The sequence below is a fragment of the Anomaloglossus baeobatrachus genome, chromosome 3 (genome assembly GCF_048569485.1).
Source record: "Anomaloglossus baeobatrachus isolate aAnoBae1 chromosome 3, aAnoBae1.hap1, whole genome shotgun sequence".
Classification (NCBI taxonomy): Eukaryota; Metazoa; Chordata; class Amphibia; order Anura; family Aromobatidae; genus Anomaloglossus; species Anomaloglossus baeobatrachus.
Genome location: NC_134355.1, coordinates 185,592,123 through 185,664,211, shown reverse-complemented (window position 1 = coordinate 185,664,211; position 72,089 = coordinate 185,592,123). Strand labels below are relative to the sequence as shown.

The following is a 72,089-nucleotide window of genomic DNA, read 5'->3' as shown; positions in this document are numbered from 1 at the left end:
TGAGTGACAGACTGCAACCAATCACAGCCACCGGTGTGCGGGTCTATATCGTGCAGTAACAAATAATGGAAAAAAACCGACATGCCGTCTCAATTGATACCCAGCCAAGTCAAAGCCACACAGCTGACGGCTACTATTCACAGACTGGGGAGTCCTATCGTTTTTAGGCTGCCCCCCAGCCTGAAAATACCAGCCAGCAACTGCCCGGAATTGCCGCGTCCATTAGATGCGACAGTCCCAGACCTTACCTGGCTCATCCCGATTACCCTGATGCGGTGGCAATCGGGATAATAAGGAGTTAATGGCAGCCCATAGCTGCCTGTTATGATCCGGAACCATGGAAGACCACCATAAATCATTGGTAAAAAGGTGACAAGAGCAATGGCAAGTAATCTGGCCGCCAACCCCTTACTAACCATCAACACTAGAAGTAGCCGAGGGGTGAACTAACATCCTGTGCACCGCAAACCCAGCCGGAGAGAGAACTAGCTATCCTAAAGGAAGGAAAGATGAATAACTCTCTGCCTCAGAAAATAGATAAAGAATAGCAAGCTCCCCACATTCAAAGACTGCGGTGATATAGGAAAACACAATACACAGATGGATGATAGGATTAGCAGGATTAGCAAAAAGTGAGGCCCTACTGACTAAATAGGACAGGATAGGAAAGGGACTGATGGTGGCCAGAGAAAAACCCTGCAAAAATCCAAAAACCTGATAGTACAAAAAGCCCTCAGATCGCTAGATCTGAACTCCGTCCTATACCAGGCGCTCTTGTCATACCCATGAACAGAAAGCAAGAACCATTACAAATTCAAGAAGCAACAAACACATAGACTCATAGGAGCAATACTCCAAAACATAGCTGCAGGGAGCTTCCCAGCTAAGCAACTGAGAGGGAAGATCCCTGCATGCAAATAAACTGAAAACAACCACAGAAAATGACAAACTCAGATAAGAGCAAAAAGAACCAAACAACAAATAAAGAGCCAAGCACTTATCTGGGGTAGATGTGGTCTGGAGCAGGATGAAGCAGGCTGGTGAACAAAGAACAACTGACATCCGGCAGAGCCTGCCAGAAGACCAGGGTTTAAATAGGCAGAGAGTTAGCAATGGAAACGCCCATTGCGCAACACATCTGGTCTCTGTCCAAACCACTCCTGGCCACAAGAGGGAGCCTCACAGCAGCAAGAGCATAACTAACATTTACAACAACTGCCACTAAGTCCTAGGTTAATCATGGAAGGCGTCTATGAAACACCCCTGTTGTGAATGTTAGTTATGTTTTGGCTGCTTGGAGGCTCCCTCTGGTGGCCAGGAATGGTCAGCTAATCCTGTCATCTATCTGTGTATTGTGTTTTTCGGGAGATAGGTCGAGATTTTTGAGCTTCAAAAATAATTGTAAATTATTTTTTGACCTGCGCCCTAAGTCCTCAGGGAATCCCGTACAGCAGGTTAAGATTGTCATCTCCTTACTGCGTGGTGACTCTCAGGACTGGGCCTTCTCTTTAGCGTCTGATGATCCGATTCTCAGTGATGTGGATTCCTTTTTTCAGGCCTTGGGTTTATTATATAACGAACCCAATACTGTGGACCAAGCAGAAAAATTCTTGTTGTCCTTCACTCAGGGTTTGGATTCTGCAGAAAGTGGGCGGTCCTTACCAAATGGAATGATGATGCGCTTGCAGCTACTTTTCGGAAGGGTGTTGCTGATTCTGTGAAGGATGTAATGGTAGGATTTCCCGTCCCTTCTGGTCTTGATGCCTCTATGACCTTGGCCATTCAGATTGATAGGCGTTTACGTGAGCGCAGGAAGATACCTGCTGGTTTTGTGCCTGTGGAACAGCCTTTGGAGCCTATGGAGTGTGATAGGGTCCTTTCTAATGCTAGTCGGCAGGGGTTCAGATGGAAGAATAGACTGTGCTTCTATTGTGGAGACGCTTCTCATAACATCTCTGTCTGCCCTAAACGTGAAAGGAGATTGGCTACTTCTGTTACTGTGGGTTCTTTGCAATCTGATTCTCTGCCCCCACACTGGGACTGTGACTGTGCCATTGAGTTGATGCCCGGTTGTAAATTTCCCAAGGGGCGGATTTTCAACTTGTCTGTGCCCGAACATGATGCCATGCGGTCATACATCAGGGAATCATTGGAGAAGGGGCACATTCGGCCCTCATCTTCTCCTTTGGGTGCCGGCTTCTTCTTTGTTGCTAACAAAGATAGTTCACTGAGGCCTTGTATTGATTACCATCTTCTTAATAAAATTACGGTCAAATATCAGTACCCTTTGCCTCTGATGTCTGATCTGTTCTCTAGAGTGAAGAGTGCCAAATGGTTTACGAAACTGGATCTCAAGGGTGCGTATAATCTCATCCGTATTAAGGAGGGTGATGAATGGAAGATGGCTTTTAATACTCCTGAGGGGCATTTTGAGTACCTAGTGATGCCTTTTGGGCTCACTAATGCACCCTCCGTCTTCCAGGCCTTCATGAATGATATTTTTCGGGACCTTATTGGTAAATTTTTGATTGTGTATTTGGATGACATCTTGATTTTTTCTGATGATTGGGACTCTCATGTTGGGCAAGTACGGGCTGTTTTTCAGATACTTAAGGATAATGCACTGTACGTTAAGGGGTCAAAGTGCCTCTTTGGGTTGCAAAGGATTTCCTTTTTGGGCTTCATCTTGTCTCCCTCCGCTATCGAAATGGACCCGGTTAAGGTTCAGGCTATTTACGACTGGGTGCAACCGACTGCTCTAAAATCCCGGCAGCGGTTTTTGGGGTTTGCTAAGTTTACCGTAAATTTATAGCCAATTTTTCTGCCATTGTCAAACCTCTGACGGATTTGACAAAGAAGGGAGCTGATGCTCAGCATTGGACCCCAGAGGCAATTGTGGGCTTCCAGGAGCTTAAAAGGCGATTCACTTCTGCCCCAGTCCTGCAGCAACCTGATGTGTCTCGTCCATTTCAAGTTGAGATCGATGCCTCAGAGATCGGAGCAGGGGCTGCTCTGTCTCAACGAGACGCTACTTCGGGTAAACTTAAGCCCTGTGCCTTTTTCTCTCGGAAGTTTGCTCCTTCTGAATGGAATTATGATGTGGGGAACCGGGAATTATTGGCTTTAAAGTGGGCATTTGAAGAGTGGAGGCATTGGTTGGAGGGGGCTAGGCATCAAGTTGTGGTGCTTATGGACCACAAGAATCTCATCTATCTGGAATCAGCCAAGAGGTTGAATCCTCGGCAGGCCAGGCGGGCTTTGTTTTTTACCCGGTTTAATTTTGTGGTCTCTTTTTTGCCGGGCACCAAGTTGTTAAGGCCGATGCCCTTTCCAGGAGTTTCTGCGCTGACTCTTTGGAGGTTGTTGAACTGTCTACTATCCTGAATGATGGTGTAGTTTTCTCGGCTATTTCGCCTGATCTGCAGTTGGCACTTGCGGAATTTCAGGGGGATAAACCTGAGAGATGTCCTACAGGGAAACTGTTTGTCCCAGACCAATGGAGAGACCGAGTTGTCTCTGAGGTTCATTGCTCTGTTTTGGCAGGTCATCCTGGCATTTTTGGTACTCGGGATCTTGTGAGACACTCTTTTTGGTGGCCTTCCTTGTCCCGGGATGTCCGTCATTTTGTGCAGTCGTGTGGAGTTTATTCTAGGCTTGCCCTGTTGTTCACGTTCTAGTGGGCTATTATTGCCTTTGCCGGTACCTAAGAAACCTTGGACGCACATCTCTATGGATTTTATTTCAGAGCTTTCCGTCTCTCAGAAAATGACTGTGATTTGGGTGATCTGTGACAGATTCTCCAAGATGGTCCACTTGGTTCCCCTATCTAAGTTTCCGTCTTCATCAGAGTTGGTGCCTTTGTTTTTCCAACATGTTGTTCATTTGCATGGTATTCCCGAAAACATTGTTTCTGACAGAGGGGTGCAGTTTGTATCCAGGTTTTGGAGGATTTTTTGCTCCAAGTTGGGTGTTCAGCTGTCTTTCTCCTCGGCGTTTCATCCTCAGACCAACGGTCAGACTGAAAGGGCTAACCAGACCCTGGAGACCTATTTACGGTGTTTTGTTTCTGCGGATCAGGATGACTGGGTTTCGTTTTTGCCTTTGGCTGAATTTGCCCTTAACAATAGAGCTAGCTCTACCACATTGGTGTCCCCCTTTTTCTGCAATTTTGGGTATCACCCTAGGTTCCTCTCAGGGCAGCTTGAGGCGTCTGACTGTCCGGGGGTGGATTCGGTGGTCAACAGAATGCAACAGATTTGGGGGCAGGTAGTGGATAAATTGTTTAAGTCCCAAGAAACTGCCCAAAAGTTTGCCAACCGGCGTCGGACTGTTGGTCCCCGGTTTAAAGTAGTGGACATGGTGTGGTTGTCCTCTAAAAATATTCCTATGAGAGTTCCATCTCCTAAATTTAAGCCCAGATTTATTGGACCTTATAAGATTTCAGAGATTATCAACCCTGTATCTTTCCGTTTGACTCTGCCTGCGTCATTTAAGATTCACAATGTCTTTCATAAGTCCTTGTTGAAGAAACATGTGGAGCCAACAGTTCCTGCAGCAGCGCCTCCTGATCCTGTTTTGGCACAAGGGGATCTGGAGTATGAGGTTGAAAAAATTCTGGATTCCCGTCGCAGTAGGTGTCAGCTTCAGTACCTTGTGAAATGGAAGGGTTATGGGCAGGAGGATAACTCTTGGGTTGTGGCTTCTGACATTCATGCGGACAGGTTGGTTCGCGCTTTCCATCATGCTCATCCCGAGCGACCCGGTGGCCTTGGTGAGGGTTCGGTGACCCCTCCTCAAGGGGGGGTACTGTTGTGAATGTTAGTTATGTTTTGGCTGCTGTGAGGCTCCCTCTGGTGGCCAGGAATGGTTTGGACTTGGACCAGGTGTGTTGTGCAATGGGCGTTTCCTTTGCTAACTCTCTGCTTATTTAAATCCTGGTCTGATAGCAGGCTATGCCGGATGTCAGTTGTTCTTTGTATCACCAGCCTGCTTCATTCTGCTCCACACCACATCTACCCCAGATAAGTGCTTGCTCTTTATTTATTGTTTGGTGCTTTTGCTCTTATCTGGGTTTGTCATTTGCTGTGGTTGTTTTCAGTTTATTTGCATGCAGGGATTTTCCTCCTCAGTTGCTTGGGGAACTCCCTGCAGTTCTGTTTGGAGTATAGCTCCTTTAGGTCCATGTGTTTGTGGCTTGTTGAATTTGTCGTGATTCTTGTTTTCTGTTCATTGGTATGACAAAAGCACCTGGTTTAGGACGGACTACTAGGAATTTGGAATTTTGCAGGGTTTTTCTCTGGCCACCATCAGTCCCTTTCCTGTCCTTTCCTATTTTAGTCAGTGGGGGCCTCACGTTTTGCTAATCCTGTCATCTATCTGTGTATTGTGTTTTTCCTATATCACCGCAGTCTTTGAATGTGGGGGGCTTGCTATTCTTGTCTATTTTCTGAGACAGAGAGTTATTCATCTTTCCTTCCTTTAGGATAGTTAGTTCTCCGGCCGGGTTCGCGGTGCACAAGACGTTAGTTCACCCCTCGGCTACTTCTAGTTGTGATGGTAGTAAGGGGATGGCGGTCAGATTAGTTGCCAATGCTCTTGTCACCTTTTACCAATGATTTGTGGTGGTCTTCCATGGTTCCGGATCATAACAAACCCCCCATGATTAACCTGTAAGTGAAAGTAAATAAACACATACACCCATAAAATTCTTTATTTGGAGTAAAAGACAAAAAAAATACACCCTCTTTCACCACTTTATTAACCCCCCCAAACACCCCTCCAGGTCCAACGCAGTCCACACAAGGTCCCACGACGCTTTCAGCTCTGCTATGTCGGAAGCTGACAGCGAGCGGCCATAAAGCACAACCGCTCTCTGTGAGCTCCACGCAGCAACTGAATTGAGCCGCACGATCAGCGGTGCCCTCACTCAGGTCCTTCACCTGTGACCACAAATCAGGCACTGACACAGAGACAGAGCCACATGACAGTGAATTCGGGTGAAGCTCTGACATCACAGCTGTGGGCCCCGCACTACTGCCTGTGTCCTGAAACTGACCTCCGAAGTTCATCCGAGTTCATGACAGCACAGAGACAGAGCAGTGCGAGTTCATTCTCATTGCGTGTCTCTGTCTCTGTGTGCGGGCAGTCATACTCTACGGTGCTGTTCTTACAGAACAGGGATGTAGCAGAACTGAATCACCTGAGACCGCACTGTCAAAAATGCATGGAAAACGCACGCATTTCGGATGCATTTTTTTTTTGTCAAACAGTGTTTACAGATGTCAAAATCGGTCAGATGGTGCATTTTTTTTGTCAAATCAAGCACGCAGCGTGCGGACATACCCTTAGGATTGTTTTTGGTTGCTGCAACATTGTAGTAAAATGCAATAACAGGTGATCAAAACATATTTACCCAAAAATGGTATAATTAAAAATCTCAGCTTAGAACACAAAAAATAAGCCGTCAGTGAGCCCCAGATCCCGAATAATGAGAATACTACGGGTCTCAGAAAATGGCCACAAAAACACAGTTTTGTTTTTACAATCTTCGGAATTTTTTCCACCATTTAGATCAGGGGTCTCAAACTCGGCTGGGTGTATGGGCCACACAGAGGAAAAAAAATAATTTGGGGGGCCGCATTCTTTGAAGGACAAAGTGACATTTTTATTGGTACCATATATTTTTTTTTTTACACACCTTTGGATCACTGATTTTGAACATTTTTCACTTTTTTATTATAACAAATGTGCACATTGTTTAAATATTAAAAAAAAAATCTACATTTTTTTAATTTGTTTATTAAACAGTAGAAAAAAATTCTCAAATACAAAGCAAAAGACATAAAATATGCACATATAAATTTGCTGTGAGCCGCTCAAGTAGGCCCATTAAGTAGACATAACGCTATATTGTTAAATAGATGTTCATTTCAAAACTGCTATAGTGTCTTAGGCTATGTGCGCACAGTGCGTTTTTCGCGGCGTTTTTGCGCGTTTTTCGGGTGCGTTTTTGGCCTCAAAACTGCATGACTTTGCCTCCCCAGCAAAGTCTATGAGTTTTAATTTTTGCTGTCCGCACACATCTGTTTTTTTTCAGCTGCGTTTTTGTGGTGCCACAAAAACGCAGCATGTCAATTATTCCCACGTTTTTCACTGCGCTTTTCATCCATTGAGTTCAATGGGATGTTGAAAGACGCAATGAGAAACGCAAATAGCTGCGTTTTGAAGACCAAAAACGCAGCTATAAACGCAGGAGGTGGGTAGTAAAGTGACGTGTACAGGAAGAGGATTCCTTCTGTTAGTAAATACAGAAGCGTGAATCCTCCCGGTACCGTCACCGCCGCTTCCACCTCCCGTCCTGTGCATGTATGCTGCCGTGCGGCGCCATGTACAGGCAGGAGGTGGAAGCGGCTGCGAAAACAAAAGTTAACAGTAGAAAAAAAAAAAAAGTTATACTCACCTGTCTGCAGCCTACCGGTGCCATGCCCGCTCCCATCTCCTCTCACGGTATCGCCACCCCCGCTCCGGCTGTGTGCAGACGGCCGGGAAACCTCCGATGGATGCAGGAACTGGCGATGGATCACCTGATGCAGTCACCTGACTCATCAGGTGATCGTAAGTATCGCGGTGACGCGGGCGCCCGGCCGGTATCAGCGGATGCGTCAGGAGACTTCATCCCTGATTACCGGCAGCTGCTGCAGCGATCGGACAGGATCAGACTCCCGCCCCATCGCTGCAGGAGCTGCCGGTAATCAGCACATAAGTGAGTTTTTGTTTTTTTTTTTCTACTGATGCATCTGCTGATTGTATAATCGGCTTTTATACAATCAGCTGATGTGTGATGGGATTCAGGCACTTGATCCTGACACATCATCTGATCGCTTTGCCTTCCAGCAAACCGATCAGATGATATTGGATCTGGATTGGACGGCGCGGGACCCTTGACCCAGGATTACTGCGGAGGGGGGGTTCTTTATTTCAATAAAGATGGAGTCACTAATTGTGTTGTTTTATTTCTAATAAAAATATTTTTCTGTTGTGTTTTTTTTTTATCTTTACTAGAAATTCATGGTGGCCATGTCTAATATTGGCGTGACACCATAAATTTCGGGCTTAGGGCCAGCTATACAGCTAGCCCTAACCCCATTATTACCCAGCGGGCCACCCGGCATCAGGGCAGCTGGAAGAGTTGGATACAGCGCCAGAAGATGGCGCTTCTATGAAAGCGCCATTTTCTGTGGTGGCTGCGGGACTGCAATTCACAGCGGGGGTGCCCAGAGAGCATGGGCACCCTGCACTGTGGATTCCAATCCCCAGCTGCCTAGTTGTACCCGGCTGGACTCCAAAATTGGGCGAAGCTCACGTCATTTTTTTTTTTAAATTATTTCATGAAATTCATGAAATAATTTAAAAAAAAAAGGGCTTCCCTATATTTTTGGTTCCCAGCCGGGTACAAATAGGCAGCTGGGGGTTGGGGGCAGCCCGTACCTGCCTGCTGTACCCGGCTAGCATACAAAAATATGGCGAAGCCCACGTCATTTTTTTTGTTTGGGGGGGCAAAGAAATCCTGCATACAGTCCTGGAAGGAGGATGCTGAGCCTTGTAGTTCGACAGCTGCTGTCTGCTCTCCTGCATACACTATTGGATGGAGGATGCTGAGCCTTGTAGGTCTGCTCCCCCTGACTCTCCCTCAAGCATATAGTCCTGGATGGAGCATGCTGAGCCTTGTAGTTCTGCAGCTGCTGTCTGCTCTCCTGCATACACTATTGGATGGAGTATGCTGAGCCTTGTAGTTCTGCAGGTGTCTGCTCTTCTGCATACACTAGTGGAGAATGAAGAACACATTGAAGAAGGAAATGACATCAGACCTTTTTTTTTTTGTTCACTGATAAAAAACGCATAAAGACGCAGTGAGCAAAAACGCAGCAAAACGCAGCAAAAAAACGCACCAAATCGCGGCAAAACGCGTGCGTTTTTTCGACGCAGGTGCGTTTTTAGCGGCCAAAAACGCACAAAAACGCAGCGTCAAAAAGACGCAGTGTGCGCACATAGCCTTACAGTCAAAGAAGAAGCTGATTACATTGCACTTGAGTGTATAATGAGTTCTACAAACAAAGAACCAGTAAACAACTATTAACAAGCTCTGCCGATAACGCCATCCCAAACGTTTTGAATCTGTACCCCTCTATAAATCAGTGTTGTTGTATTCAGTGCTGGTAGAGATATATGGAGATATTTTACTCAATCTGTCAAAGTCAAAGGGGAAGAGTTCCATATTTCCTATATCCGATTGAATTTCTCCGGACACCCTCTGTTCTGATATACAGTCCTCTTATACGGGAGCATTTTGTTCACCAGGTCTATCCACGCTCGCACCGTAGGAGGAGAACTGCCCATCCACCGCATGGCTATGAGTTTCCGGGCCATAAAAAGGGATTCCCGTAGAAATATTTTATGATAGTGTGACCATGTCCCTTCGTCCATAACCCCAAACAGGCAAAGAAGTGGTAAAAAAAAAATAATTTTGATGGTAAAATAAAAAGTCATGCGTAATTTTTTATTTTTTTTCACATTTTATCCCTTTCTTGTACTATATAGGAATTTTGGCCAACATCTTTTAGTAATGTTCCCCATGTTGTTGTAATGTGCCCATCCTTGTCCCTTTGTAGTATTGTGCTCCATCCTACAGTAACGTACTGATCCTTGTCCCCATCCTATAGTAATGCTCCCCATCCTTTTCCCCATCTTGCAGTAATGGGTCTCATCCTTGTCCCCATCCTATAGTAATGTGCCCCATCCTTGTCAACCTCCTATAGTAATGTGCCCCATCCTGTAGTAATATGTTCATCCTTGTCCCCATCCTATAGTAATGTCCCCAAACTATAGTAATGTGTCCATCCTTGCCCCTTCTTATAGTAATGTTTTCCCATCCTTTTTCCCCTTGTAGCAATCTCCCTATCCTGTAGTACTGCCCCCATCATATAGTTGTCCCATTCTGTAGTAATATGCCCATCCTATAGTAATGTGCCAACCTTGTCCCCATCCTATAGTAATGTCCCCAGCTTTATCCCTATCCTATAGTAATATTTCCCATCCTTGTCGTCCCCTTGTAGCTATGTCCCTATCCTGTAGTACTGTCCCCATCCTATAGTAATGTCCCCAGCCTTGTCCCCATTCTATAGTAATGTCCCCATCCAATAGTATTGTGCCCATCCTTGTAATGTCCCCATCCTTTAGTAATGTCCCCAGCCTTATCCCTATCCTATAGTAATGTTTCCCATCCTTGTCCCCTTGTAGTAATGTCACTATGCTGTTGTACTGTCCCCATCCTTAGCCTTGTCCCTATTGTATAGTAATGTCCCCATCCTGTAGTAATGGGTGGGGGGGTACAGTGGCGGCGGTGGCTGAAAGGGGGCAGTTGCGGCGGATTGGATGCAGTGACGGCGCCTGAAAGCGGGCAATGGCGGCAGTGACGGATCGGATGCAGTGACGACGGCGGCTGAAAGGGGGCAGTGGCGCTATAACTTACCGATCGCTCTCCTCAGCTTCCACAGACGCCGGAGTGAAGCTGGGGGGAGCAGTCTCCGGCCCCAGATCCACAGTGATTGGAGAGATCGGTCACAAGGCCGGTCTCTCCAATCAGAGCTGGGGGCGGGTGAAACTGAGTTCACCCAGCTCCAGTCAATCAGTGCTACAGCTGCACTGATCATGGCTGGATTTCAATGTTTCAACCATTGTCAATGGCTGAAACATTACAGTGGCTGTGATTGGCTGAGCAGCGTTCGTCAGCCAATCACAGCCTCCGTAGGTCTGGGGAGGAGACACCACCCCTCCTGAGGTCAGGCAGAGGTCCCCTCCTCCCCGAATGTAAGGTAGTTGCAGCAATCGTAGACCACTGAGCCACCGGGGCTGCGATTTTGACATGACGTACTGGGTACGTCATGGGTCCTTAAGTACCATGGACCCATGACATACCCAGTACATCATAGGTCGCTAAGGGGTTAATGTGCTGTCCTTCACATACACACAAAAAAAAACCCCAAAACACAGCATTCTTCTCACCTGTCCCACATTCCCTCATCTCTGCTTCTTGCTGTCTGCAGGCCCGTGCCCCGGTGACTATCGCGGCTGCTGCCGCAGCCCATCAAACATTCATCTGACAAAGCGCAGACAGTGGCTGCAGCCCTTGCACCGGCCACGATAGTGAACAATGGCACAGGCCTGAGGGCCACACGAAGCAGCCTGAGGGGCCGCATGCGTCCCGCTTGTTTGAGACCTCTGATTTAGATAAAACGATCCATGTTTGGTATCTACGACCGCGAAGTGACCTGGGGAATAACACTGCCACGTCAGTGTTACCATATGGTGAACATGGGAAATAAAACAATAGTGGAATTGCATTTTTTTTGCAATTTCACCACACAGAATTTTTCTTTTCCCCCACTTTCCAGTACTATATGGGGTAGAATGAAGTTGTTCAAAAGTACAAATCGTCCTGCAAAGAACAAGCCTACATATGGCTATACTGACGGAAAAATAAAAAAAGGTACAACTCTTGCAAAGGGAAGGAAAAATTAAAGATTCCCGGGTGGTGAGGGGGTTAAAGTACGGTATGTTCTCAGAAATGCCTTCGTGTCTCAGCTCCTGGGCCGGTGCACACAGCCGGTGTGTGACCCTGCTGACCATGGCTCGGGCACTCTTTATACCCCGCTCTTCCGCGTCCCGCACTCAGCGTTGAGGAGATTTCCCGCCCCCGGAGCTCATCACCTGCCTCAGACTGCGCGCGGAAGAGACCACGTGGTCTGCGCGTCCTCAGACCGGGAGCTGCTCCGCTCACAGTGATGGCCGCTTCCGTTACTGTTATGGAGCTCGGCTTCGTGCAAGAATGTGAACCCTGGCGGCTGCTCAGCCCTCAGTTCCCTAGTAAAGTAGGGGGCCGGCCAGCGTGGCTCGGTGAGGTGGGGCTGCCGGGACTGGAAAGGCTGCAGTGTGGGGTTTGTATGAAACCTCTGGCTTTCCTTCTCCAAGTGTACGCACCGTGTACGGGGAGCTTCCACCGGACTCTGTTCCTGTTCATCTGCCGGGATCCCACGTGTCACCGGGCAGGAGAGAAACGCTGTTATAAAGGTATGGTGCCGGCAGTGGTGGTATAATGGCTGCCAGCAGGTCAGACGCCAATGGGCACCGTGCACTGTCCTGGGGCATCCTGCACCCTCACACGCACTGTACTGTACTGGTGAGCAATGGTCGGAGGTGGTACTGTCCTCACACGGGACTGTACTGGCGAGCAATGGTCGGGGGGTGGTACTGTCCTCACACGGGACTGTACTGGCGAGCAATGGTCGGGGGGTGGTACTGTCCTCACACGGGACTGTACTGGCGAGCAATGGTCGGGGGGTGGTACTGTCCTCACACGGGACTGTACTGGCGAGCAATGGTCGGGGGGTGGTACTGTCCTCACACGGGACTGTACTGGCGAGCAATGGTCGGGGGGTGGTACTGACCTCACACGGGACTGTACTGGCGAGCAATGGTCGGGGGGCGGTACTGTCCTCGCACGGGACTGTACTGGCGAGCAATGGTCGGGGAGCGGTACTGTCCTCGCACGGGACTGTACTGGCGAGCAATGGTCGGGGGGCGGGACTGTCCTCGCACGGGACTGTACTGGCGAGCAATGGTCGGGGGGCGGGACTGTCCTCGCACGGGACTGTACTGGCGAGCAATGGTCGGGGGGCGGGACTGTCCTCGCACGGGACTGTACTGGCGAGCAATGGTCGGGGGGCGGGACTGTCCTCGCACGGGACTGTACTGGCGAGCAATGGTCGGGGGGCGGGACTGTCCTCGCACGGGACTGTACTGGCGAGCAATGGTCGGGGGGCGGGACTGTCCTCGCACGGGACTGTACTGGCGAGCAATGGTCGGGGGGCGGGACTGTCCTCGCACGGGACTGTACTGGCGAGCAATGGTCGGGGGGCGGGACTGTCCTCGCACGGGACTGTACTGGCGAGCAATGGTCGGGGGGCGGGACTGTCCTCGCACGGGACTGTACTGGCGAGCAATGGTCGGGGGGCGGGACTGTCCTCGCACGGGACTGTACTGGCGAGCAATGGTCGGGGGGCGGGACTGTCCTCGCACGGGACTGTCCTCGCACGGGACTGTCCTCGCACGGGACTGTCCTCGCACGGGACTGTCCTGGCGAGCAATGGTCAGGGGGCGGTACTGTTATCACACGGGACTGTCCTGGCGAGCAATGGTCGGGGGGCGGGGCTGTCCTCACACGGGGCTGTCCTCACACGGGGCTGTCCTCACACGGGGCTGTCCTCACACGGGGCTGTCCTCACACGGGGCTGTCCTCGCGAGCAATGGTCGGGGGGCGGGATCCCCCTCACACGGGACTGTCCTGGCGAGCAATGGTCGGGGGGCGGGATCCCCCTCACACGGGACTGTCCTGGCGAGCAATGGTCGGGGGGCGGGATCCCCCTCACACGGGACTGTCCTGGCGAGCAATGGTCGGGGGGCGGGATCCCCCTCACACGGGACTGTCCTGGCGAGCAATGGTCGGGGGGCGGGATCCCCCTCACACGGGACTGTCCTGGCGAGCAATGGTCGGGGGGCGGGATCCCCCTCACACGGGACTGTACTGGCGAGCAATGGTCGGGGGGCGGGATCCCCCTCACACGGGACTGTTCTGGCGAGCAATGGTCGGGGGGCGGGACTGTCCTCACATGGGGCGAGCAATGTTCGGGAGGTGGTACAGTCCTCACGCGGGGCTTTGCTGGCGAGCAGTGGTCGAGGCTGTGCTGTCCTCACGCGGGGCTTTGCTGGCGAGCAGTGGTCGAGGCTGTGCTGTCCTCACGCGGGGCTTTGCTGGCGAGCAGAGGTCGAGGCTGTGCTGTCCTCACGCGGGGCTTTGCTGGAGAGCAGAGGTCGAGGCTGTGCTGTCCTCACGCGGGGCTTTGCTGGAGAGCAGAGGTCGAGGCTGTGCTGTCCTCACGCGGGGCTTTGCTGGCGAGCAGAGGTCGAGGCTGTGCTGTCCTCACGCGGGGCTTTGCTGGCGAGCAGAGGTCGAGGCTGTGCTGTCCTCACGTGGGGCTTTGCTGGCGAGCAGAGGTCGAGGCTGTGCTGTCCTCACGCGGGGCTTTGCTGGCGAGCAGAGGTCGAGGCTGTGCTGTCCTCACGCGGGGCTTTGCTGGCGAGCAGAGGTCGAGGCTGTGCTGTCCTCACGCGGGGCTTTGCTGGCGAGCAGAGGTCGAGGCTGTGCTGTCCTCACGCGGGGCTTTGCTGGCGAGCAGAGGTCGAGGCTGTGCTGTCCTCACGCGGGGCTTTGCTGGCGAGCAGAGGTCGAGGCTGTGCTGTCCTCACGCGGGGCTTTGCTGGCGAGCAGAGGTCGAGGCTGTGCTGTCCTCACGCGGGGCTTTGCTGGCGAGCAGAGGTCGAGGCTGTGCTGTCCTCACGCGGGGCTTTGCTGGCGAGCAGAGGTCGAGGCTGTGCTGTCCTCACGCGGGGCTTTGCTGGCGAGCAGAGGTCGAGGCTGTGCTGTCCTCACGCGGGGCTTTGCTGGCGAGCAGAGGTCGAGGCTGTGCTGTCCTCACGCGGGGCTTTGCTGGCGAGCAGAGGTCGAGGCTGTGCTGTCCTCACGCGGGGCTTTGCTGGCGAGCAGAGGTCGAGGCTGTGCTGTCCTCACGCGGGGCTTTGCTGGCGAGCAGAGGTCGAGGCTGTGCTGTCCTCACGCGGGGCTTTGCTGGCGAGCAGAGGTCGAGGCTGTGCTGTCCTCACGCGGGGCTTTGCTGGCGAGCAGAGGTCGAGGCTGTGCTGTCCTCACGCGGGGCTTTGCTGGCGAGCAGAGGTCGAGGCTGTGCTGTCCTCACGCGGGGCTTTGCTGGCGAGCAGAGGTCGAGGCTGTGCTGTCCTCACGCGGGGCTTTGCTGGCGAGCAGAGGTCGAGGCTGTGCTGTCCTCACGCGGGGCTTTGCTGGCGAGCAGAGGTCGAGGCTGTGCTCTCCTCACGCGGGGCTTTGCTGGCGAGCAGAGGTCGAGGCTGTCCTGTCCTCACGCGGGGCTTTGCTGGCGAGCAGAGGTCGAGGCTGTGCTGTCCTCACGCGGGGCTTTGCTGGCGAGCAGTGGTCGAGGGTGGCGCAGTCCTTACGCGGGGCTGTGTTGGCGAGCAGTGGTTGGAGGAGGGGGGGGCGGCGCTCTCGTTACATGGAGCTAAGTCAGGGCATCCTTGCATGGAGCAGCTGGTGTGTAATGGTTATAGGTGGCTGTCTGTTAGGCACGGCAGCCCATGTTTGTAGGGGAAGCTGTCACCCCAAAGTGCAATTTAAACTCCATTATATAGAGGACTTTGCCCCAATATAACTCATACCAATATGTGTATTAATGTTGAATGAATTTGCAGAAAATTCTTTCATTTACAAATGAGGGCGCTTCGGTGCACCATTGGGGGCCTATGGCTTTGTTCACCATTACACCCTCCAATAATAATATAATAATTATTATTATAATATCTTTTTGAGAGTGCTCAGTTAGTTAAAATCGATCTCCCTTCCTTTGCTTGTGCACTGAGGCTGGAGGAGCCCAGCCGCACGTTTAGGCTGGGGTCACAGCGTATGAACCGGATGAGTGCAATGTGAGAAAATTTCGTATTGCGTTCTGACCAATGTTATTCAATGAGGCAGATCTGTATTTATGGAGAAAAATTGCGTACTGATGCGCTCCAGTCTGGAGTGAGCAGGCGCACAGCTAACCGTTCGTTCTCACGAATCTCTGGTGGACCATACATTCCATGTTTAGACGTGCACTGCTGTCCAGGTGTATTGTGATCTATTGGAAATTTGGGTAGTCCAATTGCGCCAGCCACTATTCGCCCCCCATAATAGGGAGAAGAAGGTCCTATAGCAGGCTAGAATAAGCAAAGAACTTTGCAGACTCCATAGGTATTGTGCTACACCATAGTATCGCTATATGTAGCAAAAAACATGGTCACTATTGCTAACCATGGACTGGCTTTCATAGGAGTGCCATCCTGACAGGCACAGGGGTCTTCAGCAGACCTCTGGCTGTCACAGCAATGCAGATCAGTGGTTAGAACAGTGCACCCCGGGAACTGCAATGTAAGTGCATTGTCACAGATTAATTTAACGAGTTAGAAGGAGGAGCTTCACTTCTCTCTTGGTTAGAGGCAAATGATGGCTGAATAACTTGGGAATATGATTTACCAATATGTCATCTGTCCGTAAGGGGTTAGCAGATATTTGACCTGAGTAGGAACTTGTTTCTTGTGGGTTGTCGTGAAGAGTTTATTGATAATATTTTGGGGTGCATAACTTTTGGATTCACTTTTAAGATTCGGTTCACATTTATTCTGTGGTCTACTTTGACCCCCTACATCAAGTTTTCAATCTAAATCGCCAAAATATGATTCAGATGAAGCCATTAACCTTTTCCTATCCTTAGTCTCCCCAGGGGGGACATTCCAAAAATTCCGTTATGCTCCTTTGTTGGGCCACTGCCTTGTTTATCATTCACATGTGAATAAATTGATTTCCTGTTTTATTTTACAAAATTCATTCATATTGCAAAATTCTGTTTTGACGGTTTTTCCCAATTATAATAGGATTTGAATGGGCAGAACAGGAAATTTTATTGGATAGGAAAAGGTTAATCCACTCGCTATAATGAGGTAGAGTTAAGCTGGTGTCACACATAACGACGACGACAACGACGTCGCTGCTACGTCACCATTTTCTGTGACGTTGCAGCGACGTCCCGTCGCTGTCGCTGTGTGTGACATCCAGCAACGACCTGGCCCCTGCTGTGAGGTCGCCGGTCGTTGCTGAATGTCCAGCTTCATTTTTTGGTCGTCACTCTCCCGCTGTGACACACACATCGCTGTGTGTGACAGCGAGAGAGCGACGAAATGAAGCGAGCAGGAGCCGGCACTGGCAGCTGCGGTAAGCTGTAACCAGCGTAAACATCGGGTAACCAAGGGAAGACCTTTCCCTGGTTACCCGATGTTTACGCTGGTTACCAGCCTCCGCTCTTGCTGCCAGCGCTGGCTCCTGCACTGTGACATGTGGCTGCAGTACACATCGGGTAATTAACCCGATGTATACTGTAGCAAGGAGAGCAAGGAGCCAGCGCTAAGCAGTGCGCGCGGCTCCCTGCTCTCTGCACTGTGACATGTAGCTGCAGCATACATCGGGTTAATTAACCCGATGTGTGCTGCAGGAGAGCAAGGAGCCAGCGCTAAGCGCGGCTCCCTCACTCTCTGCACATGTAGAACAGCGACGTTATGATCGCTGCTTCTGCTGTGTTTGACAGCTAAGCAGCGATCATAACAGCGACTTACAAGGTCGCTGTTACGTCACCGAAAATGGTGACGTAACAGCGACGTCGTTGTCGCTGTCGTTTAGTGTAACACCAGCTTTAGAGTTGGCTCTGTCTGGTCTCTGTTCTGTGTCGTCTTTTCAGTGGTTCACAAAACTGGTTATCCATATTTGCATGTCTGAAAAGACAGACATGACATCATGGCAGAGAAAGTCCAAAATGATTACCTGTAACATGGTAGGAATTCTTCCATAGGGGATTATGTATGATTTCCACATTTCAGAGATTTACGTGTAGTTATTGGTTTCATATACATATTTCTCTAGTCACTATCCACGACAGCACCACAGGAGTTAACTCCAGGCCCTAATTGGGACAGGAAATACAGAGGTTAAATAACCCCTCCAAACCCCCCTCTCCAGTGTTGTTTCCTGTCCCTACTGGGGCAGAAGAGGACTTGTGGTGCTCTGTGGCCGGTGACTAGAGTACTGCGGGAAAGGAAAACTATTCATCTTACCACCATGCAGCTGAGGTCTGAGCTTTCTGCTTCCCTCTTCCATCGATGCTCCCGTCTCCCATGGATTTGGGACCTGCCAACTCTCCTTGTGCCTCATATGAGGTAAAGTGGAGCATGGCCGACACGCCGGGGGCTCCCCGAGCTCCCCGGTACCACCTCCTCGCTAGCTTGCAATGGCGCGCAGGAAGCGACATCACCAGGGGCTCAGGACGCAGGAGATCAATCTAAGTTCCTCAAACTACAGAGAACAAAAAGCGGTGGACGAATCACTCAGGGCAGCATCTACACTGGTCCAGGGACAACAGGTAAAGTTATACTCTGACAACATGACGACGGTGGCCCACTTTTTGTCATCAAGGAAGCACTCGTCATACAAGTCTCTCTCTCCCCGCATTTCATCTCAAGGGCTCCGAACATCCAGGCGGACTTTCTCAGTCAAACAGATGTTGACCCGGGCGAGTGGGCTCTAAATTCAGAAGTATTTCACAACTTAGTGGAGAGATAGAGCAATCCTGAAGTAGACCACCTTGCAAGCCAGCAGAACGCAAAAGTAAATCCAACAGACCAGTTTCTAGCGGTGGATGTCCTCTCCCATTCGAGGGACTTCAAGTTAGCCTATGACTTCCCACGAATTCCAATGCTGGCAAAGACATTACAAAAAAAACCAAATAAAACGGATGGACGGGTCACCACAATCCTGGTAGCCCCATTGTGGCCAAGGAGAAGCGGATTTGGGACCATTCCCAGTCTAGCCTGCTATGGACCTATACTGCTACCTCAGACATACGACTTTCTTTATCAGGGTTCACTATTCCACCAAGAGTTTCACAAGCTCAGCCTAACATCATGGCTACTGAAACCAAAATCCTTAAAGCCAGAGGTCTGACTGACTAGGTGATTGAGACGCTATAGTAAAGTCAGAATCCGGTTACTAACACCATATATGGAAAAACCTGGAAGACCTTCTCCTTCTGGTGTGGTCCTGAACTACCAGATCCATTTCATCCTAATGTGGCTCAGATCCTGAACTTTCTTCAGAATGGGCTAGACAAAGACCTAAGACCTGGAACCCTAAGGGTCCAAATCTTGACCCAGAGCTCATACTTTGATCAAGATCTAGCAAGCCACTGGTGGGTTAGGAGGTTCATGACTTCAGTAGTTGCAACCCAGACAAATTAATCTAGTCCCTTCCTGGGACTTGAATATAGTCCTTAAGGGCCTAACACAACAACCCTTTGAGCCTCAACAGATCTAAAAACCCTGTCCTAGAAAACTGCGTTCTTAGTAGCAATTACATCAGCCAGAGGAGTTTGTGAATTACAGACTCTAATTACTAGAGAGCTGTACCTAAAAATCCTGGATGACAGAATTCTCTTCTGTCAGGACCAATCATTTATTCTGAAAGTAGTATCTGATTTCCATAGATCCCATGATATCATACTACCATCCTTTTGTCAGAATCCATCTAATGATAAAGGGAATTTCATTCCTTGGATGTACGCAAGGCGGTTGTACACTGCCTCAAGAGAACCAATGATGTAAGTAAGGACCGTAATCTTTGTCCAGGTCATGGGGCGGAATAAAGGTAAAAACCTGCCAAGAACACAATTGCCAGCTGGATTAAAAGAACAATCAGCGAAGCTTACAAAAATCCAAGCTCTACCTCCTCTGGAAGACTTCACAGCTCATTCTACCAGATCGGTGTCTGTCCCTTGGGCCGAGAAGGCTGGCACATCCATCGAGCAGATATGCAGAGCCGCTATCTGTCATCAGTCCATACCTACACAAAATACTATAGACTGAATTTACTGTTCAATAAGGACCTAGCCCTCGGCCTTCAGGTCAATCAGGCCCCCTCCCCCACCCCCAAGATTTATTTGTTGGTACTTCTCCTGTGGTGTTGTCATGGTGGGTGACTAGAGAAAATAGAATTGGTTCTTACTGGTAATAAGGTTTCTAGGAACCCTCCACGACAGCACCGATATTCCCTCCCTACCTGTTGCAAGATTTAATGGTTTATTACTGTTTTTAAAGTTTGAACCATTCATATCGGTGTAGTTACTTGGAAATAACACTAGAGAGGGGAGGTGGGTAGGGGTTATTTAGCCGCAGTGTTAACTGTCCCAATTAGGGCGTGGAGTTAACTCCTGTGGTGCTGTCGTGCAGGGTTCCTAGAAACCAAATTACCTGTAAGAACTAATTCTAATTTTTTTTTTGTTATATATAAAGGGGCAATATCGATTGCAGTCAAAGAGGGCACAACTAGGCCCGGGGGTACAAGGACCTGCAGACCGCAACATCTGCTTCAGCTGAATGTGCACTTGAGGACCCACATCAAGCTGAAATGAGGGCCCGTCGGGTCTCTGAGCTGCAATGCAAATCGTCGCTGGCAGCGGACTGGAGGAGCATGACTTTGTTGTCGTGCCATGGCACGCACGCTGATATCAGCTGTCGGCCACTGCGCACTGGCTACAGAGCACAACGTGGGAGCCGGAGGGAGTTGAATAGTGTGTGTGTGTGGGGTATTGTTTGCATGTTTTTTTTTGTTGGGTTTTTTTTTTTTTTACCCCTTCCCAACCAAGGACAAATATAGATATATAAGTGCTTGGCTGTGTCCATCACCTTTTAATGCATGCTCATGCTATTTCCTGCACATGTGTGCTGATCTTATCAAACTTTGACAGGGCGATCTAATACGCTCCGGTGGGTATTGCGCTCTTTCCCGCTGTCACATTAGACGATCATGGGGCGCCAAATGGATTTTCATGACAGCTGGAGGTTAGATGCTGATCCCTGTTGCTGTCACGATGTGCTTCCTGTGAATGTCGGCAGAGCACTTGGACTCGCAGGAACCCAGCATTTCTGAGTATATGAAATGGAAAATCGCCGGGTGGAGGGAAGAGGTTAATCCGTTAACAGAATGGGGGATGTATTTACCAGGAAGTGGCAAAGGATGGGCGACATTATTACATAAGGGGGTGGAGGGCTACTCGTTTGTCCTTTTATAGGATTTAGAATGTGAGAATGGCCCATACAAGAAAGCCTTTTAGACCATTCTTCTGGCTTGGTCCATCAGTCCAATGTAGCTGAGAGACCCTGAAGTTATTTGACTGTCTGCTATGACTATCATTAGCACCCATGATCTCCTCACGGAAATGCCAATGGTGTGGCAGATGGAGCCACCTTCCTCTACTGTTGACTGCAGCATTTAGAGGGTTAAACAGTGGAAGGGGTGCGGGTAGCCACCCTAGCTGTTACTATTAGTTAAGCCGAGGTCCTGGTGGTGATTGTGTGGGCACAGCTCCTGTAGCAATATCAGTTTGCGGGAACACCTTACCAATCATGACGTACAGTTGTCATATGTCGTAAAGGGACATAGTGTCTGTAGTGATGCCACCATTGTGGAGAATAAACTAACTATAGCTGAGCAATGTATGCTGGATCTTATTTTGGGCCAGATACTACCTACCAAGATATAGACTCTGGCTGTTTTATAAGACCTGTGTCCCCAAGTGTCAGATGAATAGAAATGGTTACCAGCAAATACAATGGGTATCTGTCTTTTCAAAAATTTCGAGTCCTTGGGTCTCTTTGAGACCTTTCCAATTCTGACATCTGCAGCAGAAAAACTATTTCCACTTCAGTCCTGTAGATTGTAAGTTTCTTTGTCGCTCCATTGGGAGACCCAGACAATTGGGTGTATAGGCTATGCCTCCGGAGGCCGCACAAAGTATTACACTTAAAAGTGTTAAGCCCCTCCCCTTCTGCCTATACACCCCCCGTGCTCCCACGGGCTCCTCAGTTTTTTGCTTTGTGCGAAGGAGGTCAGACACGCACGCACAGCTCCACAGATTGGTCAGCAGCAGCTGCTGACCATGTCGGATGGAAGAAAAGTGGGCCCATATAGAGCCCCCAGCATGCTCCCTTCTCACCCCACTCTTGTCGGTGGTGTTGTAAGGTTGAGGTATCCATTGCGGGTACGGAGGCTGGAGCCCACATGCTGTTTTCCTTCCCCATCCCCCTCAGGGCTCTGGGTGAAGTGGGATCCTATCGGTCTCCAGGCACTGAGACCGTGCTTCATCCACAACTCCTGTGGAGCCTGCTGGATAGGAGCCGGGTATCGTTCAGGGACATGGCCCTGCTACTTGGAGGTACTCTGTATCCCTGTGGGGACAGCGCACAGCAACACTCCAGCTTTGCTGGGTGTGCTAGTGCACCGGGGACCACGGCGCTGACCGGGTTAATATGTGCCATTACACACTCAGCGTTGCTGAGTGTGTTTATGTATAGGGACTGCCGCACTGACCGCCGCGGCCATGGAAACACTGCGGCGCGGCTGGGACTTGTAGTGCGCCGGGGACTTTCACGCCGGCCGCGCTTTTACAGCGGCCGCGTTTATTACTAGAGTCCCCGGCTTTTTGCGGCCTAGTTTCCTTTCCTCCCGCCCACAGCCCTGACAGGCAGGGGAAGGGCGGGACGCTGCACAGAACGAGCAGCACTGAGGGCTGGAGCATGCTTTGCATACTCCACCCCTCTCACTGTGCACAGTGCGGGCACCAGTTCCCGCTCTTTCTGGGTCACGCCCACGGCTCCCTCCTCTCCTCAGGACGCCGGCAGCCATTCCTGTCAGCTCCTCGGACGCTGCAGAGGGGGACAAAGTCTGGGAGACCCAGGCAGGGACTCTGGTGGCCTCACAACCGCTTTAGGCGGGTGGTAAGCAGCACCTGTGGTGCTAGCCCCATTGTGCAGTAGTGTAACATTATATGTTTATGGTATATATGTTTTACACTGTATGGTGCACAGTTGATTTCTGGCTATATACCCTATTGTGTTACTCAGGGAAGATAATAGCATGGCGCCCATGAAAGGCAGGGGTGCCAAAACACAGGCTTATTATGTTGCCTGCGCCGCATGTACGACCCCGCTACCGGCAGGTTCCACTGACCCTCATTGGTGCACTGTTCGGCCCCTGTGGCACTTACTCAGTCGGAGCCTCTGCTAAGAGGGGCCCAGGGGGAGCCACCTGCTAACACTGTTCAGGTGACGGGGACGGAGTTTGCAAAACTCTCTGAGACTATGGCTAAGATACTAGAAGCCTTGCAGTCCAGGCCGGTATCTCAGCACAGGGACTCTGTTGAATCTTTGTTCCCTGGCCCACCTCAGCTGGACCAACAATGTCCTCCCGGGGTATCTCATGGATCCCAGGCTGAGGGTTCTGACACAGACCCCAGCCCCAGACCGACTAAGCGAGCTCGCTTAGATTTTCCCTCGACATCATCATATTGTGCAGGGTCTCAGAGGGGGGAATCTCTGGTTGATGATGCGGAGACAGCTGATCAGGATTCTGATCCTGAGGCCGCTCTCAATCTTGATACTCCGGACGGGGACGCCATAGTGAACGACCTTATTGCGTCCATCAATCGTATGTTGGATATTTCTCCTTCAGCTCCTCCGGTGGAGGAGTCAGCTTCTCAGCAGGAGAAATTCCGTTTCAGGTTTCCCAAGCGTACACCGAGTATGTTTCTGGACCACTCTGATTTCAGAGAGGCAGTCCAGAATCACCATGCTTGTCCAGATAAGCGTTTTTCTAAGCACCTTAAGGATACACGTTATCCTTTTCCCCCTGACGTGGTCAAAAGTTGGGCTCAGTGTCCCAAAGTGGATCCTCCAATCTCCAGACTGGCAGCTAGATCCATACTTGCAGTGGAAGACGGGGCTTCACTCAAAGATGCCACTGACAGGCAGCTGGAACTCTGGTTGAAATCCATCTATGAAGCTATCGGCGCTTCTTTTGCCCCAGCGTTCGCAGCCGTATGGGCGCTACAAGCTATCTCAGCAGGTCAAGCGCAAATTGACGCAGCCACATGCACGTCCGCGCCACAGGTGGCGTCCATAACCACTCAGACGTCGGCATTTGCGTCTTACGCTATTAATGCTGTCCTGGACTCTGCGAGCCGTACGGCGGTTGCAGCCGCCAATTCGGTGGTACTCCGCAGGGCCTTGTGGCTACGGGAATGGAAGGCAGATTCTGTTTCCAAAAAGCGCTTAACCAGTTTGCCAATTTCTGGCGACCGATTGTTTGGCGAGCGTTTGGATGAAATCATCAAACAATCCAAGGGAAAGGATACATCCTTACCCCAGCCCAAACCGAACATACCCCAACAGAGGAAGGGGCAGTCGAGGTTTCGGTCCTTTCGGGGCGCGGGCAGGTCCCAGTTCTCCTCGTCCAAAAGGCCTCAGAAAGATCAAAGGAACTCTGACGCATGGCGGTCTAAGTCACGTCCTAAAAAGGCCACCGGAGGTGCCGCTACCAAAGCGGCTTCCTCATGACTTTCGGCCTCCTCACTCCGCATCTTCGGTCGGTGGCAGGCTCTCCCGCTTTTGCGACGCCTGGCTGCCACGGGTAAAAGACCGTTGGGTGAGAGACATTCTGTCTCACGGTTACAAGATAGAGTTCACCTCTCTTCCCCCGACTCGATTCTTCAGGTCATCCCCGCCTCCCGAGCGAGCCGAGGCTCTTCTGCAGGCGCTGGGCACTCTGAAGGCAGAAGGAGTGGTGGTCCCTGTTCCTCTTCAGCAACAGGGCCACGGTTTTTACTCCAACTTGTTTGTGGTCCCAAAGAAGGACGGGTCTTTCCGTCCTGTCCTGGACCTGAAGCTTCTCAACAAACACGTAACGACCAGGCGGTTCCGGATGGAATCCCTCCGCTCCGTCATCGCCTCAATGTCCCAAGGAGATTTCCTTGCATCGATCGATATCAAAGATGCTTATCTCCACGTACCGATTGCTCCAGAGCACCAGCGCTTCTTGCGCTTCGCCATAGAAAACGAACACCTGCAGTTCGTGGCACTGCCGTTCGGCCTGGCAACAGCCCCACGGGTTTTCACCAAGGTTATGGCTACTGTAGTAGCGGTCCTCCACTCTCAGGGTCACTCGGTGATCCCTTACTTGGACGATCTCCTGATCAAGGCACCCTCTCAAGAGGCATGCCAACACAGCCTCGACGCTACCCTGGAGACTCTCCAGAGTTTCGGGTGGATCATCAATTTTCCAAAGTCAAATCTGACACCGGCCCAATCGCTCACATACCTTGGCATGGAGTTTCATACCCTCTCAGCGATAGTGAAGCTTCCGCTGATCAAGCAGCGGTCACTACAGACAGGGGTACAATCTCTCCTTCAAGGCCAGTCACACCCCTTGAGGTGCCTCATGCACTTCCTGGGGAAGATGGTGGCAGCAATGGAGGCAGTTCCTTTCGCGCAGTTTCACCTGCGTCCTCTTCAATGGGACATCCTACGCAAATGGGACAGGAAGCCGACGTCCCTCGACAGGAACGTCTCCCTCTCTCAGGCGACCAAAGCTTCCCTTCGGTGGTGGCTTCTTCCCACTTCATTATCGAAGGGGAAATCCTTCCTACCCCCATCCTGGGAGGTGGTCACGACGGACGCGAGTCTGTCAGGGTGGGGAGCGGTTTTTCTCCACCACAGGGCTCAGGGTACGTGGACCCAGCAAGAGTCCTCGCTTCAGATCAATGTTCTGGAAATACGGGCAGTGTATCTTGCCCTGAAAGCGTTCCAGCAGTGGCTGGAAGGCAAGCAGATCAGAATTCAGTCGGACAATTCCACAGCGGTGGCATACATCAACCACCAAGGCGGCACACGCAGTCGGCAAGCCTTCCAGGAAGTCCGGCGGATTTTGATGTGGGTGGAAGCCACGGCCTCCACCATCTCTGCAGTTCACATTCCAGGCGTGGAAAACTGGGAAGCAGATTATCTCAGTCGCCAGGGCATGGACGCAGGGGAATGGTCCCTTCACCCGGACGTGTTTCAGGAGATCTGTTGCCGCTGGGGGGTGCCGGACGTCGACCTCATGGCATCCCGGCACAACAACAAGGTACCGACGTTCATGGCACGGTCTCAAGATCCCAGAGCTCTGGCGGCAGACGCCTTAGTTCAGGATTGGTCGCAGTTTCAGCTCCCTTATGTGTTTCCTCCGCTGGCACTGTTGCCCAGAGTGTTACGCAAGATCAGGGCCGACTGCCGCCGCGTCATCCTCGTCGCTCCAGACTGGCCGAGGCGGTCGTGGTACCCGGATCTGTGGCATCTCACGGTCGGCCAACCGTGGGCACTACCAGACCGACCAGACTTGCTATCTCAAGGGCCGTTTTTCCATCTGAATTCTGCGGCCCTCAACCTGACTGTGTGGCCATTGAGTCCTGGATCCTAGCGTCTTCAGGGTTATCTCAAGACGTCATTGCCACTATGAGACAGGCTAGGAAACCAACGTCCGCCAAGATCTACCACAGGACGTGGAAAATTTTCCTGTCGTGGTGCTCTGCTCAGGGTTTTTCTCCCTGGCCTTTTGCCTTGCCCACTTTTCTGTCCTTCCTTCAATCTGGACTGGAAAGGGGTTTGTCGCTCGGCTCCCTTAAGGGACAAGTCTCAGCGCTCTCTGTGTTTTTCCAGAAGCGCCTAGCCAGACTTCCACAGGTACGCACGTTCCTGCAGGGGGTTTGTCACATCGTTCCTCCTTACAAGCGGCCGTTAGAACCCTGGGATCTGAACAGGGTGCTGCTGGTTCTTCAGAAACCACCATTCGAGCCAATGAGAGATATTTCTCTCTCACGCCTTTCGCAGAAAGTGGTTTTTCTAGTAGCAGTCACTTCACTTCGGAGAGTGTCTGAGCTAGCAGCGCTGTCATGCAAAGCCCCTTTCCTGGTTTTTCACCAGGACAAGGTGGTTCTGCGTCCGGTTCCGGAATTTCTCCCTAAGGTGGTATCCCCCTTTCATCTCAATCAGGATATCTCCTTACCTTCTTTTTGTCCTCATCCAGTTCACCAATGTGAAAAGGATTTGCACTTGTTAGATCTGGTGAGAGCACTCAGACTCTACATTTCTCGTACGGCGCCCCTGCGCCGCTCGGATGCACTCTTTGTCCTTGTCGCTGGCCAGCGTAAAGGGTCACAGGCTTCCAAATCAACCTTGGCTCGGTGGATCAAGGAGCCAATTCTCGAAGCCTACCGTTCGGCTGGGCTTCCGGTTCCCTCAGGGCTGAAGGCCCATTCTACCAGAGCCGTGGGCGCGTCCTGGGCTTTGAGGCACCAGGCTACGGCTCAGCAGGTGTGTCAGGCGGCTACCTGGTCGAGCCTGCACACTTTCACGAAACACTATCAGGTGCATACCTATGCTTCGGCGGATGCCAGCCTAGGTAGACGAGTCCTTCAGGCGGCGGTTGCCCACCTGTAGGAAGAGGCCGTTTTACGGCTCTCTTACGAGGTATTATTTTACCCACCCAGGGACTGCTTTTGGACGTCCCAATTGTCTGGGTCTCCCAATGGAGCGACAAAGAAGAAGGGAATTTTGTTTACTTACCGTAAATTCCTTTTCTTCTAGCTCTAATTGGGAGACCCAGCACCCGCCCCTGTTTTTTTGTGTACACATGTTGTTCATGTTGAATGGTTTCAGTTCTCCGATATTCCTTCGGATTGAAGTTACTTTAAACCAGTTTATAATTCTTTTTCCTCCTTCTTGCTCTTGCACCAAAACTGAGGAGCCCGTGGGAGCACGGGGGGTGTATAGGCAGAAGGGGAGGGGCTTAACACTTTTAAGTGTAATACTTTGTGCGGCCTCCGGAGGCATAGCCTATACACCCAATTGTCTGGGTCTCCCAATTGGAGCTAGAAGAAAAGGAATTTACGGTAAGTAAACAAAATTCCCTTCTTTTGAAGGTAGGGGCTCTTCCCCCTCTGTAAAAGACTGTCACTGTTCATTGTAATTTATATATGTATTATGTGTAAACCCTCTTCACGTGTACAGCACCATGAAATTTATTAACTTAATGGTGCTTTAAAAGTAAATACAAAGGCCCTTATCAGCAGTGATTGAAATGCTGCTGTTCAGACTATATACCTTTTTTTAGATTTTAGTTCATGTAATTGAGATGCCAGATTTCCCCTTAAAGCACCACTGCAGTGTTTTACTTATTTATTTTTATTACACAGCTGGAGTGGTGCTTCAAATGTAAGTCCCTTGTATTATACTTGTCCGCCGCCGTCCTAGCCTAAGTTTACACGCTGTGTTTTTTTTTACGCTGCGTTTTTGTCGCAAAAAACGCACAACCGCATCCGCGGCAAAAAAAAGTGGCAAAAACGCAATGCCTTTTTCGCTGCGTTTTGCTGCGTTTTTGCTCACTGCGTTTTTATGCGTTTTTTTTTATCCGTGAACATTTGCCATTAAAGATTGTTGAAAAAAAAGAAAAAAGGTCTGATGTCATTTCCTTCTTCAATATGTTCTTCATTCTCCACTAGTGTATGCAGGAGAGCAGACAGCTGCAGAACTACAAGGCTCAGCATGCTGCATCTAGGACTGTATGCTGGAGGGAGAGTCAGGGGGAGCAGACCTACAAGGCCCAGCATACTCCATCCACTAGTGGATGCAGGAGAGCAGACAGCAGCTGCAGAACTACAAGGCTCAGCATCCTCCATCCAATAGTGTATGCAGGATCCCCCCTCCCCCCCCAATAAAAATGACGTGGGCTTCGCCATATGTTTGTATGCTAGCCGGGTACAGCAGGCAGGTACGGGCTGGCCCCAACCCCCAGCTGCCTATTTGTACCCAGCTGGGAACCAAAAATATAGGTAAGCCCTTTTTTTTTTAATTATTTCATGAATTTCATGAAATAATTAAAAAAAAAAATGAAAATGACGTTTTTGTGTCCAGCTAGGTACAACTAGGCAGCTGGGGATTAGAATTCGCAATGCCGGGTGCCCAAGCCTTCTGGGCACCCCCGCTGCGAATTGCAGTCCGCAGCCACCCCAGAAAATGGTGCTTTCATAGAAGCGCCATCTTCTGGCGCTGTATCCAACTCTTCCAGCTGCCCTGATGCCGGGTGGCTCACTGGGCAATAATGGGGTTAGGGCTAGCTGTGTATTATCAGCTATCCCTAAGCTCGAAATTCATGGTGTCACGCCAATATTAGACATGGCCACCATGAATTTCTAGTAAAGATAAAAAAAAAAACAGAACACACAGAAAAATATTTTTATTAGAAATAAAACACAACACAATTAGTGACTCCATCTTTATTGAAATAACTCCCCTCCGCAGTAATCCTGTGTCAAGGGTCCCACGCCGTCCAATCCGGATCCAATATTATCTGATCGGTTTGCTGGAAGGCAAAGCGATCAGATGTGTCAGGTTCAAGGGCCTGAATCACATGACACAGCAGCTGACTGTATAAACTGCTTTTATACAATCAGCTGATGCATCAGTGCAAAAAAAACCCCCAAAAACTACACACTTCTGTGCAGCGTTGGACTGGCTACCGAAGGAATCTCCAGTAATGCCAGGCCTGAATTCAGGTACCTGCACTGCACTCCGGAGTTCTCAGCTGAGCTCCGGCGTGCAGCCTAGACTGTACAGCGAGCGCCGAGTGATTGATTCCCCGGCACTTGCGGTTCAGTTCATGATAGCTGCAGACATCCCGGACTAATCTCCGGTGCTCTCACCTGAACTCCGGAGATCACCCCGGCCTGTCTGCAGCTGTCATGAACTGACTGCAAGCGCCGGGGAATCAGTCACTCGGCGCTCGCTGTACAGTCTAGGCTGATCAGTGCAAAAAAAAAAAAAAAAACTACACGCGTCCGTCCTGACTCCCGGGTGACCGCTGCAGGAGCTGCCGGTAATCAGTGATGAAGTCTCCTGACTGCTTCAGCTGATAGCTGGCCGGGTGGTAAAATCCGGCGTCACCGTGAGACTTACGATCAGCTGATGCGTCAGGTGACCGCATCAGGTGATCACCGCCAGGTCCTGCAGGTATCGTACGTGCCTGAGACCCGGCACACAGCCGGAGTGGGGGTGGCGGTACCGGGAGAGGAGCTGGGAGCGGACATGGCACCGGGAGTCTGCAGACAGGTGAGTATGAGATTTTTCTACTGTTCACTTTTGATTTAGCAGCCGCTTCCACCTCCGCACGGGAGCAGACATGGCACCGGGCGGGAAATGGAAGCAGCGGTGGCGGTACCGGGAGAATTCACGCTTCTGTTTACTGACAGAAGGAATCCTCTTCCTGTACATGTCACTGTACTACCCACCCCTTGCGTTTATAGCTGCGTTTATAGTCATAAAATCGCACTAAAACGCAGCTAATTTGCATTGCGTTTTTGAACATCTCATTGAACTCAATGGGTGAAAAACGCAGTGAAAAACGCAAAAATAATTGACATGCGGGGTTTTTGTGGGCACCACAAAAAGGCAGCTAAAAAAAACGCTGTGTGCAGACAGCAAAAATGAAAAGTCATAGACTTTGCTGGGGAAGCAAAGTCATGCAGTTTTCTGAGAAAAAACGCACCCGAAAAACGCAGCGAAAAATGCACTGTGTCAACTTACTTAAGCTGGTGTCACACTAAACGACAGCGACAACGACGTCGCTGTTACGTCACCATTTTCGGTGACGTAACAGCGACCTTGTAAGTCGCTGTTATGATCGCTGCTTAGCTGTCAAACACAGCAGAAGCAGCGATCATAAGGTCGCTGTGCTACATGTTCAGAGAGCAGGGAGCCGCGCTTAGCGCTGGCTCCTTGCTCTCCTGCAGCACACATCGGGTTAATTAACCCGATGTGTGCTGCAGCTACATGTCACAGTTCAGAGAGCAGGGAGCCGCGCTTAGCGCTGGCTCCTTGCTCTCCTGCAGCACACATCGGGTTAATTAACCCGATGTGTGCTGCAGCTACATGTCACAGTTCAGAGAGCAGGGAGCCGCGCGCACTGCTTAGCGCTGGCTCCTTGCTCTCCTTGCTACAGTATACATCGGGTTAATTACCCGATGCGTACTGCAGCCACATGTCACAGTGCAGGAGCCGGCGCTGGCAGCAAGAGCGGAGGCTGGTAACCAGCGTAAACATCGGGTAACTAGGGAAAGGTCTTCCCTTGGTTACCCGATGTTTACGCTGGTTACAGCTTGTGCCGGCTCCTGATCGCTTCATTTCGTCGCTCTCTCGCTGTCACACACAGCGATGTGTGTGTCACAGCGGGAGAGTGACGACCAAAAAATGAAGCTGGACATTCAGCAACGACCGGCGACCTCACAGCAGGGGCCAGGTCGTTGCTGGATGTCACACACAGCGACAGCGACGGGACGTCGCTGCAACGTCACAGAAAATGGTGACGTAGCAGCGACGTCGTTGTCGTCGTCGTTATGTGTGACACCAGCTTTAGTCTTTTTCCAGCATGGCTTCAGTCAGTCTCCTGTGATTTGTGACCAGCAGCTCCATTGTTTCATGAAGCACATCGGAGGTCATAAATTGATACGACTCTTGAGAGCCTTGTTCTGGTTCTCATAGATTTGTATTGACACTTTGTGACGTAACTTTTGACTTCTGGGCATTCAAAAGTTAGACACGATGGTACCGAATTGATGAAGCTGCCAGAAGGTGAGAAGACTGGGTAGCAGGGAATTTGGATTTAAATCGCCACTCCAATGCTGAAAAGAACTCAAAAATGCTAAAATTGTGTTTTAATCCAGTATGTGAGTAATTTAGGCGATTCCTACTTGCATTGTAATTTTAACAAACTATATTGTTTTGTTTCTAGTTTTTAGAAACCAGCTGCAAAGGAAAAATGACACTTACTCTTACGGTCCACCTCCTGACTCGCCACCACCCTATGGAGAACATTTTATAGGCTTTCAGTTGAAATGTGGCCTTCGTCTGTGTAGGGTATGTGGCTGCCTGGGACCGAAGTCTTGCTCCAAATGTCATAAGGTGAATTATTGTGACAGACTGCACCAGGTGATGGATTGGAAGGCTCAGCACAAGCGGCTGTGTGGTCAAGTGTCTGGTAAGCTGTATACTGAATGTCTTTTATCTGACGCCATTGAACTTGGAGATACAGACAGATAATGTTTTGAAATGTGCAATTTCTGAGCAAGCCTACAATACATTTAAAGAGAACCTTTCATATTGAACATGGTGTCTGACCTGCAGGAAGGACTCAGCAAATTGATATATAGCTTTTATTTCAAACATGTTTATTGTATTTTTATGTTTTAACAATACAACCAAGAAAACGGTCAAATGTATAATTTCAGTATGTTAACAGATCATATAACCATGAACATCCAAATAAGACAGAATGCACTAAGTTGGAGGGGGGGTGGCGAGCAGTATGCGGCACATATACAAAAGAAAGATAAGGATCAGAAATTAATGAGGATAGATGTGTTCTTTTACATGATTATCTAAAAGAAAGATAATTTTATGACCAACGAGCAACTCACTAGGGTCTTAAATGACTGAATGCTGTAGGATCTGGGATTAGTGGATAACACATGCACATCTGCTATATACCAAGCGCCAATTTATTTGGACTACAATGAGCAAAATGTAAAAATGAATTTAAAACGTTTTATGTTTTCCTCTCTTAAAAAGTGGAGCAGCTGCTTGAAAAGCTAGTGTACAGCTAGCTCACATTACAACTTCAGTAAAAGTGGGCGGAATTTGCTCTTGTGTCTGTCACACCTCTCCTCTCCTTTTGGGTTTTTGCAAAAGGATAAAGGAGGATGAAGTTTAAGATCACAGTGCGGAGCCATTTTGTTGGTGGCTGCAAAGTGATCTTGAACCGTGGAAAGTGTCACTGAGGATCTCTGGCACAGTGTTCCACGGTATACCGTGCCCCCACATTACTGTGGCAAGTCATTGCTGTTCTGGCATTGGTTGTGACGCTGACATTGGTTGCCGTGTCATCCACAGAATTGGTGAGCTCAGAGGGTCTGAAGAGGGTGTTACATCTACATAGGCAGAGCCGCTGAGTTCACTGGCTGTAAATGTGTAGTATTGGGTAGCCCCAGTTTCACCTCGAGAGTAGCAGCGCAGACTCACTATTGCACCCAGGCGTGGTTAGTACAGCATGGTTGCAGCTAGAGCTGAACACCATCTGAAAAGTTACAAGCCCTTTAATATGTTAAAGGTTTTATTCTCTAGCAATTATCAGGAATGCAGGATTGACAATTCACACTAGTGACATGACTGCTCTACTTGCCGAACTGTGCTCTCTCTGCTGCTAGCAGAGGCAATTTTGTCTCCCCAGCATTGGAGGAGTTCAGTTACACTAAGGCTGGAAACACACCTATGCGTGTAAAATCGGTCTGACTAGGCTGGAAAAAACTCGGCTGATTTTAGTTCACGCTACGTCAGAGTGCAACGCAAGTGCGATGCTTGTTTTGAATAATTTAATGATTTGACTCGCGTGTGTGATGCGATTGAGATGCATGTTTCCTGCAACATCTTAACAAAATTAATTCGATTACACATGTGTCAGATAATTAACCTTTGGAAATGTGATGTCACATTCATCTGTTGAATAATGAATGAGCGAAGTTACTGACACACTCGCAAATTGGAACGCTGGTGCGCATGTGTGATCCTTCTTTAAACACGCTTCCATAGGAAATCATTGAGAAAAATGGTGTGAGAAACTTGCAAAAAAGCAGCATGCTGCGATTTTTTTTTTTTTTTTTTTCTCAGTCCAATTTGGACTGAGAAAAAAATCGCTAATGCGAGCTGAATCATTCACTAACGTGTCCGATTACAATGCAAGATTTTCTCGCATTACACTACTGCGAGAAACTCGCAAGTGAGAAGCCGCCCTAAAACTAGAGGTTGCAAGCATTACCCGCTGTATAGGAAACCTGCCACCTCTGCTAGACGTTAACCTAGACTACGAACAATGACTTATAGCTTCCAAAATGTTCTTGAGAGGATTGTGTGTGTGTGTGTGTGTGTGTGTGTGTGTGTGTGTGTGTGTGTGTGTGGTTATATTTTTCGTTGCACTTGAACCCATCTTAGAAGTTGAGGCAAGCCCATTTACCAGGGAGGGAGAAGCTATTGCCAGAAAACTCCTTTAACAGAACTAGACAATACGCACACATGAAAATGTCGTCTAAGGCTATGTGCCCACGCTGCGGATTTTCCGAAAATCTGCAGCAGCGGCACTTCCAAGCCATTTTGGAAATGCTGTGTCCATGCTGCGGATTTTTCCGCGGCGGATTTGCCGCGGATTTTGATCCGGAAAAATCTGCAGCATGTCAATTATTGTTGCGGATTTTGGGTATAGAATAAAAAAAAAAAAATCCGTGGCAAATTCGCGGTAATCCGCGGCAAAAATAAGGTGCAGATTTGCCGCGAAAGTCGCGGATTTTCATGCAGAAAAATCCGCAGGTACATTCTACCGTGGACACATAGCCTAAGACTTTGTTCACACAGTGCATCTTAAGATGTAGCGTTTTTGGCTCCAAAAAAAAGTAATTTATTGACTGGAAGGGCTCAAACGCTGGAAAAATGCAAAAATAATTGACACTTAATAATTGGCTGCATCTTCAAAAACGCAGCAAAGATGCTGACAAAAAAAATTCACAGTGTGGACCAGGGCTGTGGAGTCGGAGTCGTGGAGTTGGAGCTCATTTTGGTGGAGTCGGTATAAAATGCACCGACTCCGACTCCTAAAATATATAATAAATTGGGGACAGTAGTGCAATGCAGAATGTGCTGAATATTTTTTCATAGGAATTTGGGAAAGTTATGAAATGTCCTATAAATGGCTGTTCTATTCCTGATGTAAGGCAACATTCACAGTGTTTTTGCTGCGTTTTTTGAGGATACGTTTGTCAGCTGCAAAAGCAGATCAGCTTTTTAAAAAACCGCATCACCTGAAAGGTTTTTGAGCTCATAAATGCTTTCAATAGCAAAAGCAGATTAGAAAAAGGCCACAAACTGACTGCTCATTCTTTGTGAGGATCCTCACAAAACGATGTGTCTGTCCTATCTTGAAATCCATTGCCTTTGCTGGAATGCCCAGATTCACTGCATTTCACTGAATTATTTCGCCATCAATGTTCGATATGTTTGTGACAAGAAAGAAATTGTTAGATTGCGAACTCAAAAAAGAACAGGTTTTTGCTATTGTAATGGACAATGCTTCAAACATCAGTACAATTAAACTGATGAATGAGAGTAATGAACCACAGCTAGAAGAAAATTTAGGATTCAGTATGTTTGAGATGAAAGGCCACAGTGCTGTTCATGTAACTGAGGAACAAACAGATATTACAACAGAAGAACAGCAAAATGATACTTTAGGATTAGATGATCTTTTTGAAGCTGCTTCAAAACACTTTCATATTCATCACATGCGCTGTGTTGTGCACACGCTGCAGCTGGCAATAAGAGAGTCTGCAAGAGGGACCCTGGTTTCACACATCCGGAATTTCGCCGGTTTGGCGAATGCGGCACACTTCAGTACAGTGTATACAGTACAGTGGCAGTGCGACAAACGCCGGTCACATGCTGTCATGTGACCTGGAAGTTGTGGCACTGCCATTTTAATGTATCGTACTGTACTGGCGTGCGCCGCATCCGCCAAACCGGCGAAAAGCCGGATGTGTGAATCTGGGCGGACATGCTGGAAATCTAATTGGAAAAGTGAGGAAGTTGGTTATTGCCGCCAGAACCCCTAAAATTGATTCCATCTTGAAGAGACGTGCTAGGAAAGGGGCAATTGTTGATCAAGCCACTCGGTGAGGTAGCACTGAATGAGTGATTTGCTTGAACTAAAATAGTTTCTTATAGATATGGTGAACCCTCAAGTAACATTTAATGAAGGTCAATGGACACAGGTGGCTGAATTGAAGGAATTGCTTAATCACCCATTTACCGTGACTAAAAAATTACAAGCTGAGGATTTAACTCCTGGCATTTTCATAAGGGAGTGGAAGAGCTTGCTATTTTCCTGTCCCAAAGAGGAGGTTTAATCGCAGATGGCATTTCTGCTTCAATGAGACAGAGAGAGACACAGCTATTGGAAAATAAAATTCTTGCAGCTGTTTATGTGGACCCAAGTCATCATATACTGCTTGATGATCAGCAGCTTACTAAAGGAAAAGAAGCTTTGAGTGATGTAGCAGTTAGGATGACCGGCTACAGGACTGCCAGGCGGAAGAGGACTTGGGGCCTGACAGTGCTACTGCTGCCATATCTTCATCCTCATCAGATGAGGAGTTTAACTTTGACAAGTATTTGGATGACATGGAGCAGGCAAAGCGTTGCCGCAAGGAAAAAGATTTCACTCCGTCTCCTATAGCAAGCAGATTGACCAGATTTCAGTAACATTTTTCACTTGCTCTCAAAGAAATAGAAAAATTCAACCGTTCATCAAAACTGACTGTGCATGAGGCAATTCCTTTATACCCGAAAATTTAGAGATGTTGCCCATGTGGTTACGGCTTTGCCTCCAACCCAAGTTACTGTAGAAAGGTTGTTCTCTAGCCTTAAAATTATTAGGTCAAATTTGAGGTCATCTGCGAAGGAGGATCTGATGGAGGCAATTCTATTTCTTACAACAAATTCATAGACTGCACAAGTGTTATTTAGTATGTTTTTGTTGAAAACTGTTTTTTGCCACTCACATAGTGTATTACATAGTGTTATATATAACACTATGTAATACACTGTAATACACTATGTAAGTGGCAAAAAACAGTTTTCAACAAAAACATACTAAATAATAACATTTAGTATATTGCTTATATTTAAGTTAAAAATGTATTGTAGTACAATGTGAACATCAGACATTTAATCATTTTTATGATGCAATAATCAAGATATTTAGAACTATTACTAATATATATATATATATATATAATATAGATATAGATATAGATATATATAGATAGATGTTGTTGTGTGTAGTTACCAAGTGTTTGTGTAGGGCGCTGTACATGTTCTGGGTGTTGTCTGGGTGTGACGGGGGGTGAGAGCGGTGTTGTATATGTGTTGCGTTGTTTGTGGAGCGCTGTGTGTGTGTTGCGCGGTTTGTGTGTGTGTGGTGTGTTTTGGGGGGAGGTATGTTTTGTGCAATGTGTGTGTGTGTTGTGCGGTATGTGCGTATATTTGTGTGTTGGGTGTTTGTGTGTGCAGCGTTGTGGGTGTCTGTGTAGGGCACTTGTTTGTGGTTCCCAGTGTGTGTGTGTGGTGTGTTGTGCAGTGTGCACGCGCGGGTGTTGTGTGTGTGTGTGTGTTGGGGGGAGGTGTGCACTTCCCATCGTGCTCCATCCCCCATGCAGCGCACTCCCCATCGTGCTGCTCCATCCCCCATGCAGCGCACTCCCAAACGTGCTCCATCCGCCATGCAGCGCACTCCCAAACGTGCTCCATCCGCCATGCTGCGCACTCCCAAACGTGCTCCATCCGCCATGCTGCGCACTCCCAAACGTGCTCCATCCGCCATGCTGCGCACTCCCAAACGTGCTCCATCCGCCATGCTGCGCACTCCCAAACGTGCTCCATCCGCCATGCTGCGCACTCCCAAACGTGCTCCATCCGCCATGCTGCGCACTCCCAAACGTGCTCCATCCGCCATGCTGCGCACTCCCAAACGTGCTCCATCCGCCATGCTGCGCACTCCCAAACGTGCTCCATCCGCCATGCTGCGCACTCCCAAACGTGCTCCATCCGCCATGCTGCGCACTCCCAAACGTGCTCCATCCGCCATGCTGCGCACTCCCAAACGTGCTCCATCCGCCATGCTGCGCACTCCCAAACGTGCTCCATCCGCCATGCTGCGCACTCCCAAACGTGCTCCATCCGCCATGCTGCGCACTCCCAAACGTGCTCCATCCGCCATGCTGCGCACTCCCAAACGTGCTCCATCCGCCATGCTGCGCACTCCCAAACGTGCTCCATCCGCCATGCTGCGCACTCCCAGCCTCTCTACCCGCAGCATCAGCCTCTCTCGTCCCAGCATCAGCCTCTCTCGTCCCAGCATCAGCCTCTCTCGTCCCAGCATCAGCCTCTCTCGTCCCAGCATCAGCCTCTCTCGTCCCAGCATCAGCCTCTCTCGTCCCAGCATCAGCCTCTCTCGTCCCAGCATCAGCCTCTCTCGTCCCAGCATCAGCCTCTCTCGTCCCAGCATCAGCCTCTCTCGTCCCAGCATCAGCCTCTCTCGTCCCAGCATCAGCCTCTCTCGTCCCAGCATCAGCCTCTCTCGTCCCAGCATCAGCCTCTCTCGTCCCAGCATCAGCCTCTCTCGTCCCAGCATCAGCCTCTCTCGTCCCAGCATCAGCCTCTCTCGTCCCAGCATCAGCCTCTCTCGTCCCAGCATCAGCCTCTCTCGTCCCAGCATCAGCCTCTCTCGTCCCAGCATCAGCCTCTCTCGTCCCAGCATCAGCCTCTCTCGTCCCAGCATCAGCCTCTCTCGTCCCAGCATCAGCCTCTCTCGTCCCAGCATCAGCCTCTCTCGTCCCAGCATCAGCCTCTCTCGTCCCAGCATCAGCCTCTCTCGTCCCAGCATCAGCCTCTCTCGTCCCAGCATCAGCCTCTCTCGTCCCAGCATCAGCCTCTCTCGTCCCAGCATCAGCCTCTCTCGTCCCAGCATCAGCCTCTCTCGTCCCAGCATCAGCCTCTCTCGTCCCAGCATCAGCCTCTCTCGTCCCAGCATCAGCCTCTCTCGTCCCAGCATCAGCCTCTCTCGTCCCAGCATCAGCCTCTCTCGTCCCAGCATCAGCCTCTCTCGTCCCAGCATCAGCCTCTCTCGTCCCAGCATCAGCCTCTCTCGTCCCAGCATCAGCCTCTCTCGTCCCAGCATCAGCCTCTTCTGTTCCCAGCCTACCCCAGCCTCAGCCTCCCCCAGCATCAGCCTCTCTCTTCCCAGCCTACCCCAGCCTCAGCCTCCCCCAGCATCAGCCTCTCTCTTCCCAGCCTACCCCAGCCTCAGCCTCCCCCAGCATCAGCCTCTCTCTTCCCAGCCTACCCCAGCCTCAGCCTCCCCCAGCATCAGCCTCTCTCTTCCCAGCCTACCCCAGCCTCAGCCTCCCCCAGCATCAGCCTCTCTCTTCCCAGCCTACCCCAGCCTCAGCCTCCCCCAGCATCAGCCTCTCTCTTCCCAGCCTACCCCAGCCTCAGCCTCCCCCAGCATCAGCCTCTCTCCTCCCAGCCTACCCCAACCTCAGCCTCCCTTCTCTCAGCCTCCCCATCCCAGCCTTCCCCAGAATCAGCCTCTCTCCTCCCAGCCTCCTCCAGCACGCCGTGCTCCTCTGCCGACACTCACAGATCCGATCGCATACACTCACACCCACACACACCCGATCGCATAAAATCACACATACCCGATCGCATACACACACACACACACACACATTGACGATATTGCACATACGCGCTCATACTCACAACATCCGGAGATACCACATGCTTCTGGCCATGTGATCCTCCGGCAGGTCCTGGAAGCTCACAGCACAGTATCGCCGCCGAGAAGCAAGCGATATCCCAGGATGTTGTGAGTATGTGGATGCGATGTGTGTGTGTGTGAGAGTGAGTGTGATCTGATGTGTGTGTGTGTATGTTCTGCCGCTGCAGGACCTTGATGCGCTGGTAACTATGCTACCATGGTTACCAGCGTATCTTGTCCCCGGCTCGCACGGGAACCCACACCAGCATACGCCGGCCAGCCCCAGCAATGCGATGTGGGCTCCCAGGGGTACAGTACTCACCTGGTAGTCGTGGCTCCGTGACCGTGTCGGTTCGGTGAATGCGTGGGGGGTGCGGGCCTAGAGCTAGCGTGCATTGCGTGAGGGGGGCGGGGCATGGCAGAGTTGCCAATGCCTGCAGGGTGCCGGGGCGAGAGGCCAATCTGTGGGGGGGCGGAGCCTGTGTGAGCGGCCGGCGAATCCGTGTGGGGGCGCAGCCTGGGAGAGCGGCCAATCCGTGCGGGGGGGTGGGGCCATGGCGAGCCCAGCGGCCAATCAGCTTTGTGTCACCGTAAGGACACAATTTTGGAGCAAGACAGACAGACAGACAGAATAAGGCAATTATATATATATATAGATATTACAAGATATATATGTAATCTACTGTATATTACATAGTGTATTACATATTTACAATTTATTACAGTTTTTTTGTGTTCTAAAGTTGTATTCTAATATATTTTATGTTCTATCCAAATATCTTGATTATTGTATCATAAAAATTATTAAATGTCTGATGTTCACATACACATGTTCATGTACTACAATAAATTTTTCCCCTAACTATAAGCAATATATGTAAGAGTCGGAGTCGGTGCAGGGGAATTTGCGAGTCGGAGTCGAAGGTTTGGCTTACCGACTCCACAGCCCTGGTGTGGACAGCAAAATAGAAATCTCATAGACTTTGCTGGGAGAAGGAAATGCATACATTTAGGTGCATCTTTGTGACCATACAAATGCACCCAAAAACACAGTAAAAGATGCAGTGTGTGAACATAGCCTAATACAAAGTGATTGTTTAAAAAAATATTATTTCTATAATTTGACAGTGATTTCCAAACTGCAGTTCTCTCTGTCCCCCCCAACATGATATGATTTTAGGATTCCCTTAGTATTGCACAAAAGTTGATATCAAGGATCAGAAATTGCCACAAATTCTCTCCCCTTTGTAATACTGTAGAACTCCTGAAGACATGATCTGTTGGGCAGTTGGAAGGGCTGGCGTTTGGGAAACACTGATTTAGGATGCAGATGTTGGGTGAGCCTACAGCTCATTTATTGTGTTGTCTTTCCAGGTCTATACCAAGTTGAGGTTGCCGATCATAAATTTTTGTTTCCAGAATATGAGCTTGTGACAGAGCCCGAAGAGCTGGATTCTGATACAAACTTGGATGATGAGTCTACATTGAGTCATATGGATGTAGAATCAATGATGTCAAACACATCGTCAAATCTTGGTAAAGATGATCTTTGTTTTGTGGCATTTTTAGAGAGGCTACAGGGAGAATTAAAATATTTCTGTCAATTGTGGTTTCCAACAGGCTGCTATAGAGAATTTAAGAGCTGTGTGCCTGCAGATTAAAAGTAATGTCAGCAGGTTTTTGCTACCTCATCTAAGATCAGCATGATGTAGGCAAAGAAGCCTTGAGTTCAATGATGTCACTTAGATTGCTGGGTGCCGCCATTCTGACAATATTTAGATTTTGTAAGTAGCATAGCTCTGGGAGCTGCCGCCGCCCACACCAGGCTTTCTGTGTACATTTCCATAGACAGAAGCTGCTAATTGGGGGGGGGCGGAGTCTGACTACAACTCATGTGCTGCTGAGACCCACTAATGATAAAAATAAAAGACTTAAACAAACATTGCATGTAAACAAAAAAAGACTGAGATAAGAGACTCGGGGTTGAATCCTGTTTTAACTCTTGCAGCATGCTGTCTTCAGGTTACATTGCAGAAATCTGCTGACAGTCCCTTTTAACAAACTTGCTCTAAAATTCTAAAAAAAAAACATATCTAAGAAATCCTTTTGTATGAGAAGCCATACTTCCTAGATAGAATTCTGCATGGTCATTCTCCTTAGTGAAGATCAGTTTCAGTATACTGCATCATTGTCTCCATTTTTTTTCTTAGAGTCCTCTATGGATGATATGAAATTAAATGAAGTTGAGTTGATGGCCATGGCGAAGCATGAAAGTGAGGAAGACAAGGCGTTTAGAAGGTTTAAGAAGCGGATTTCAATTGAACCTGAGCAGGTATTCTGATAATATAAATGACCATATTGTGTTTTGTTTTTTTTTTCTTATTTTGTTAATTTACAAATGGGTTGGAAGTAAAGCTGGGTGGATCATGACTGTAAAAGTCCGGATCTGCGCAGTTTTAAATTTAAATATACAAAAAACACAACAACCAAATGTCCTGATTGCAAGTGAAAGTGTATTTATTTATTTATTTATTGATCAAAGGGTGAACATACCACATGATTAAAAACATAGAACACAAACCAGTGAACATAAAGGGAGTTTTCAAATTTACCAGAGTGCTGGACCCGGCCCTTGGATTCTCAGGGAATTCCGGGTAATGATCCAGATCTGGCAACTTGTGAAATAAAAAAAACTAAATAAAACGGTGACGCAAGCACTTCATACTTACGGAGTCTCTGACGCAGCTATAACTGCCCCTGCAGCCTCTCGTTCTTCTACAGGGGCTGCTCATTATTGCTAATCCATATGCACTGCTTCCCGCACCCACTGGCAGTCCTGGCGACTGTGATTGGTTGCAGTTAGACGCGCCCCCAGCCTGTATGACAACGTCTGACTGCTTGGAATCACAGACCCTGTCTGCAGGTCCCTATCATGGTGTAAAAATAAATTAAAATTGGCGCAGGGTCCTCCCCATATTATAATACCATTAAAAGTGTAATTGAAATTGTTGGACGTGGCATTGATTCAATATGGCTTTCATGAAGAGGCGCTTTAAGAACCTTTGCTATGTGACAAGGTGTAGTATCATTCTGAAAATAAAAAAAAAATAGGGCTGCCATCTGACTGTCAGCACAGTGACTATTCAAACCAAGTACAGGCACGGTGCTTAATGGTGGGGCCAATCATTAAGTGCAACTTCCCACCCACTTGTTCTCCATCTCTCATTTCTGACTGTATAAGGCCACAGCTGTTAATCAAAGAATGCAGGGGGGGGGGGAAATTAAGTGGGAAGGTGCACTTAAATGTTTGGAAAACCCATGAGGCACAGAGCGCTTTTACTTGGTATAACAGTCATTCTGTGTTGACAGTCCCTTTCAAGCTTTTCTTAATTAAAAAGCATATTAACTTTAATACCATGGCCAGCCAATAATCTGGGTTTCCCTATGCTTCAAACATTTTCCTGTCAACAATTATGCAAAAAATAAATAACTAAATAAAATTAGTCCATGGCTTGGCACCATTCTGTAATTCTGATCTGTCAGCAGACCTTTAAAAAAAAAAAGTTTGAACCAGCTTGATTTTAAAATAATTATTGGTGAAGTCCAAAATATCATAAGTGAATAAAAAACATGGAAACAGCCAAGAAAACGTGTTGTTAAAGGAGTTCTCCCACAAAGTACATTTTAGCTCGGGGTCACATTTGTATATAGGATAGCAGAAACTGCTGTGTGAATACTGACTTGAAAAATCCAATAGCTATATGAAGAGTGAAAATGTGAAAAATGGAATCTGCATTACTGCCATGAACATATGAATCAAGAGAAATTTAGCTACTGAATTGATCAATGCAATAGAGCCCCAACACTACGCCAAAGTATTTCTCTACGTTGGGGACCCCAACGTAGAGAAATACTTTGGCGTAGTGTTGGGGCTCTATTGCATTGATCAATTCAGTAGCTAAATTTCTCTTGATTCATATGTTCATGGCAGTAATGCAGATTCCATTTTTCACATTTTCACTCTTCATATAGCTATTGGATTTTTCAAGTCAGTATTCACACAGCAGTTTCTGCTATTCCATGTATTCCCCTTACATAGTCACTGGTGTGCATACCTTATCTCCCCATAGTGATGTTTTTTTAGGTTTTTTGCACCCAGTTCAGACTTAGAATGGTGTTCCATACGTTATTCGTTATTTTTAACATTTGTATATAGCACCCAATGCAATATGCTAATGACATTCGGCTCGAACTCTGCTGCGAGTGGGATCCGAGTGTCATTTTACTGTGCTCTGATTCTCTTGGATGTGAGAATCTGAGCACTGGTGAGGAGGAGAGATTGAGAGATTAATCGTCTGAGTATATCAGGATTGTACTCTGATGTCGTCAGTGCAGTTTGATGTTTCACATGCACCCATAGACTTGTATGGGTGTATGTGCTCTGATATACGCTGTCAAAGGCATGTCCGACCAAGCTGCTGTAACTTATGGCCGCATATACTGTACACCACTCCTGACCAGGAGAAAAAGCCTAAGGACAGCGTCACACTGGCGTATAACTGGTACGAGTGCAATGTGAGAAAATCTCGCATTTCACTCGCCCCATTTAAGACAGTGCTGCAGCTCAGATCTGAGAGTTGTTTCCTCAGCCCTAAACGGACTGAGGAAAAAAATCACAGCATGCTGCGATTGTTTGCGAGAGCCGTGTCACTTGCACTCAAGTCTATGGGTGCGCAAGAAACATCAGACTGCACTGATGATATCCAAGTGCACTGCGATATACGCACAGGCTGACAGTGGGGGAGAAGGGGAGATTAATCTTCTCCTCCGCAGCTGTGATCCAATCTCCAGATCGAATCAGTCGCGTGACACTTGGCTCACACTGGCAGCACAGCGGGAGCCAAGGGTTGTTAGTATATTGCATTCGTTGCTCTCGCATCAGATGCCATACCCTAATGTGATCCCAGCCTAAGGGTACCGTCTCACTAAACGACGTACCAGCGATTCCGACCACGATACAACCTGGTCAGGATCGCTGGTACGTCGCTACAGGGTCGCTAGTGAGCTGTCAATCAGGCAGATCTCACCAGCCACCAGCGACTCGTGTAATGAGGCTGCGCTTGGTAACCAGGGTAAACATCGGGTAACTAAGCAAAGCGCTTTGCTTGGTTACCTGATATTTACCCTGGTTACCAGCATACACCGTTTACAGGCTGCCAGCGCTGGCTCCTTGTATAAGTAGCTAGGGTACACATCGGGTTACTAAGCAAAGCGCTTTGCTTAGTTACCCGATATTTACCCTGGTTACCAGAGTACGCTGCTTACACAGTCGGTGCTCGTTGGTCTCCCGCTGTCAAACACACCGATGTGTGCTGCACAGCGGGAGACCAACAAGCAAAAAATGAACCAGAACAGTGTGTAACGATCAGCGATTTCACAGCAAGGGTCAGGTCACTGCTTAGTGTCACACATAGATCGCTGATGAGGTCACTGGTACGTCACAAAACCTGTGACTCAGCAGCGATCTTGCTAGCGATCTCTCTATGTGAGAAGTACCCCTAAGTGAATGCCACCACAGTTTGTCAGAACAAACACATTTTCCTGCCTGTTTGTTTGATCACAGGAGCCAGTGTTTGTCATGTCACTAACCTCTGAGCTCACAATAAATCAAGTCTGTGACAAAAGAGCTAATGCAGCCAGAGCTCAGACGTCACTGACTGGAATTGTGATGAGTTCAGAGGGCCAATTAGAAACAGGGTTTTTTTTTGTTTTTTGTTTTTTTTAACAAATCCAATTGTGGCATGTTGAATATTCCAAGATCTATAGAGTAAAATTAATTTTGTTTGTGAGATAACCCCTTAAGTTTTTATTAAAAAAACAAACAAACTTTACATTGATACAAGCATTTTAATTTTTGATTTTAATCAAGGATCTATACGTGGGAAAATACATGTCCTTGGTTTGAATTTTGCTATAGGTCCTGAGGTACAGTAAAGGCGGTGAACCTCTGTGGATAGCTCTCCAAAATGTTCCAGGTGAAAATGATATCAGTAACTGTGATTGTGGTGCCAAAAGAGCTTTCGAATTCCAGGTAGGAAGATGAAATGTATGATCTATTCTATTAAAGCCATTGGAACACATCTATTTAAACTGTTTAAAGGGAATGACAGCTGATTCATGCAGCTCAATCCACAGGCAGCTGGTATTGGGCACTGACTGTATGATTTCTGCAAAGTATGTCTAACTCTGAAAAACTATAGTGTTTCATAGAAAACGTAATTTTAAAGCAAAACCAAAGTTTAGTAACTTGCTGGGGCCCAAGCTTTACCTCATGGGAGACAAATGGGACAGGCAGCTTCTCCCTGCATAGTGTCCTGAAGTGACATGTCTCTCCTTTTTATACACTTTTTTTTTTTCAAGGAGAGACCTGTCACTCCAGAGCAGCAGGTGGGGAGAAGCCACTGGGGACCCGCCTGTCCAATTTGTCCTCTACTTGGCTTGGTTCCATGTAGCTTTTAGGCCGGAATAACATTTGTACGTATCTCGCATCGCATCACCCGGCACGGCCGCACACTTTCCTGACAGGAGCTGACCAGCTACATGTATTTCTATGCAGCTCTGACGCTCCTGTACAGAGAGCGTCAGGCCGTCCTGGGTGGTGCGATGCGAGACTCGCGCAAGTGTGACTCCAGCCTTAAAGTACGTTTTTCTCTGAAACGCTGCAGCTTTGCAGAGTTAGGTGCTGGTTGTGTGATTTCAGCTGCATTTGTTTTATACATGTTGCCTGTGGATTAAGTAGCATATACCAACTGTCATTCCCCGCACGTCTGCTGATCTGATAAGCAGACTTCGGCAGCTAACAGGTGTGGGTGGATCTCTGATAACCCCTTAGTGATCAGATCTGTTAACCCCTTAAATTGTGCTCTCAAAATCTGACAGCCTTGATCTAACGAGCTCCAGCGGAGATCGCATTGTTCGCTGCCGCCATCGGCGTCCATGTGACGTGATCATGGGGCTCCAATGGATTGTCATGACAGTGCCGGGTCAGCTGATGACCCTTATGACGGTCATTACTCACTTCCTGTGAATGCTGGCAGAGCGCTGTCACTCACAGGAACACAGCATTTCTGCTGATCAGAGCGATGCTGAAGCACCGATCTGATCAGCAGAAGTGATCGGATAGGAAAGGCATAAAATCCCCAAAGTCCCCCAAAAAATAAAAATAAGTTTTGTTTTTTTTTTTTGTTTGTTTGTTTTTTTTTTTTTATACCTCCTATCTTTTTGACCCATTTAAAAATAAAACAATAATAAAAAAACCACACGTATTTGGAATTGTTAAAAAATGCATGATCGATCAAAATATAAAATCAATTAATCTGATCGTTAAAGGGCGTAGCAAGAAAAAAAAAAAAATCAAAACGCCAGAAATCATCTACCCAAAAATGGAATAATTAAAAACGTCAGCTCAAAGCGCAAAAAAAAGCAGTCACATAGCCCTAGATATCCCAAAAATTAGAAAGCTACTGGTCTCGAAAAATCGTCTGACCTGGGGAATCGTATTCTTTGGTCAGTTTTACCATGTAGTTATCATGGTAAATTAAAAACCCAAAAAACAATTATGCAATTGCACTTTATTTCTGCAATTTCACCACACTTCGCATTTTTTCCCTGTTTTCCAGTACAATATGGAGCAGAGATAATGGTATCATTCAAAAGTACAGCTCTTCACGCAAAAAACAATACCTCATATATGGCTATATTGACGGAAAAATAAGTCACCAGGTCTTTTATGAGCTGCGGTCACCACTAATGAGGCCGTATGTACAGCATTCCAGATTGCTGTATATAAGAGCCCAGGCCGCTCTGTAGAACTTACAAAACACCTTTAGTGTTACACTTACACCTTTAGTATACTCACCTAGGGGGCAGTCTGATGGGCATTGTTGCTCTATGTATTACCTTCTTCATCTTGTACAATCGCCGTCCTCCTTCCAAGCCCAGTGTGAATGACACGTACATCATTTGCACACAGGTCTCAATTGTGCTCCTTGGCATGCACACTTTCATTTGCACAGCCGAAGGCAGATCGGAGAATTGTAGTGCGCATGCTCGGGTGGTCTTTGACCTTTCCTCAGCAAGGCAGATCAAAGTGCTTAGGAGCGCAATGCAGACCTCTGTGTGATTGATGTAAGACGTGTCATCCACACGGGGCTGGGATGAGGATGGGGATTGCACAAGATAGCGAAGGCACCAGAGTGGCAGCAGTGATGCCCATTGGACTGGACCGCCCTCTAGGTGAGTATTATAAAGGTGTCTCTTACGCTCTGCAGAGCAGCCTGGGCACTTTACACAGTATTCTATAATTCTGTATATTAGAGCTCACTGGTGATGGCCACAGCTCATAAGGGAAATACCTGGTGATAAATCTGGTGACAGGTTCCCTTTAACACATCTTGAAAAGTTGCTTTTGAGATGGGCTAGAAAGAAAAAAACAATTGCACTTCCTTATTGTTTTTGCAGAGAATTTTGTAACATTATTTTACTTATTTTAGTACATTACCACATAATGTTTTTGGTTTCTGTCAGGTGATGCCCCAGCTACTGAACCATCTGAAAGTGGATAGCCTTCAGCAGAGCATTGACTGGGGTGTTCTGGCGGTCTATACTTGCTCTGCTAACTGCAATGCGGAAACCCGTTATGTAGAAGAGTTTTTATGGAAACAAGATGTGCCAGCAAACACAATGTAAAGTACACAGCACACTTACTGTGGCCATGTGATACCTGAAAGGACATTGCGCTCTTGGTTAGATTTGTTAAATGTTTGAATAAAGTATTGTTTAAGTTTACAGAAAGTTTTATAAAGTTATATCTTGATAGGTGAAAGTTGCAACTTTTTTTTTTTTCTAATTATAAATAAATATATATATATAATAGAGAATTGACACAGTACACTAAAGGTGAGTGAAACTAATATGAAATATGAAGGAGTTCAGTATTGTAAGCAGATACTTGTTACCCTTAGAATACTGATTATCTTACTAACAGATTGACGTTAAGAGCAAACAACCCTCTTCTAAACTACATATATGGGCAAGCAGGTCTTTTAACTATAAATCCATTCAGACTAGTGTTGAGCGAATAGTTAACTATTCGTACTCGCTATGCTGTTAGCAAATACTGTCTGCTACTCGCATATTCTTTACGAATAGCGTGTGCAATGTAAGTCAATGGGAAATACTCGCTAAGTAGCAAGTAACCTGAAAGTCTTACTTTTCGTGCGAGTAGCGAATAGTACGGCTTTCGGGTTACTTGCTACTTAGCGAGCATTTTCCATTGACGTACATTGTGCCTGCTACTGTAGACAAATATGTGAGTAGCAGACAGTATTCGCTAACATATTGGATACAAAAGAATACGTTGATCCATAATATACATATTAATTGTTATAGTTGACCAAAGTCCCCATACTATGAATTATTTTTTGAAAACTGACTCTGTTCAAAACATTTATAAGACATTGATAAAGGCTATATAGACCATAGATTTATGAATATATAAAGTTATTTATTTTTATGCGCAACACAAACAGGATTTACACAAACAGTAGTGATTTAAAATCAACACCACAAGCACCGGGCAGTGTGGAGGGATACAGGGCTTTTTATATTGCCAAGTGCAAATAAAATTACATGGGAGCTCTGAAAGAAGAGTATAGTCGGAAAATCTAATGTTGTTAGCAATTAGATGGTTACACCTTCTATATAGCAAAAGTTAACAGGGGAGATAACCTGCAGCAATTGAATAGTCAGCCAAATGAATTCATGCAGCATGACATATCAAGCTAAACTAAACATTAGTGAATCAAAAGATACACAGTAATAATAGTATAAAATTGATAAACATTAAATGTAATGCCTCCAATACTGAGCTAATATGTCAGTTTGTCGCTATCCATACCTAGTCTGCTATAAACGGACTCGCACATTGCAGTGAATACTGCCTAATAATCGCTGTCCGTCAAAGACTGCAAGAAAACCATCAAATGCAAAAAAGAACCAGATGCTCTCATGGGGGGGGGGATACCCACCGATTAGTGCCCAGACCAAAACACACCGCCCCACACCTCATGTTTTGAACAGTCAGTTTTCAAAAAAGTATTCGCTAACAGCATAGCGAGTACGAATAGTTAACTACTCGCTCAACACTAGTTGACACCTTTTGTCTTTTCTCTGTTGCTGCAATTCAAGGGATTAGCAATTTCATTCACATGCAAATGATGTATTAACACTAGAAGTCCCAGAGAGGGGTCATTTAACATTTCTACCATTGGAACCCTATGGATCTTGAAATTCCTGGGACTTCTAGTGTTAAGTTGCCTAGGTGTGGCAGGGTGCTTAAGGAGTCACTGACTCCCCAGCTGGTTTGCCTACCTAGTATTAGGGTATGTGCGCACGTTGCTTTTTACCTGCTTTTTACCTGCTTTTTTGCTGCTTTTTCTTCTGCGCTGTTTAATGCCAAAATGGATGTGTTCTTCTATTCAAGCAAAGTCTATGGGAATTTGGGTTTCTTGTTCACACTATGTTGTTCAAAATGCTGCCTTTTTGTGGCAGAACTTTGGTCAAAAACTCAGCTTTTCAAAGAAGCAACATGTCAATTGTTTTTGCCATTTGGGTTTTGAACTGCAAAGCTGAGTTTTTGACCAAAGTTCTGCCACAAAAAGGCAGCATTTTGAACAACATAGTGTGAACAAGAAACCCAAATTCCCATAGACTTTGCTTGAATAGAAGAACACATCCATTTTGGCATTAAACAGTGCAGAAGAAAAAGCAGCAAAAAAGCAGGTAAAAAGCAGGTAAAAAGCAACGTGCGCACATACCCTTAGCCTCTTTTAGCTTGATTGATAGACAGTGAGCTATCAATTAAGCTAGAGGCTAGTGCTAGCAGGGAAACAAGCTGGTGAGTCAGTGGCTCCTTAACGCCTTATTTGCATATGAATGAATATCGCTAATGACTTGGAATGCAGTAACAGATAAGATTATAAAGGTTTCACTGGCTTTACCTTTCAAAGATCTCCATGCCTATGTATGCAGTTTACGAGGGTTGATTTTACTAAGGCTCCTTTCACATTGCGTTTTTTCTCTACGTCCACAGGTCCTGTCGGAGGATCCGTCCGAACCGCCCCTCCCCCACCCTGCAAAGCGTATTCTAGACACTACGTTCGGGTGTCCGTCTGCAGAAACGTATATGTGCAAAAAATGGCACAAAACCGAGCACACGCTAACGCAGTGCGCTCCATTACAGTGAATGGCCCTGCCGGGCGCATGCGTCTGGAACACGCTTTGCAGAGTGGGGGAGGGGAGGTTCGGACGGGTCCTCCGACGGGACCTGTGGACGTAGAGAAAAACGCAATTCGAAAGGAGCCTTACAGTACTTTTCCAAAATCTGTTTAGAGACAAAGGAAAACTGAATGTTGATCGCTGTCTATGAGCAACATGGATACTAACTCTCAACAGTTTTGATACTCGGGTCTCTACAGTCTCACGTTTAGATTGCAGGCGGTGCGACAACATATTAAGCTTAGGAGCAGATGCTGGTTCATACAACAGAGCTCTTTATATTAATTTTTAGGTGGTCCTGTCCTTACGACTGCCAACATGGTATGTGGATTTATTGCATGAAATCTATTATCTGACTCCATGTACGAACACCATAACATCACATCATATTGTTTACACAAGCCCTAAAAGTGAATGTCAATTTTATACTGGTCTTTAAAAAGGATGGTGAATATCTAAAAAAGTACAAACATACTATGTTAATAAAATGCTCATGAAATTGTGTAATTATTTAATAAACTATGTATTTTTTTTAATAAAAGCAATATAGCAGACCCTTGTGCCTGTCTTGATGGATAAAACGTTAGCTTGCTGCTTTTTCTTTAATAAAAATATATATATGTATGTATGTATGTATGTATGTATGTATGTATGTATGTGTGTGTACTTGCAAGTAAGATTGTGATGGAGGAAATGTAAAATGAGTTTCCAAGCTTATGGCATATTGTTACGATATACTATAGCATTTTGATTGGTGGGTCCCTCCCTCCAAGATCTCCAGCTTTTCTCCTGAAAGTTGGCTGTGTTGGCTTTTCAGTAGATTACAAATTGCATTCTCTTGTAACCCACATGCTATTAGGGGTAAAACGTGGATTAGTAATTTCCTATCAAGGTATCGCTTCTTGGTGTAAATCATTCCGCTGTGGTGAAGATCTTCATTTAGACCTTGCCCAAGCTGGAGGCTAACCCTATGTAATGCTGCAGCCCAAAATGTTTTTGACTGTACTTTTTTATTTTTATTTATTTATTTTTTTTTTATTTTCATATTTGCGCTCTGGAACAGGGGCCACAATTTAAACTTTACTATTCTTGAAACTGTGTGTCAAAAGTAATGATCTTCTACAAAGCTTAGAACTTAGCAACAGCCTTGGATTCATAAGTGTACAGACATAGTAGGCTGCCAGTTACCAAGGCAGTACTGCTACCAGGGCTGTGGAGTCTAAGGGGTGCTTCACACATAGCGACAGCGACAAACGACGTCGCAGTTACGTCACCGTTTTCTGTGACGTAACAGCGACCTGGTAAGTCGCTGTTATGATGGCTGCTTAGCTGTCAAACACAGCGACGCAGCAGCGATCATAACATCGCTACATGTGCAGAGAGCAGGGAGCCGCGCACACTGCTTAGCGCTGGCTCCTTGCTCTCCTAGCTACAGTACACATCGGGTTAATTAACCCGATGTGTACTGCAGCTACATGTGCAGAGAGCCGGAGCCGGCAGCACAGGCAGCGTGAGAGCTTCGGAGGCTGGTAACTAAGGTAAATATCGGGTAACCACCTTGGTTACCCGATGTTTACCCTGGTTACAGCTTACCGCAGCTGCCAGATGCCGGCTCCTGCTCCATGCTCGCTTCATTTCGTCGCTCTCTCGCTGTCACACACAGCGATCTGTGTGTCACAGCGGGAGAGCGCCTTTGAAGAAAACGAACCAGGGCTGTGTGTAACGAGCAGCGATCTCGCAGCAGGGGCCAGATCGCTGCTCAGTGTCACACACAGCGAAATCGCTAATGAGGTCACTGTTGCGTCACCAAAACCGTGCCGTAGCAGCGATTTCGGTAGTGATCTCGCTATGTGTGAAGCACCCCTAAGTCTGTATAAAATGGACAGACTCCGACTCCTTAAATATATACGTTGGGTACAGCAGTTCAATGCAGAATGTGCTGAATATTTTTTCATAAGAATTTGGGAAAATTATGAATGTCCTATAAATGTGTTCTATTGCTGATCAAAGAATCTAGGCTTTTAGTTGAGATGAATCTGTGCTGCACTTCTGCTACATGATAGAAGTAGTGAAGCTCCTCCTCTACAGATAAGGGCAAAAACAAAGAATGCCTGAAATAATCTCAGAACTAAGGGTCCCGTCACACATAGCGACGTTCCAGCGATCTGACCTGGCAGGAATCGCTCGAGCGTCGCTGGTGAGCTGTCAATCAGGCAGATCTCCACAGTGATCCGAGACCAGCCACCAGTGACCCGTGTAACGACGCTGTGCTTGGTAGTCAGGGTACACATCGGGTAACTATGCAAAGTGCTTTGCATACTTACCCGATGTGTATCCTGGTTACGTATGCAGGGAGCCGGCGTCTGGCAGCCTGTAAGCGGCGTACGCTGGTAACCATGGTACACATCGGGTAACTAAGCAAAGCGCTTTGCATAGTTACCTGATGTGTACTATGGTTACTAGCGTACCGCCGCTTGCAGGCTGCCAGACGCTGGCTCCCTGCACATTCAGATCGTTGGTCTCCCGCCGTCAAACACGCTGATGCGTGCTGCACAGCGGGAGACCAACGAACAAAAAATGGTCCCGATCGTTTTTTTAACGATCAGTGACCTCACAGCAGGGGCCCGCTCGCTGCTGCTTGTCACACACAGCAATATCGCTGGCACATCACAAAACCTGTAACGTTTCAGCAATTTTGCTAGCTATCTCGCTGTGTGTGACGGGGGCTTAAGACTAGAGTGAACAGGAAAGTAGGATTAAGGTAAGTACTTCTTAAAGCATGTCTAAACTTTCCATAAACAGAAAAATGATCCTTTAGAATTAGATGATCTTGTTAAAGCTGCTTCATATCTCTCTCCTATTCATCTCATGTGCTGTGTTGTGCAAACGCTGCAGCTGGCAATGAGAGTCTGCAAGAGGGACATGCTAGAATTCTGATTGGCAACGTGAGGAAATTTTGTTTTTCGCAGCCAGAACCCCTAAAATTGATTCTATCTTGAAGAGACATGCTTGAAAAGGGGCAATTGTCGATCAAGCCACTTGGTGGGGCAGCACTTATTTAATGATTGCGCTATTGCTTAAACTGAAACACTTTCTTGTAGACCTCACCAACCCTCAGGTACCTCTAAATGAAGTTCAATTCATTTACAGTGACTAACAAAGCTGTGGATTTAACTCCCAGCATTTTCATGAAGGAGTGAAGTACTTGCTGTTTTGCCTGTCCCAAAGAGGTTTAGTCGCAGATGGCATTGTTGCTTCAATGAAACAGAGAGACACAGCTATAAGAAAATAAAATTCTTCTGGCAGCTGTTTGTGGACCTAAGTCATCTTATATTGCTGGATGATCAACAGCTTACTAAAGGAAAAGAAGCTCTGACCGAAGAAGCAGTTAGGATAAGTGGGCCTACAGGACTGCCAAGAGCAAGAGGACTTGGATCTTGCTACTGCTGCCATATCTTCAGCCTCATCAGATGAGTCTAATTTTGAAAAGTAGTTGGACGACATGGAGCATTAAAGTGTTGCCGCAGGGAAAAAGATTCCACTCCCACAGCAAACAGATTAACCAGATTTCAGCAAAATTTTTCACTTGCTCTCAAAGAAGTAGAAGAGTTCATCCGTTCATCAAAACTGACTGTGCATGAGGCAATTTCTTTATACCCTGAAGTCGTTAGAGATGTTGCCCATGTGGTTACGGCTTTGCCACCAACCCAAGTTTGTGTAGAGAGGTTGTTCTTCAGCCTTAAAATTATTAGGTCAGATTTGAGGTCATCTATGAAGGAGGAGATACTATTTCTCAAAACCTCAGAACAAATTCATAGACTGCACAAATGTTGTTCTGTATATTTTTGCTGAAAACTGTTTTTTCCCCCCACTTCCTGCGTAGTGTATTGCATATTTACAAATTATTCAAATTTTGTGTTCTAAGCTTGTATTTCAGTAAATAGAACAGGAAATATATCGAAATAGATTAATTATTGCATAATGATTTAATCCCTTCCCGACCGGCCGATTTTTCGCTTTCTGTTTTTTCTTTTTCGCTCCTAATTGGGAGACCCAGACAGTGGGTGTATAGCTACTGCCCTCTGGAGGCCGCACAAAGAACTACACTTAAAAGTGTAAGGCCCCTCCCCTTCTGGCTATACACCCTCCCGTAGGAGTACAGATTCCTCAGTTTTAGCTTTGTGCGCAAGGAGGTCAGACACGCACGCATAGCTCCATTGTTTTTAGTCAGCAGCAGCTGCTGACTATGTCGGATGGAAGAAAAGAGGGCCCATAAACAGGGCTCCCAGCATGCTCCCTTCTCACCCCACTGTATGTCGGAGGTGTTTGTAAGGTTGAGGTACCCATTGCGGGTACGGCGGCAGGAGCCCACATGCTGATTCCTTCCCCATCCCTTTTTACAGGGCTCTGGGTGAAGTGGGATTTACTGGTCTCCAGGCACTGAGACCGGGCTCCATCTACAGCCCCTGGACAAGATGCTGGATGGAGCGGAGTACATCAGGGACATGGCCCTGCATCCTCAAGGTACTCTGTGTCCCCGTGCAGGCGCTCACACCGCAGCATGCTGGGTGTTGTAGTGCGCCGGGGGACATCAGCGCTACGGCGCTTGTGCCATGGCCTCATTCAGCTTAGCTGAAGCAGGCACACTTCCAGGAATCGGTCGCGCCGGCCGCTGGGACTGCGGCGCGGCTGGCACTTGTGGTGCGCCGGGGACTTCAGCGCGGCCCGCGCTTTTACGGCGGCCGCGCTGATAACTCGAGTCCCCGGCTTTTGCGGCCTGCTTCCGTTCGTTCCCGCCCCCGGACCTGCCAGTCAGGAGAGGGGCGGGACGCTGGCCACATCTAGAAATCGGTCATGCCGGCCGCTGGGACTGCGGCGCGGCTGGCACTTGTGGTGCGCCGGGGACTTCAGCGCGGCCCGCGCTTTTACGGCGGCCGCGCTGATAACTCGAGTCCCCGGCTTTTGCGGCCTGCTCCCGTTCGTTCCCGCCCCCAGACCTGCCAGTCAGGAGAGGGGCGGGACGCTGGCCAGTGCATCAGCGCTGAGGGCTGGAGTCGTTTTTACATACTCCAGCCCTCACAATCGGCACAGAGGGGACACTGTTTCCCGCACTTTTGTTTGGGAACTCCCACGGACCGCCCCTCTCCACAGACGCCGGCAGCCATTCCTGCTGACACGCTGAGCTGCAGAGGGGAGCCGGGGAGACCCAGACAAGGAATTCTGCAGCCTCTTACCCGCTATTCAGCGGGCGGTAAGCAGCCCTCAGGGCTCACCCCTCTTGTGCCAGTAGTATTCTTAGTATTTTGTTGCTACAAATACTTGGTATTACATAGCGCTGGTCGCCCTTTGGCTATAGACTCTCTCACATTGCAGAGAGCCAGCAGCATGTCGTCCGCAAAACGCAAGGGTGCCAAAGCACAGACATTATATGCTTCCTGCACTGCATGTGGGACTTTTCTACCGGCAGGCTCCACGGACCCCCATTGTGTGCAGTGCTCGGCCCCTGCGGCGCTTGCACAGCCGGGGCCTCTGCTGGACGTGACCCAGGGTGTACCACCTGTGAATGCTGTCCAGGTGACAGGCACTGAGTTTGCAGCTTTTGCTGACAGAATGTCTCTCACTATGTCACAAATTCTTGACACATTGCGAGCTAGGCCTGTACTTCAGGCCACGGACACTGTGCAATCATTGCCCCCTGGTCCCCCTCAGCTCCAAGCTCCGGGACGGGCATATACACCTCAGGGTGAAGACTCTGACTCGGACGATGGCCCCGGGCAGCCTAAGCGGGCTCGCTATGACGGGCCTTCACATTCATCTCAATGGTCAGGATCCCAGCGAGATGAATCTATGGGTGATGAGGCGGACGTAACTGATCAGGATTCTGATCCTGGAACCGCTCTCAATCTAGATACACCAGATGGTGACGCCATAGTTAATGATCTTATATTTAACATCAATAAGATGTTAAATATTTCCCCACCAGCTCCTCTTGTGGAGGAGTCAGCTTCGCAGCACGAGAGAATCCATTTCAGATACCCTAAGCGTACTTTAAGCACTTTTCTGGACCACGCTGACTTTAGAGACGCAATCCAGAAACCCCACGCTTATCCTGAAAGGCGTTTTCCTAAACGGCTTAAAGATACACGCTATCCTTTTCCCCCTGAGGTGGTCAAGGGTTGGACCCAGTGTCCAAAAGTGGATCCTCCAATTTCCAGGCTTGCAGCTAGATCCTTGGTTGCAGTTGAAGATGGAGCGGCACTTAAAGATGCCACTGACAGGCAGATGGAGCTCTGGCTGAAATCCATCTATGAAGCGATTGGAGCGTCATTAGCGCCTTCTTTTGCAGCCGTATGGGCACTCCAAGCTATCTCAGCCGGGCTTGCGCGAGTTGACTCCGTCACACGTGCATTTGCCCCGCAGGTAGCACCATTGACCTCGCAAATGGCGGCATTCGCGTCGTACGCGATTAATGCTGTTCTTGACGCTACAAGCCGCACGGCAGTGGCGTCAGCCAACTCCGTTGTTTTGCGTAGGGCCCTGTGGTTGAGACATTGGAAAGCAGATTCTCATTCCAAGAAGTGCTTAACCAATTTGCCTTTTTCTCGTGACCGATTGTTTGGAGAGCGTTTGGAAGAAATCATCAAACACTCCAAGGGTAAGGACTCATCCTTACCGCAACACAGACAAAACAGACCCCAACAGAGGAAGGGTCAGTCTGGTTATCGGTCCTTTCGAGGACCGGGCAGGTCCCAATTCGCATCGTCAAAAAAGACTCAAAAAGACCAGAGACGCTCAGATTCTTGGAGGTCTCAGTCACGCCCAAAAAGGGCAGCCGGAGGAACCGTTGCCAAAACGGCGTCCTCCTGACTTGAGGTCTCCGATTCCCACACCCGCGGTCGGTGGGAGGCTTTCCCACTTTGGCGACATCTGGCTGTCACACGTCAAAGACCGTTGGGTGAGGGATATTCTGTCTCACGGGTACAGGATAGAGTTCAGTTCTCGTCCGCCAACTCGTTTCTTCAGAACTTCTCCCCCACCAGACCGAGCCGATGCTCTGTTGCAGGCGGTGGCCGCTCTAAAAGCGGAAGGAGTGGTGACCTCCGTCCCTCTTCAGGAACAAGGTCACGGTTTTTACTCCAATCTGTTTGTGGTCCCAAAAAAGGACGGATCGTATCGGCCCGTCCTGGATCTAAAGTTGCTCAACAGACACGTAAAAGTCAGGAGGTTCCGGATGGAATCCCTACGCTCCGTCATAGCCTCAATGTCTCAAGGAGATTTTCTAGCATCAATAGATATCAAAGATGCGTATCTCCACGTGCCGATCGCACCAGAGCATCAGCGTTTCCTACGCTTCGTCATACACGACGAACACCTGCAGTTCGTAGCGTTACCTTTCGGTCTGGCAACAGCCCCCCCGGGTCTTCACCAAGGTCATGGCAGCAGTAGTAGCTGTTCTGCACTCGCAGGGTCACTCGGTCATCCCGTATCTAGACGACCTGCTTATAAAGGCACCCTCTCAAGAGGCATGCCAACACAGTCTGAAAGTGGCACTAGACACTCTCCAGAGTTTCGGGTGGATTATCAACTTTCCAAAGTCTCATCTAACCCCGACCCAATCTCTGACTTATCTTGGCATGGAGTTTCATACTCTCTCAGCGATAGTGAAGCTTCCACTGGACAAGCAGTGCTCGCTGCGGACTGGAGTGCAATCTCTCCTTCAGAGCCAGTCGCACTCACTGAGGCGCCTCATGCATTTCCTAGGAAAGATGGTAGCAGCAATGGAGGCAGTCCCGTTCGCGCAGTTTCATCTGCGCCCTCTACAATGGGACATTCTACGCCAATGGGACGGGAAATCGACGTCCCTCGACAGGACTGTCTCCCTCTCTCAGACTGCCAAGGACTCTCTGCGTTGGTGGCTTCTCCCCACCTCATTGTCACAGGGAAAGTCGTTCCTTCCCCCGTCCTGGGCAGTGGTCACGACGGATGCGAGCCTATCAGGGTGGGGAGCGGTGTATCTCCACCACAGGGCTCAGGGGATGTGGACTCTGGAAGAGTCCACCCTGCAGATCAATGTTCTGGAAATCAGAGCAATCTATCTTGCCCTGCGAGCCTTCCAACAATGGCTGGAAGGCAAACAGATTCGGATTCAGTCGGACAATTCCACGGCGGTGGCGTACATCAACCACCAAGGGGGAACACGCAGTCGCCAAGCCTTTCAAGAAGTCCAACGGATTTTGACGTGGGTGGAAAGCAGAGCGTCCACCATATCCGCAGTTCACATCCCAGGCGTGGAAAACTGGGAAGCAGACTTTCTCAGTCGCCAGGGCATGGACGCAGGAGAATGGTCCCTTCACCCGGACGTGTTTCAGCAGATCTGTTGCCGCTGGGGGACGCCGGACGTCGATCTGATGGCGTCACGACACAACAACAAGGTCCCAGTTTTCATGGCACGGTCTCACGATCACCGAGCACTGGTGGCAGACGCCTTGGTTCAGGATTGGTCGCAATTCCGACTCCCCTATGTGTTCCCACCTCTAGCATTGTTACCCAGAGTTCTCCGGAAAATCAGGTCCGACTGCCATCGAGCCATACTCGTCGCTCCAGATTGGCCAAGAAGGTCGTGGTACCCGGATCTGTGGCATCTCACGGTAGGCCAACCGTGGACACTACCAGACCGTCCAGATTTGCTGTCTCAAGGGCCGTTTTTCCATCTGAATTCTGCGGCCCTGAACCTGACTGTGTGGCCATTGAGTCCTGGATCCTAGCGGCCTCAGGTTTATCTCATGAAGTTGTTGCCACAATGAGACAGGCTAGAAAACCATCCTCAGCTAAGATCTATCACAGAACGTGGAAGATATTCTTAGCGTGGTGCGTGGCTCAAGGGTTTTCTCCCTGGCCATTTGCATTGCCAACTTTTCTTTCCTTCCTGCAGTCTGGGTTGGAAAAAGGCTTGTCGCTTAGCTCTCTTAAGGGTCAAGTCTCCGCGCTATCCGTATTCTTTCAGAAGCGCTTGGCACAGCTTTCTAAAGTACGCACTTTTCTCCAAGGAGTTTGTCATATCGTTCCTCCTTACAGACGGCCATTGGAACCCTGGGATCTGAACAAGGTTCTCATTGCTCTCCAGAAGCCGCCTTTCGAGCCTTTGAAAGAGGTTCCCCTTTCTCGGCTTTCACAAAAGGTAGTTTTTCTTGTGGCGGTCACGTCTCTTCGAAGAGTGTCCGAGCTAGCGGCGTTATCTTGCAAATCTCCCTTCCTGGTGTTTCACCAAGACAAGGTAGTACTGCGTCCAATTCCAGAGTTTTCTCCCAAGGTGGTTTCTTCCTTTCATCTCAATCAGGATATCACTTTACCATCTTTGTGTCCGCATCCAGTTCACCAATTTGAAAAGGGTTTACATCTGTTGGACCTGGTGAGAGCACTCAGGATTTACATTTCTCGCACGGCGGCTCTACGCCGTTCTGATGCGCTCTTTGTCCTAGTCGCTGGTCAGCATAAGGGATCGCAAGCTTCCAAATCCACCCTGGCGCGGTGGATCAAGGAACCAATTCTTCACACATACCGTTCTGCTGGGCTTCCGATTCCATCTGGACTGAAGGCCCATTCTACCAGAGCCGTGGGTGCGTCCTGGGCATTGCGGCATCAGGCTACGGCTCAGCAAGTGTGCCAGGCGGCTACCTGGTCGAGTCTGCACACGTTTACCAAACACTATCAAGTGCATACCTACGCTTCGGCAGATGCCAGCCTAGGTAGACAGGTCCTTCAGGCGGCGGTGGCCCACCTGTAGGAAGAGGCTGTCTGACAGCCCGTTCATGTGGTATCTTTTTACCCACCCAGGGACTGCTTTTGGACGTCCCACTGTCTGGGTCTCCCAATTAGGAGCGAAAAAGAAGAAGGGAATTTTGTTTACTTACCGTAAATTCCTTTTCTTCTAGCTCCAATTGGGAGACCCAGCACCCGCCCTATTTGTTCTTAGGGTTTCGTTTTTCGGGTGCACATGTTGTTCATGTTGTTTCTTAAGTTCTCCGATCATGTTATCGGATTGAATTTGTTTTTGAAACTGTTATTGGCTTTCCTCCTTCTTGCTTTGGTACTAAAACTGAGGAATCTGTACTCCTACGGGAGGGTGTATAGCCAGAAGGGGAGGGGCCTTACACTTTTAAGTGTAGTTCTTTGTGCGGCCTCCAGAGGGCAGTAGCTATACACCCACTGTCTGGGTCTCCCAATTGGAGCTAGAAGAAAAGGAATTTACGGTAAGTAAACAAAATTCCCTTCTTTTTTTTTCGCAGTTCTTCTTCCGAGACATGTAACTTTATTTTTCTGTCAATATGGTCATGTGAGGGCTCATTTTTTTTTTTTTTTTTTGCGGAACGAGCTGTACTTTTAAATGAAACCATAAGTTTTACCACATAGTGTACTGGAAAATAGCGAAAAAATTCCAAATTCGGAAAAATTGCAAAAAAAGTGAGACAGCACTATTGTGTTTGAGATTTTATTTACCTTGTTCACTATATGGTAAAACTGATGTGTGAGTGTGATGCCTGAGGTCGGTTCGAGTTTGTGGACACCAAACCTGTACAGGCTTACTTTTATCTAAGGGGTGTAAAAAAAAAATAAATCAGAAGTTAGTTTGAAAAAAGTGGCGCACATTTTGCGCCATATTCTGTGACCTGTAGTGTTCTCATTTTTTGGGATCTATGGCTCAGTGACGGCTTATCTTTTGCGTCTCAGGCTGACGTTTTTGACGGTACCATTTTTGCGCAGATGCTACGTTTTGATCGCCTATTGCATTTGGCGCATAATTTGTGGTGACCAAAAAACACTTTGGCGCTTGGATTTTTTTTTTTGCGCCACGCCGTTTACCGATCAGATTAATTGATTTTATATTTTGCTAGATCGGGCATTTCTAAATGCGACGACACCAAATGTGTATTCTTTCTTTTTTTTTTTTTTTAAACCTTTTAATTTTCAATTGGGTGAAAGGGGGGTGATTTGAACTTTTTTTATTTTTTTTTTAAATTTTTTAAAACTTTTTTTTTTTTTTAACTTTTATTAGTTACCCTAGTGGACTCATATGGAGAGTTCCTGTCTGTTTTAAATGGCTGAGCCAGCCGCTCATAGAGTGGTCTGAAGAGTGCCATCAGTGGGGTGTGACCAGTGACTTAGTGAAGCTTTTGCATGAGAGATTATATATATATATATATATATATATATATATATATATATATATATATATATATATATATATATATATATATAATATGCGCGCGTCTGTCTGTCTTGCTCCAAAATTGTGTCGTTACAGTGACATTGTGTCCCTGAGATTGGCTGCTCTGCTCGGCCAGGCCCCGCCCCCCGCACGCGATGCCCGTTAGGCCACGCCCCCGCATGCGATGCCCGTTAGGCCACGCCCCCGCACACTATGCCCGCTAGGCCACACCCCCCGCACACGTTGGGCACCTGTACACCTCCCCCCCCCAGGACTACTCCTCCCATTATACTCCTCCTATTATAATCCTCCTATTATTCTCCTCTCTGAGGGGTTCGCAGCATGGGGGATGGAGCACGATGGGGGGGGTTCGCAGCATGGGGGATGGAGCACGATGGGGGGTGCCCAGAATGGGGGGATGAAACACAATGGGGGGGTGCGCAGCATGGGGGATGGAGCACGATGGGGGGTGCCCAGAATGGGGGGATGAAACACGATGGGGGGGTGCGCAGCATGGGGGATGGAGCACGATGGGGGGGTGCGCAGCATGGGGGATGGAGCACGATGGGGGGATGCGCAGCATGGGGGATGGAGCACGATGGGGGGTGCGCTGCATGGGGATGGAGCACGATGGGAGGTGCGCAGCATGGGGGATGGAGCACGATGGGAGGTACGCAGCATGGGGGATGGAGCACGATGGGAGGTACGCAGCATGGGGGATGGAGCACGATGGGAGGTACGCAGCATGGGGGATGGAGCACGATGGGAGGTACGCAGCATGGGGGATGGAGCATGATGGGGGGTGCGCAGCATGGGGGATGGAGCAAGATGGGGGATGGAGCACGATGGGGGGTGCGCAGCATGGGGGATGAAACACGATGGGGGGTGCGCAGCATGGGGGATGGAGCACGATGGGGGGTGCGCTGCATGGGGGATGGAGCACGATGGGGGGTGCGCTGCATGGGGGATGGAGCACGATGGGGGGTGCGCTGCATGGGGGATGGAGCACGATGGGGTGTGCAGCATGGGGGATGGAGCATGATGGGGTGTGCAGCATGGGGGATGGAGCATGATGGGGTGTGCAGCATGGGGGATGGAGCACGATGGGGTGTGCAGCATGGGGGATGGAGCACGATGGGGGGTGTGCAGCATGGGGGATGGAGCACGATGGGGGGTGCGCAGCATGGGGGATGGAGCACGATGGGGGGGTGCACAGCATGGGGGATGGAGCACGATGGGGGGGTGCACAGCATGGTGGATGGAGCACAATGGGGGGTGCGCAGCATGGGGGATGGAGCACGATGGGGGGGTGCACAGCATGGGGGATGGAGCACGATGGGGGGTGTGCAGCATGGGGGATGGAGCACGATGGCGGGTGTGCAGCATGGGGGATGGAGCACGATGGCGGGTGTGCAGCATGGGGGATGGAGCACGATGGCGGGTGTGCAGCATGGGGGATGGAGCACGAGGGGGGGGTTCGCAGCACGATGGGGGGGTTTCGCAGCATGGGGGATGGAGCACGATGGGGGGGGTTCGCAGCATGGGGGATGGAGCACGATGGGGGGGGTTCGCAGCATGGTGGATGGAGCACGATGGGGGGGTGCGCAGCATGGGGGATGGAGCACGATGGGGGGGGTTCGCAGCATGGGGGATGGAGCACGATGGGGGGGTGCGCAGCATGGGGGATGGAGCACGATGGGGGGGTGCGCAGCATGGGGGATGGAGCACGATGGGGGGGTGCGCAGCATGGGGGATGGAGCACGATGGGGGGGTGCGCAGCATGGGGGATGGAGCACGATGGGGGGTGCGCAGCATGGGGGATGGAGCACGATGGGGGGTGCGCAGCATGGGGGATGGAGCACGATGGGGGGTGCGCAGCATGGGGGATGGAGCACGATGGGGGGTGCGCAGCATGGGGGATGGAGCACGATGGGGGGTGCGCAGCATGGGGGATGGAGCACAATGGGGGGCGCAGCATGGGGGATGGAGCACAATGGGGGGCGCAGCATGGGGGATGGAGCACAATGGGGGGCGCAGCATGGGGGATGGAGCACGATGGGGGATGGAGCACGATGGGGGGTGCGCAGCATGGGGGATGGAGCACGATGGGGGGTGCGCAGCATGGGGGATGGAGCACTATGGGGGGTGCGCAGAATGGGGGGATGAAACACGATGGGGGGTGCGCAGAATGGGGGGATGAAACACGATGGGGGGTGCGCAGAATGGGGGGATGAAACACGATGGGGGTGCGCAGCATGGGGGATGGAGCACGATGGGGGTGCGCAGCATGGGGGATGGAGCACGATGGGGGTGCGCAGCATGGGGGATGGAGCACGATGGGGGGTGCGCAGCATGGGGGATGGAGCACGATGGGGGTGCGCAGCATGGGGGATGGAGCACGATGGGGGGTGCGCAGCATGGGGGATGGAGCACGATGGGGGGTGCGCAGCATGGGGGATGGAGCACGATGGGGGGTGCGCAGCATGGGGGATGGAGCACGATGGGGGTGCGCAGAATGGGGGGATGAAACACGATGGGGGTGCGCAGTATGTGGGATGAAGCACGATGGGGGTGCGCAGAATGGGGGGATGAAACACGATGGGGGTGCGCAGTATGTGGGATGAAACACGATGGGGGTGCGCAGTATGTGGGATGAAACACGATGGGGGTGCGCAGTATGTGGGATGAAGCACGATGGGGGTGCGCAGCATGGGGGGATGGAGCACGATGGGGGGTGCGCAGCATGGGGGATGGAGCACGATGGGGGGTGCGCAGCATGGGGGATGGAGCACGATGGGGGGTGCGCAGCATGGGGGATGGAGCACGATGGGAGGTACTCAGCATGGGGGATGGAGCACGATGGGGGATGGAGCACTATGGGGGGTGCGCAGAATGGGGGGATGAAACACGATGGGGGGGTGCGCAGAATGGGGGGATGAAACACGATGGGGGGTGCGCAGAATGGGGGGATGAAACACGATGGGGGGTGCGCAGAATGGGGGGATGAAACACGATGGGGGTGCGCAGCATGGGGGATGGAGCACGATGGGGGTGCGCAGCATGGGGGATGGAGCACGATGGGGGGTGCGCAGAATGGGGGGATGAAACACGATGGGGGGTGCGCAGAATGGGGGGATGAAACACGATGGGGGGTGCGCAGAATGGGGGGATGAAACACGATGGGGGTGCGCAGCATGGGGGATGGAGCACGATGGGGGTGCGCAGCATGGGGGATGGAGCACGATGGGGGGTGCGCAGAATGGGGGGATGAAACACGATGGGGGTGCGCAGTATGTGGGATGAAGCACGATGGGGGTGCGCAGAATGGGGGGATGAAACACGATGGGGGTGCGCAGTATGTGGGATGAAACACGATGGGGGTGCGCAGTATGTGGGATGAAGCACGATGGGGGTGCGCAGCATGGGGGGATGGAGCACGATGGGGGGTGCGCAGCATGGGGGATGGAGCACGATGGGGGGTGCGCAGCATGGGGGATGGAGCACGATGGGGGGTGCGCAGCATGGGGGATGGAGCACGATGGGAGGTACTCAGCATGGGGGATGGAGCACGATGGGGGATGGAGCACTATGGGGGGTGCGCAGAATGGGGGGATGAAACACGATGGGGGGGTGCGCAGAATGGGGGGATGAAACACGATGGGGGGTGCGCAGAATGGGGGGATGAAACACGATGGGGGGTGCGCAGAATGGGGGGATGAAACACGATGGGGGTGCGCAGCATGGGGGATGGAGCACGATGGGGGTGCGCAGCATGGGGGATGGAGCACGATGGGGGGTGCGCAGAATGGGGGGATGAAACACGATGGGGGTGCACAGTATGTGGGATGAAGCACGATGGGGGTGCGCAGAATGGGGGGATGAAACACGATGGGGGTGCGCAGTATGTGGGATGAAACACGATGGGGGTGCGCAGTATGTGGGATGAAACACGATGGGGTGCGCAGTATGTGGGATGAAGCACGATGGGGGTGCGCAGCATGGGGGGATGGAGCACGATGGGGGGTGCGCAGCATGGGGGGGATGGAGCACGATGGGGGGTGCGCAGCATGGGGGGATGGAGCACGATGGGGGGTTCGCAGCATGGGGGGATGGAGCATGATGGGGGCTGCCCAGAATGGGGGGATGGAGCATGATAGTGGGTGCCCAGAATGGGAGGGTGAAACGATGGGGGATGGAGCACGATGGGGGTGCCCAGAATGGGGGGGATGGAGCACGATGGGGGCGCGCAGCATGGGGGATGGAGCACGATGGGGGTGCGCAGCATGGGGGATGGAACACGATGGGGGGTGCACACCTTACCCCCCCAAAACACACCTTACCCCCCCAAAACACACCTTCCCCCCCCCCAAACCACGCACACCGGCACCCACGCACGCACACCGGCACCCACGCACGCACACCGGCACCCACGCACGCACACCGGCACCCACGCACACCCACGCACACCGACACACACGCACACCCACACACACGCACACCCACACACACGCACACCCACACACACACACACCCACACACACGCACACCCACACACACGCACACCCACACACACGCACACCCACACACACCGACACCCACACACATCGACACCCACCGCGGTACACACACACACCGCGGCACACACACATATACGCACATACCCCCCAAAACACACACACATTGCACAAAACATACCTCCCCCCCAAAACACACAAACACCGCGGCACACACAAATATACACCCACACGCACATAAACTGCGCAACACACACAGCACCACACACAGACAACACTGCAGACACCGCTCCACAAACAACGCAACACACAAACACTGCTCTCACACACCCCCACACCCAGACAACACCCAGAATATTTACAGCGCCCTACACAAACACTGGCAACTACACACATCAACATCTCTATATATATAACAGAAATCATACATTAACTACACAATAAATTCTAGAATACCCGATGCGTTAGAATCTGGCCACCTTCTAGTTTAATTATATATGTTGCTTCATTGCTCCCCTAAATTATACTCATCCTGTGTGGTGTCAGCGCATTATTGATTGACTGTATTAGTGTCAGGTCAGCACGTACTAGGTGAAATGGGAGGTATGTGATCCGCTCCAAAGGATATTAATAAAGGTTTGTTAAAGCCAAATACCAGGGAGTATAAAAAAAACAAACAAAACAGCTTTATTTAACCCCATAGCAACGGCCTGACGTCTCAAGAAATCGGAAAAACAGGGTACTTATTCTGTTCCGACGTCTTGAGACGTCAATAAAAAGTGATAATTCTGGCACACTGAAGTAATTCAAGACATATGAGACTTTTCTTTTGAATGCTGAATCAATTTATTAGTGCAAAAAGGTTGAGGATAATTCATCCAACGTTTCGACCGTATCTTATGGCCGTTATCAAGGACAGAATTATCTATATCAACAATGCGAAGATGTGTGCTCAATGAACAACGGACATCGCCATTTAAGTATAATGGGATCAAAATAAATTCGATCCTCACGTACTTATCAGCTGATAATGGGAGAAGATGACTAATGCCTTTATTGCAGGACTGGAAAGAGTTCAAGTTTGTAGTTGTTTCTGGTTTGTGGGGCAGAAACCATAGTACGAGACATTAATGGGAGTGATGTGATTCCCACATTAAATGTTTCTTGGTTACCTCCAAGAGAACAGATGCTTAATGCAGTGTTCCTGTATACTAACTATCAAATGCTGCTATCATAGGAGATAGGGAGCACCTGTCCCTTTAAGACTCTGGAGAGGTAGATAGGAACCCAAATGGGATATGGGCCCCTGGGTAGTGACACTACCCAGGGGCCCATATCCCACACCCGCAGCATAAGATCCCTTTTTTCCATATTCTACCCAGCAAATCTCTGCATTTGGGTTCCTATCTACCTCTCCAGAGTCTTAAAGGGACAGGTGCTCCCTATCTCCTATGATAGCAGCATTTGATAGTTAGTATACAGGAACACTGCATTAAGCATCTGTTCTCTTGGAGGTAACCAAGAAACATTTAATGTGGGAATCACATCACTCCCATTAATGTCTCGTACTATGGTTTCTGCCCCACAAACCAGAAACAACTACAAACTTGAACTCTTTCCAGTCCTGCAATAAAGGCATTAGTCATCTTCTCCCATTATCAGCTGATAAGTACGTGAGGATCGAATTTATTTTGATCCCATTATACTTAAATGGCGATGTCCGTTGTTCATTGAGCACACATCTTCGCATTGTTGATATAGATAATTCTGTCCTTGATAACGGCCATAAGATACGGTCGAAACGTTGGATGAATTATCCTCAACCTTTTTGCACTAATAAATTGATTCAGCATTCAAAAGAAAAGTCTCATATGTCTTGAATTACTTCAGTGTGCCAGAATTATCACTTTTTATTGTCTACTAATTTTTCTGGGCACCTAGATCGTGTAATTGTGAGCCAGACATATTCACGCGTCTTGAGACGTCAGGCCGGAAAAAGCTTGTAGCGCCCCCCAGTGACGAAAAATCTCGGGGGTTTCGGCTACCGGGGGTAGCTGAGACCCCCAAGATTATGAATCGGGGTGTTTTTTTTGGACCCCGATAATGTGATCGCCGGTATACACCGTATACCGACGTACACATAAAAAAAATAAATAAATGGCAAATAATACTGATTTCTTTCTCATCTGACATGATCAAACCTGTCAGATGATAAAGAAATATAATCCTCTAGTGCCCCAAAAGCCCCCGGTACCGGAGAAATCAACCCACCCCCACCGGATATCCAAAATGGCGCCGACGCGCGCCGAAAACTGCCGCCGCCGGCTCTGCATTCATTTCCCTCCGATCTGAAAAGATGAAACATTTCAGATCGGAGGGAAATGTCCTCCCCCTGACCCCTCCTCCGGTACACCGGAGATCTCTGGTCCCCCGGAGCACCCTCCGGTTCTCCAGAGCACTCCCCCTTCCCTCCTCCGGAGCGTGCAAGATGGCGCGCAGCGCACAGTAGCGCGCGTCCGCATTCATCCTGCTCTTTCTGCCGCATGTGACACATCACTTGCGACAGAAAAGTTGTCCCCAGGTCCCGCCAGGTCTTCCGCCGTCACCCCGCCTCAGCCCCCGGTCTTCCGTTACCTGGCTGCTGCTCCGTCCCCGCGATCACTCCGCCTCCTCTGGAAAGCTGGCGGCGCATGTGCAGACAGCTGCTGTCAGCTGGATCCTTGCAAGCAGGGACGCTGACCGTGCTGCTTGCACATGCTGCTGTACTGTGGACCGGGGGAGAGTGAGTGCAGTAATCTGCAGCCACACTCCTTACATGGAGAGTCTGCTGTTCTAGAAAATTGGGGGGTACGTTCTGTGAGCGTGCCCCTCATATTCTGGAATGAGGTTACTGCAGGTCACTCTGCCCTAGGTTGGACCGGGGCAGTGTGAGTGCAGTATTCTCAGATTACTGCACCCACACTGCTCATGGAGAGCTTGCTCTTCCAGAAAATGGGGGATACGTTCCCTGAACGTGCCCCCCCATATTCTAGAAGGTCCAGAGTCGCCGAGGGACCTCCAAAATGGATTACAGCGACCGAAATTTATTTATTTTCAATAAATTGGTGAAAAAGGAATGTTTCGGGGAGTTTTTTTTTTCCAAATTTTTTTTGTCTTTATTTTATTCTATTACTGACTGGGTTAGTGATTTCGGGTATCTGTTTAGATGCCGTGACATCACTAACCCCAGGGCTTGATGCCAGGTGACATTACAGCTGGTATCAACCCCGTATATTACCCCGTTTGCCACCGCACCAGGGCGCGGGATGAGCTGGAGCGAAGCGCCAGGATTGGCGCATCTAATGGATGCGCCACTTCTGGGGCGGCTGCGGCTGCGGCCTGCTATTTTTAGGCTGGGAAGAGTCCAATAACCATGGCTCTTCCCACCCTGAGAATACCAGACCCCAGCTGTCCGCTTCACCTTGGCTGGTGATCTAATTTGGGGGGGACCCCACATTTATTTGTTTGTTTTTTTAAAAAATAACGCCTGGGGAGCCCTCCAAATTGATCACCAGCCAAGGTGAAGCTGTCAGCTGTGGTTTGCAGGCTACAGCTATCTGCTTTACCCTAGCTTGTTATCAAAAATAGGGGGGACCCCACGTCGTTTATTTTAATTATTCATTTTTTGGGGGGGATAAATACAAGGCTAGGCACTCTTTAGTGCCACATGAAAGGCACTAAAGGGCGCCAGCTTAGAATATGCAGGGGAATGGGACGTTATATTTGTTTGACATCTAACCATTCATCCATTGTAGCATTTTAGGCCGTGCGCCCACAATCTGGATTTGCAGCGTTTTGGGCGCAGAGTGTTTTCCCTGCATCCATAGCGCTGCGTTGTGCAGTAGAAGCACAGTGGAAGGATTTTTAGAACTCCCATGCCCACTGTGCTTCTTTTCTCTGCAGCATAAACCGACCTGTGGCGCAGCTTCCCAAGCCTCAGCATGTCCGTTTATGCTGCAGAGACAAGAGTGTTCTCTGCAGGTAGCTTAGAGCTCCACAGCAGCCTGAACCCAAATCGTGGGCATGGGCAGCTGCGTTCTCCCGTGGACAACACTCATATCTCTGCAGGAAGGCTGACACTGTGTACTAGACGCCGTGTCGCTGGATCATGGCCACATAGCCTAAAAGTGAGAAATTTGTTGCTACAGCAACATTTTTGTGAAGTACCTGTGGATTCAAAATGCATACTATACTCTTGAATAAAATCCAGTTTCCAAAATGGGGTCACTTGTGGGGGGTTTCTGCTGTATAGGTACCCAAGGGGCTCTGCTAATGTGACATGATGCCCGCAATTTATTTCAACTTTTCCAGAATTCAAATGGTGCTCCTTCCATTCCAAGCCCTCCCATTTATCCAGACAGAGGTTTTTGGCCACATGTGGGGTATCCCTGTGCTCATAAGACATTGGATAACAACCTCTTGGATCCACGGTTTGTTGTTGCCTCTTGAAAAAGTAAGAAATTTGATGCTAAAGCAACATTTTTGTGAAAAAAATGAAAATTTTCAATATGGCAACCTAAGCTTATCAAATTCTGTGAAGTACTCTTGGATTCAAACTGCTCAATATACACCTAGATAAAAGCCTTGAGGTGTCTTGTTTACAGAATGGGGTCACTTGTGGGGGACCTCCACTGTTTAGGCACCTTAGGGGCTTTCCAAATGCAACATAGCGTCCGCTAATGATTCCAGCCAATTGTGCAGTCAAATGGCGCTCCTTCCCTTCCGAGCCCTGCTGTGCACCCAAACAGTTGATTTCCACCACACATAAGGTATCAGCATACTCAGGAGAAATTGCACAATAAATCTTATGCTAAATTTTTTCCTTTTACACTTGTGAAAAAAAAAGCTACCTGGTTGAAGAAACAATTTTGTGGTAAAAATGTATTTTTTTTATTTTTACAGCTCAACATTATAAACTTCTGTGAAGCACCTGAGGGTTCAGGGTACTCACCAAACATCTAGATAAATTCCTTCAGGGGTCTATTTTCCAAAATGGGGCCACTTGTGGGGGACCTCCACTGTTTAGGCACCTCAGGGGCTCTCCTAATGCAACATGGCGTCCGCTATTGATTCCAGACAATTTTGCAGTCAAATGGCACTCCTTCCCTTCCGAGCCCTGCTGTGCGCCCAAACAGTTGATTTCCACCACATATAAGGTATCGCCAAACTCAGGAGAAATTGCACAATAAATTTTATGCTGAATTTTTTCCTTTTACACTTGTGAAAAAAAAGCTACCTGGTTGAAATAACAATTTTGTGGTAAAATTTTATTTTTTTATTTTTATGGCTCAACGTTATAAAATTCTGTGAGGCACCTGGGGGTTCAGGGTACTCACCAAACATCTAGATAAATTCCTTGAGGGGCCTAGTTTCCAAAATGGGGTCACTTGTGCGGGGTTTCTGCTGTTTAGGTACCTTAGGGGACCTCCAAATGCGACATGGTGACCGCAATTTTTTTCAGCCAAATTTCCTTTCCAAAATTCAAAATGTTTTTATAAGTTTTATGGCATACTTTTTTGTTTTTATAAGTTTTTTTTATATATATATATATATCACACCTATCTCAGTGTGATTTTATTGTTATATTTTATGGTTGTTTTATGGTCCAGTATCATCAGGTCTATCGCTGTTTTTATTAATCATTATCATTGTATTTATATTTATATAATATTTTTATAGCGTAGTTTTAATGTAATTGATATAATATATATGATATGGGTTTTACACTCTTATAATGGTTGTTTCAGAATGCATATTTTCCACTAATTTATTTATTTATTCACTTACTTATTTATTGATGGAGATGAACGCATGGGTATACATACATATACACTAGTTTTAGTGACGTATACATTCCTCCTTTTATGATTGTATACCAGCACACTATTAGTTTCAGGGTGATCTCTTCCTTGATCTTGGTGTCTTTTCTCTC

At 48.9% G+C, this 72,089-nt stretch overlaps 1 protein-coding gene across 1 annotated transcript; it reads left to right on the top strand.

Annotated features, from left to right (window-relative positions):
• Positions 1-11,798: 11,798 nt before the first annotated feature.
• On the top strand, positions 11,799-48,287 carry PDCD2 (programmed cell death 2). The gene is made up of 6 exons (XM_075338183.1): positions 11,799-12,126; positions 31,436-31,681; positions 40,436-40,597; positions 41,272-41,393; positions 45,039-45,152; positions 47,648-48,287. Exons 1-6 carry the CDS (start codon positions 11,841-11,843, stop codon positions 47,807-47,809), a joined length of 1,092 nt encoding a protein of 363 aa, XP_075194298.1. The 5' UTR covers positions 11,799-11,840; the 3' UTR covers positions 47,810-48,287.
• The last annotated feature ends 23,802 nt before the right edge of the window (positions 48,288-72,089 follow it).

Coding starts and splice junctions, on each gene's coding strand:
- PDCD2 (XM_075338183.1), top strand. CDS start 11,841: ATGGCCGCTTCCGTTACTGTTATGGAGCTCGGCTTCGTGCAAGAATGT. Junction 12,127..31,435: donor AGAGAAACGCTGTTATAAAG/GTATGGTGCCGG, acceptor TTTTGTTTCTAG/TTTTTAGAAACCAGCTGCAA. Junction 41,394..45,038: donor TTTCAATTGAACCTGAGCAG/GTATTCTGATAA, acceptor ATTTTGCTATAG/GTCCTGAGGTACAGTAAAGG.